Source organism: Pongo pygmaeus, chromosome 8, assembly GCF_028885625.2.
Source record: "Pongo pygmaeus isolate AG05252 chromosome 8, NHGRI_mPonPyg2-v2.0_pri, whole genome shotgun sequence".
NCBI lineage: Eukaryota > Metazoa > Chordata > Mammalia > Primates > Hominidae > Pongo > Pongo pygmaeus.
The window spans coordinates 5,034,821-5,106,909 of record NC_072381.2 but is presented as its reverse complement, the minus strand read 5'-3'; the positions used below and the strand labels follow the sequence as shown (position 1 = coordinate 5,106,909).

At 39.8% G+C, this 72,089-nt stretch overlaps 2 protein-coding genes across 4 annotated transcripts; one reads left to right on the top strand and one right to left on the bottom strand.

Moving 5' to 3' along the window:
- Window positions 1–4,111: 4,111 nt before the first annotated feature.
- Window positions 4,112–18,337, top strand: LOC129006872 (aldo-keto reductase family 1 member C1-like). Its single transcript, XM_054437094.2, has 9 exons — window positions 4,112–4,280; window positions 6,339–6,506; window positions 7,352–7,468; window positions 8,739–8,816; window positions 9,245–9,367; window positions 12,239–12,348; window positions 12,623–12,788; window positions 16,207–16,289; window positions 18,083–18,337. The coding sequence occupies exons 1-9, from the start codon at window positions 4,197–4,199 to the stop codon at window positions 18,123–18,125; spliced, it is 972 nt and encodes a 323-aa protein (XP_054293069.1). The 5' UTR covers window positions 4,112–4,196; the 3' UTR covers window positions 18,126–18,337.
- A 12,061-nt stretch (window positions 18,338–30,398) lies between these two features.
- LOC129006867 (aldo-keto reductase family 1 member C1) lies at window positions 30,399–64,635 on the bottom strand. 3 transcript variants are annotated; one of them, XM_054437088.2, is made up of 11 exons: window positions 64,436–64,635; window positions 47,681–47,763; window positions 45,156–45,326; window positions 42,606–42,773; window positions 41,647–41,763; window positions 40,306–40,383; window positions 39,748–39,870; window positions 36,507–36,616; window positions 36,061–36,226; window positions 32,491–32,573; window positions 30,399–30,693 (listed from the first exon to the last, which is right to left on the bottom strand). In XM_054437088.2, the coding sequence occupies exons 1-11, from the start codon at window positions 64,518–64,520 to the stop codon at window positions 30,651–30,653; spliced, it is 1,227 nt and encodes a 408-aa protein (XP_054293063.2). In that variant the 5' UTR covers window positions 64,521–64,635; the 3' UTR covers window positions 30,399–30,650. The 3 variants fall into 3 exon arrangements, with proteins under 3 accessions (XP_054293063.2, XP_054293062.1, XP_054293065.1); XM_054437087.2 differs by lacking the exons at window positions 47,681–47,763; window positions 64,436–64,635 and having other exon boundaries at window positions 30,399–30,590; window positions 30,631–30,693; window positions 45,156–45,307; XM_054437090.2 differs by lacking the exons at window positions 45,156–45,326; window positions 47,681–47,763 and having other exon boundaries at window positions 64,488–64,615.
- Window positions 64,636–72,089: the final 7,454 nt, after the last annotated feature.

Genomic DNA, 72,089 nt, shown 5'->3' with positions numbered 1-72,089 from the left:
TCTGTTCTTTTACATTTGCTGAGGAGAGCTTTACTTCCAACTATGTGGTCAATTTTGGAATAGGTGTGGTGCAGTGCTGAAAAAAATGTATATTCTGTTGATTTGGGGTGGAGAGTTCTGTAGATGTCTATTAGGCCCACTTGGTGCAGAGCTGAGTTCAATTCCTGGGTATCCTTGTTAACTTTCTGTCTCATTGATCTGTCTAATGTTGACAGTGGGGTGTTAAAGTCTCCCATTATTATTGTGTGGGAGTCTAAGTCTCTTAGTAGGTCACTCAGGACTTGCTTTATGAATGTGGGTGCTCCTGTATTGGGTGTATATATATTTAGGATAGTTAGCTCTTCTTGTTGAATTGATCCCTTTACCATTATGTAATGGCCTTCTTTGTCTCTTTTGATCTTTGTTGGTTTAAAGTCTGTTTTATCAGAGACTAGGATTGCAACCCCTGCCTTTTTTTGTTTTCCATTTGCTTGGTAGATCTTCCTCCATCCTTTTATTTTGAGCCTATGTGTGTCTCTGCACGTGAGATGGGTTTCCTGAATACAGCACACTGATGGGTCTTGAGTCTTTATTCAATTTGCCAGTCTGTGTCTTTTAATTGGAGCATTTAGTCCATTTACATTTAAAGTTAATATTGTTATGTGTGAATTTGATCCTGTCATTATGATGTTAGCTGGTTATTTTGCTCGTTAGTTGATGCAGTTTCTTCCTAGTCTCGATGGTCTTTACATTTTGGCATGATTTTGCAGCAGCTGGTACCAGTTGTGCCTTTCCATGTTTAGTGCTTCCTCAGGAGCTCTTTTAGGTCAGGCCTGGTGGTGACAAAATCTCTCAGCATTTGCTTGTCTGTAAAGTATTTTATTTCTCCTTCACTTATGAAGCTTAGTTTGGCTGGATATGAAATTCTGGGTTGAAAATTCTTTTCTTTAAGAATGTTGAATATTGGCCCCCACTCTCTTCTGGCTTGTAGAGTTTCTGCCGACAGATCTGCTGTTAGTCTGATGGGCTTCCCTTTGTGGGTAACCCGACCTTTCTCTCTGGCTGCCCTTAATATATTTTCCTTCATTTCAACTTTGGTGAAACTGAGAATTATGTGTCTTGGAGTTGCTCTTCTCGAGGAGTATCTTTGTGGCGTTCTCTGTATGTCCTGAATCTGAATGTTGGCCTGCATTGCTAGATTGGGGAAATTCTCCTGGATAATATCCTGCAGAGTGTTTTCCAATTTGATTCCATTCTCCCTGTCACTTTCAGGTACACCAATCAGACACAGATTTGGTCTTTTCACATAGTCCCATATTTCTTGGAGGCTTTGTTTCTTTTTATTCTTTTTTCTGTAAACTTCCATTCTCGCTTCATTTCATTCATTTCATCTTCCATCACTGATACCCTTTCTTCCAGTTGATCGCATCGGCTCCTGAGGCTTCTGCATTCTTCATGTAGTTCTCGAGCCTTGGCTTTCAGCTCCATCAGCTCCTTTAAGCACTTCTCTGTATTGGTTATTCTAGTTATACATTCATCTAAATTTTTTTCAAAGTTTTCAACTTCTTTGCCTTTGGTTTGAATTTCCTCCTGTAGCTTGGAGTAGTGTGATCATCTGAAGCCTTCTTCTCTCCACTCGTCAAAGTCATTCTCCATCTAGCTTTCTTCCGTTGATGGTGAGGAACTGCGTTCCTTTGGAGGAGGAGAGGCGCTCTGCTTTTTAGAGTTTCCAGTTTTTCTGCTCTGTTTTTTGCCCATCTTTGTGGTTTTATCTAGTTTTGGTCTTTGATGGTGGTGATGTACAGATGGGTTTTTGGTGTGGATGTCATTTCTGTTTGTTAGTTTTCCGTCTAACAGACAGGACCCTCAGCTGCAGGTCTGTTGGAGTTTGCTAGAGGTCCACTCCAGACCCTGTTTGCCTGGGTATCAGCAGTGGGGTCTGCAGAACCGCGGATTTTCGTGATCTGCGAATGCTGCTGTCTGATCGTTCCTCTGGAAGTTTTGTCTCAGAGGGGTACCCGGCCGTGTGAGGTGTCAGTCTGCCCCTACTGGGGGGTGCCTCCCAGTTAGGCTGCTCGGGGGTCAGGGGTCAGGGACCCACTTGAGGAGGCAGTCTGCCCGTTCTCAGATCTCCAGCTGCATGCTGGGAGAACCACTGCTCTCCTCAAAGCTGTCAGACAGGGACATTTAAGTCTGCAAAGGTTACTGCTGTCTTTTTGTTTGTCTGTGCCCTGCCAATACTAAGCCAAAAGAACAAAGCTGGAGGCATCACGCTACCTGACTTCAAACTATACTACAAGGCTACAGTAACCAAAACAGCATGGTACTGGTACCAAAACAGAGATATAGATCAATGGAACAGAACAGAGCCCTCAGAAATAATGCTGCAAATCTACAACTATCTGATCTTTGACAAACCTGAAAAAAACAAGAAATGGGGAAAGGATTCCATATTTAATAAATGGTGCTGGGAAAACTGGCTAGCCATATGTAGAAAGCTGAAACTGGATCCCTTCCTTACACCTTATACAAAAATTAATTCAAGATGGATTAAAGACTTAAACGTTAGACCTAAAACCATAAAAACCCTAGAAGAAAACCTAGGCATTACCATTCAGGTCATAGGCATTGGCAAGGACTTCATGTCTAAAACACCAAAAGCAATGGCAATAAAAGCCAAAATAGACAAATGGGATCTAATTAAACTAAAGAGCTTCTGCACAGCAAAAGAAACTACCATCAGAGTGAACAGGCAACCTACAAAATGGGAGAAAATTTTCACAACCTACTCATCTGACAAAGGGCTAATATCTAGAATCTACAATGAACTCCAACAAATTTACAAGGAAAAAACAAACAACCCCATCAAAAAGTGGGCAAAGGATATGAACAGACACTTCTCAAAAGAAGACATTTATGCAGCCAAAACACACATGAAAAAATGCTCATCATCACTGGCCATCAGAGAAATGCAAATCAAAACCACAATGAGATACCATCTCACACCAGTTAGAATGGCAATCATTAAAAAGTCAGGAAACAACAGGTGCTGGAGAGGATGTGGAGAAATAGGAACACTTTTACACTGTTGGTGGGACTGTAAACTAGTTCAACTGTTGTGGAAGTCAGTGTGGCGATTCCTCAGGGATCTAGAACTAGAAATACCATTTGACCCAGCCATCCCATTACTGGGTATATACCCAAAGGACTATAAATCATGCTGCTATAAAGACACATGCACACGTATGTTTATTGCGGCACTATTCACAATAGCAAAGATTTGGAACCAACCCAAATGTCCAACAATGATAGACTGGATTAAAAAAATGTGGCACATATACACCATGGAATACTATGCAGCCGTAAAAAATGATGAGTTCATGTCCTTTGTAGGGACATGGATGAAATTGGAAATCATCATTCTCAGTAAACTATCGCAAGGATAAAAAACCAAACACCGCATGTTCTCACTCATAGATGGGAATTGAACAATGAGAACACATGGACACAGGAAGGGGAACATCACACTCTGGGGACTGTTGTGGGGTGGGGGGAGGGGGGAGGGATAGCATTAGGAGATATACCTAATGCTAAATGATGAGTTAATGGGTGCAGCACACCGGCATGGCACATGTATACATATGTAACTAACCTGCACATTGTGCACATGTACCCTAAAACTTAAAGTATAATAATAATAAAATAAATAAATAAATAAATAAATAACATTTGGAGGCCAAAAAAAATAAAAGAAATGCTCATTAGTCATTCCTTTAAATTGTGTGCGTTAAAGAGAGAAAAATGAAAATTTGTCATTTCAAATGCTGCAAGATACAGAAGGAACATCATCATGGCACAAAGAAAAAAGAGCTGTGTAGCTAGAGGTTTCTATATTCTTATGTAAAGTCACAATTTGTTCTACAAATCTCTTTGAATAATTTATGTCATATTTATAGAGATTTGGAATAGCAAAAATACTTCAGAGAGAAATTAATGAGTGTATCATGACCACATAATAGTTTACTTATGAATTTTCTTAGATAAGATGGTTGAACTGGATTCAATTTTTATCACAGCTTGTGTAAGACTGTCTCTGTCCCTCCTCTCACATGTCATTGGTTAACCAGCAGACAGTGTGCTCAGGGGCGTTGCCAGCTCATTGCTGTTATAGCCTGTGAGGGAGGAAGAAACATTTGCTAACCAGGCCAGTGACAGAAATGGATTCGAAATACCAGTGTGTGAAGCTGAATGATAGTCACTTCATGCCTGTCCTGGGATTTGGCACCTATGCGCCCGCAGAGGTAATAATAATATTTTTAGTGTTGAGAGTTCAAAGGAGCTAGAGTAAGTGGAAGCTGACCGGGTTGTCAGGCTTGTGTTCCTATGTTGCTCTGCACGACTCCCCTTTAAACGTCAGTCTTTGTTCTGCAATGCCGTCTTGTCACAGGGTCATCTATTGTTTATTTGGGGCACTTTTTTGTCTTCTGTTTCTGTTTATTTCACAGCTTGTCAGAGTCTATAAAACTCAGCAGAAAGAACACGGCCTGCCTGCTCCCTCTCTTGAAGATTGATTGCAATGGGAGTGGTTTCTCTGTTTCTTTGTATAGTTGAACAGATATTTACTTCTTCCAAAAAGACACAATTCAGAGTAATCTTTCTGGCAAAAGTTAGTGGAGACGGGGTGCATGTAATCTGTTGGGAGAGTATCACTGTTCTGATGGGCGGCCTTGAGCACCACACTGTAATACTAGACCTGGCTTAAAGAGAATTTCCCATATACTATTCTCACCTCTGGGAAAATTACCTGAAACGATAAAATATCCTCATTTTAAGAAAAAAAAAAAAAAAAACTAGAACCAAACAAGGAAAGACAAATTCTTTGTCTTTGTTAATATGGGTCAGATTTGTATCAAAATATTGTAACAGAAAAATTTCTTGTTTCTCTGACAAGAAAATTAATGGAATATATTTTATTTTCTAGATTTAGCTATTTCTACGCTGGAAGAAAACTTGTATCTCAAGACTGTCTTGGGAATACAATGTGTGTGAATAGGGACTAGTTATATAAAATTTGAGTCTCACATTTCTCATCTATAAGATATAAGGAGTTACAAAGGGACATTTTGAAGACCATTGACAGGAGTGGTTTACTTTGTAATATAAATTGGCATGGAGAGGAAGTAAAGATGAGGATACTACCGAAGCTCCGGCCTTGGTAAGCCTTTGATTGCTCGCACAGTGAAGAGAAGATCAAGGATGGTATGAGGAGAGGGCTGTGAGACCCAGTATCTAGTTCCTTGTAATTTCATGGGAAAAAGAAAGCCTCTGAAATATTTTCAAGATGGGAAAATAGTTTGCTTTGTTTCTGTTTTTGTCATTTAAAAGATATGCTTTCAAATCTGTATCCAAATTTGTTACATAAGTCAATAATTGTAAATTTCACTGCAATCACGTTTCCTAAAAGAGTTGCCTTGAATTTATGGAGCTGAACTCCATTTTGCTAATCACTTACTCCCTGCAGTCTCTTTCTTATATACACAAATCAATAACCTTAGAGTATACATCTTTACTCCTAGTATTTGGTTCTGTTATGCAGACAGAATGGCCAAAGCCTGGGTAGAAAAGATCTAACATAATAGACTGCTATCCATACATGTGCCTATTTCCAATATAAACCTGCTGGTATCTCAGAAAGTGGATTTCTCCCTATTTCCTAGCTGATAAGAATGGTGGCTCTACATAACTGTGTAAACTGCGGGGTTTCTGTGCACCTGCTTTCCTTTTGGAGACTGGAAGTTTTGTGTCTGCTAGGCAGAGTGAGTCAATGTATCCAGTCCCAGACAAAATCTTAGTAATGGAGTATATAGAGAGCATCTCTTGTAGACAACAGTTCACATACATTGACCAAATATGATGCTGGATAAAGTCAGTGCGTTCTGTGCAACACGGTGGGAGAGGAATCACAGGAGCTTACACTGCATTCCTTCATAATTCCTTCCATGTGGCTATTTCCTCATGTTAATTTCACCATACTAAAAATAATTAAGATTATGTCTATAACTATAGGTTGCGTCCTGTTAATTTTTCCAAAAAATCACTGAACGTGAAATTGTTTTGGGGACACTTCCAAGTTAGTGGTCAAGCAGTGATTTTTCTGGGACTGCAGAAGTTCCTGCTGTGCCCAACCTTTATTACTAACTGGGAAAGACCCAGTCAGACTGGGATGGGCTTATTATTCTACATACAGAGCTCACCCAACAAAAGGAGGAAAAGCTGATTTTTGTGAATGTCGCTGCTTGTGCCTGAACTAACTCTCAGGCACATTAGTCAGAAAATACTACCTTTGGTTACTCCCCCAGGTTCCTAAAACTAAAGCTTTAGAGGCCACCAAATTGGCAATAGAAGCCGGGTTCCGCCATATTGATTCTGCACATGTTTACAATAATGAGGAGCAGGTTGGACTGGCCATCCGAAGCAAGATTGCAGATGGCAGTGTGAAGAGAGAAGACATATTCTACACTTCAAAGGTACTGTGTCTGGGATGAGCTTGTGTGCACATGTATTTATTGTGATTGTGTGGAGGTGGCAATTCTATGACTGGATCCATAGTTGAGGGTGAATTGTGCTTATTTATTTCAATTTATTCACAATTATTCATGTATTAAAACTAATATCAAAGGCAGAAAGTGAAGATGGCTTTCTCATCTTTGCAGTGTTCCAATTCATGACTTCAAAGGCCCTTTACTCTTTGAGCTCAGCATAGATCAATATGGTTTAACATAGACTATAGAATGAGAGATAATCTTAATCATATTATGTTATTTCTTACCTCCTGGGTGAGTTTCTTACATTTGTTATGATTCTGAGTTTCCATTATCATCTTGATCAGAGAGAGAGAAAGCAATATAAGAGAGCTCTGTGAGTATAAAACAATGATACCTATATTGTTTTAAATTGCATCCAGCCCAAGTTAACATATTAAAAACTGTGTTTGACTCCTCAGTTTCTAAACCACAAAGATACTTAGTCTTGCCCATTGGGATGAATAGATGAAATAATTACACTACTAACATGAGTTGTAAAACATACCAAAGATAATTCAGATAATGAGTATGCTTACGATGTGATAACAACTTTTACGTTTTGAGTAATTTCATTCTTTCATTCAATATATGTACTAACTATATATCCAACATATTATAAAGTTCATCAGGATATGGCAGAACAAAAGGCGTCACAAGAAGAGAGAGAATAATTTTGCCTGTGGTCATTAGTTTTAAAGTAGTAGAAAATGTCTAAATATTAGGTGGAGCAAACTAGTAAAATTGGCTCAAGTTTTCATTACACAACTTCCTTTCTCTAACCTCTGCAGCTTTGGAGCAATTCCCATCGACCAGAGTTGGTCCGACCAGCCTTGGAAAGGTCACTGAAAAATCTTCAACTGGACTATGTTGACCTCTATCTTATTCATTTTCCAGTGTCTGTAAAGGTAGGCAGCTTGTGTGATCAAATTAATTTCACTTTGTTGTCAGCATAAATATTGTTTTCATGGATATTCGAACTAAGCTTTTTCTTAGGAGGACATAGGGATTATAACATAGAAGAAGAGCCCTAAACGTAACTCCTAATTCCTTTCTATGGAATAGAAAGGAACTTTGAATCTGTACTTCTGTGATTCATGTCTACAAGAAAAGAGAGTGCAGAATCCTCAAAGCCTCTGCCTCAAAAACTTGAGGAAATGACCATCATCTCCTTGAAGGCACAAGGTCTTAGTTATGACTCCTGAGTTCACCTCTTGGGATGTTCACAGACACAGAGTTTCATGAAGCTGTGGTGTCCAGAAAAGCTGCTGCACATAGGGTGCACAATGAGTTTCCATCTTCTTGCCTCTTTTCAAGGGGTGAGAACTCAGTCCGGGAGTGTCTTAAACTACAAACCTTCATGGGAAACCTTGTTGCTTCTGCTTCCTCTCTTTTCATACTGGAGTTTTTATTTTTGCTTAGCCATGAATTCTTGTGTCATTCATAACTTTTGTCTTAAGGTACTGAAAACTAGTCAGGCTAGTTAATGCAAAAGGGTGTATTAGATATGATAATGGGAAATCAAAGCCAGGGCTACATTAAGAATTTGATAAAAACTCAAAAAATATATGCTTTCTCCATCCTTATCTCTGCTTTATTACAAAAGGCTTTTTAAATATTTGTTCCAACCTTTTTCATTGGTGGCATTTATGGCTTTGGAGCACTTTCAGGCCCATGTTCATTACCGTGAGCTCCTGTGCATCTCCCAACTCCCAGACTGGCCTTGAAAACACCTCCATTGACCATGATTGCTTCATGGTCTTGTTCATGGAACATCACATGTTCAGGGAGATAAAGAACTCTGATAGCGTCATCTGGGTCAAAAGTACAATCCTTTATTCGGGGATATCAAGGTCTTTTGCAGTTGAAGAGAGCTATTGCCACAGAGAAAATTATAGGAGCAGAAGAAAGTCAATGAAAGTCAATGATCACACTCCATTAGGAACCAGAAAGATGGTATTTATTTATACATATAATAGTTGTAAGAGATTAGAGGAAGCCTGTCTCCTGAAGACATTCCTTATACCTTCATATGTAGTACACTTTGTACATATCACTCTCTGGAGCATTGCATCACCTACCTCACGGAGGATTAGTGTCCTTAAATGTACCTCAGAGCATGGCTATGTGTGGAGAAATTGACTTGTGACATCACTAAACTGACTGCTTCTACTTCAGCCAGGTGAGGAGGTGATCCCAAAAGATGAAAATGGAAAAATACTATTTGACACAGTGGATCTCTGTGCCACGTGGGAGGTGAGTGTTTGGAGGTGAGAGAACAGATAAGAAAGATGAGATAGGATACATCTGTTTCCTATCTTCCTAGTACAAGTATGGAAAATGCACCATTGGATGAAAAACTTAGGAGCTTTACAAAGGTAGTTTTTGTGAGCAGTGAGGAAAAAGAAATGACAGGCATACAAAAGAGAGAAGTGGAGGAGATGAATTGGGGGAGGACTGGGATTCCCTTCCTTGCTTGTGCATTAATCTCTCCAGTTTCCTAAGGAGGAAACAAATTCTTACTCTTGCAATCACTATCTTCTTCCCCAATTTTCTGTTTTATTTTTTCCCTTTTAATAACCACAGCTAGCTAGTTTTATTGTCATATCTTGACAGTTGTTGCTTTCACAGCTCTGTGTCACATTTATCTTGGTCTTCCACACCTCACAATTCCTTTTTCCCAGGCCATGGAGAAGTGTAAAGATGCAGGATTGGCCAAGTCCATCGGGGTGTCCAACTTCAACCGCAGGCAGCTGGAGATGATCCTCAACAAGCCAGGGCTCAAGTACAAGCCTGTCTGCAACCAGGTGAGCTCCCTCAGCTTCCTCTCCTTTCTGTTCTTCATGACCCTCTTTCTGTCCTATTGCCACGTATCCATTCATTTAGTCCCACTTATCTTTGTAAAAGAGAAGATTCTAGAGAGCAAAGCCTCTGTCTCGAAGGGCATAGAGGGATCTTACTTGTACCCGGCTTAGAAAAGTCTTAGAAAAGATGTTGTAACTTTGATGCTGAATTGTGTGTTATATTTATGGGAGGTCAATTCAATCAAGGAGGCCAAGGATTGCCAATTAGACTCAGGGAAAGGTGGACTTACCCCTAAGCTATGAAAGATGACCAGAGAGTGGATGGGTGAAGGTGATTTGGAGGGAACTGTGCATAGATATGAAGCCATGAAGAGATGGAATGAGCAGTACGTAAGGAGAGAGTGAGAGCAAGAGAAGAGAAATACTAGGGATTCACATGGGCTTCGGATGTCTCAGTGCCTCTTGGTATCTCTGCTTTCACGCTTCTTGACCAAGGGCATAGATACACTAAAAATTATCTGCAGACAATGAAGGTCATCCATGGTAGAAAGAGAAAATGACCTGTTTATGGAGATATCTGTTCACAGTGGATGAAATCCACACTGATGAAGGTTCAGCAGAACATGGAGCTGACCTGTGACTGCCCCCGCTCCTAGTCGGCTGCTCTTCTTTGGAGTCTGTCATGCAATCAGCTGCTTAAACACATCTATTCTATGCATGGTTCTTTCATAGCCTAGAGATAATTCCATCATTTCCTTTAGTCCTGACTGGTGATTCCAGGCCTCATTGATCAAATTGACTGCCCCCAAATGTTACACACATTTCTGCATTAAAATCACTACACATTTCCCAGTAACTTACATTTTTTTATTTTATTTTTTAAAACTTAGAGTCAATGAGTAAAGATAAACAGTGGAAATATATAATGTATAAAATTAGTGAATTTGGTATAATGATACGGTGCTGTGATAATTTAATAAAAGCATTGAGAAATTAATGTGGTTTTAATACTAGTAGTTCCCCAATTTTTTAATATGGCAATTTTCAAACTTTCCAAAAATTTGATAAAAATAATACTGGAGACCCATGTTACCATCTATATTCAAAATTACTAACATTTTGCAATGTTATATGGGGTATATCTGTATAAATACATATAATATTTCTAGAACCTCTTCAAGGTAAATAGTAAAGATGACAATTGACCCCTAGAGACCTCTCAAAGCATGTCACAGGAATGAAGATATTCTCCCAGTTCCAGTGTCATTACTGTATCTAAGAACGTCATCTATAGTGCCCTCATGTCATTTGGTATCCAGTCCATATTTGAATTTTTCATTGCTTAATCAAAATATCTTTTGTAGCTCTTCTTTTTTAACCAGAATTCAATTGTCTTTATACTGTTGTATTTTGATATCAGTTAACTTGTTTTTCCCAGTTGTTGAAGGTTTCTGTAAGTTAAAAGTTAGATGTGAGTATTTTATTACATTGGCTTAAACCTTTGGGGCCAGAAAATGTTTTCATCATGTCGTGTTTTTCAAATTGCACCACACTAGACTACATACAATCACAGAATGTCCCGCTAGCGGTGAAGGTAGTTTTAAAAACTTGGTTAAGCTAATGATGGTCAGATCTGTTGGTTTTAACACATGTTTTCTCTTTAACAATTACTAGTAATCTGCTGGGGGATAATTCTGAACAGAAGAAGTCATATTCCCATGACAAATTTTCACATATGATTGAGTATACATCAGTGATTTGAACTTTTTTGTACTGCATTTCTATTTTCTTCTTCGTTATTTCTTATTTGTTATTTCCTCGGGGTTTTTACATAATCATTTACAATTTTAACCACTTGTTTAACTATTCTTACCTGACATTTAACTAAAAATAATTTCTCACCAAGTAAAAATAATAAACTACTATTCCTCTAAGTGAGGGTAAAGGTAAACTTCTTCCTTCAATTAGCAATGTACTGTGAATGTAATTACTGTAATGACCACCATCAGAGTAGACAAATATTATTGTTCTTTTTCTCATTGTCACACTAATTACTACAGACTCATGGATTTTTGTGTTATGATTTTTAATTTATTTTACTTATTTTTTAATGCTCACATCTACTCAGCATATATATATTACATATATATTACATATATATTACATATATATTACATATATATTACATATATATATATATATATATGAAAGAAGAATTTGGTCAAAGACTCACGAGGGCAAGTGTAAAAGACAAAAGCACTTGTTTCATAGGGTACCCACTGGTGACATTTGAGATATCAACATACAAATTCATCATACAAAAAGGAAAAGTAATGAAAGACTGTGAAATTATCAGTATTTATGTTTATATGTATATTTTCTAGTTCATCTATTATATATAGATATATATCATAGATGGCATGTATGATATATATTATATGTCAGATAAATTAGAAAACATACATATACATGTATGCATTTTTGGTATTAATTAGGAAACTAGTTCTTTTGTCTTTTAGACCTGCCCTCATGAGTCTTTGACCAAATTCTTGATTTCTGGCACAATTTGATGCCCAAGGCTCAAATAATCTTAACTTATCCCAGCTCTGAAATTGGCCATGTCTGCTTCTAGTGGTCAGAGTTATTGAGACCAGGACAGGGTTCATGAAGTTGCTTGTGCTCAGAAATAGCATTTCTATTTTCTTAGGAGAGAGGGATATAAAATTAATTTTTATGAAAAAGATCATTTTTTGACAATAATATTCTCAGTTCAAATTTAACGCTCTACATTATTCAGCTTCTTTTACTTTGGTGATTTTAATATTAATATAACTTTTGGATTATCTGATGCTTTTCCATCTTGCTCATCTGCAGGTGGAATGTCATCCTTACTTCAACCAGAGAAAACTGCTGGATTTCTGCAAGTCAAAAGACATTGTTCTGGTTGCTTATAGTGCTCTGGGATCCCACCGAGAAGAACAATGGTAATAAGAGATACAGGAAGTTTACCTAAAACACCGGTTTGATAAAAATAAAAATAATCAGATCATGCTGTTTCCTGGAGTTCACTCACAGCTGACTTGGGGTGAGGGAAGAATTTGCATTTCTGACAAGATCCCAGGTGATGTTGAGGCTGCTGTTCAGGGGCCTCACTTGAGAAGCTCTGGTGCAGAGTGGACACCTTAGTCTGTTTAGGGAGCCGCCTAAAAAACTGTATCCCCAGCCTCAGGGCTTCAGCATTTCTGCCTTTCCTTCCAGGGTGGACCCGAACTCCCCGGTTCTCTTGGAGGACCCAGTCCTTTGTGCCTTGGCAAAAAAGCACAAGCGAACCCCAGCCCTGATTGCCCTGCGCTACCAGCTTCAGCGTGGGGTTGTGGTCCTGGCCAAGAGCTACAATGAGCAGCGGATCAGAGAGAATGTCCAGGTGAGGAGCGGGGCTATGGGCCTCAGGGTGCCTGCACAGTGTCCTTCACACGTGTGCTTCTTGTAAGGCTCTCAGGACACCCTTGGGCCAGCTCCATTTCTCTGTATTTCCTATGCATGAACTCTTCGTGTACGTCATAAGGATTTCTTCTACTCTAGCACAGGAGAGGCAGCACAGGTGGAGAGAAATAGGATGGGATCAAAACTAGAGATTTGAATTAGCGTTAAGTCAGTGATATCCATATCCCTCTGCTAGGGATATGTCCTTTTCTTTATTTTCTATAATGAGGTATTTGATTAGATATTTTTTAGTCTCCAACTCATGGTGGATTTTTCTTCTTGTATATTTATGTAGTATAAATTCCTTATATTTATTCTCTTAGAATTTTATCTTTGCAAAGTGCTTGTTTAACTCTGCCTTTTTTTTTTTTTTTTTTTTTTTTTGGCGAGGTGGTTGTCTTTATTTTTATGCGTAGGAGACCATATTTATACCAATACCTTAGGATATAAGGCAAACCAACTTAATATAGAGGCTTAATGCAAAAGCATTTATTGAGCTCAAGATTCCATGGTTAGAAAATTAGCCTCGGCTCAGCCTAAACTCAGTCCATTCCTTCTCTTCCTGGCTGGGCTCTCATGTGTGTTCAGGGCAGTGAGGCAGCTCTGCTTCAGATGTCCCTGGGGCATCTGTGTGAGCGCCCCCCTCTCCCATGCAGTTCTTTATCCCCCAGCATCCAGCCCAGGGTTCACCTCAGCACAGGGCACGACCCCAACATAGTGAATGGACATGTGCAAAGCCTTTTCAGGTCTAGGCTCAGAGCTGCCAACCATTGCTTCTAGGAAATTCTATCACCTAATGCAAGTTACAGGACAGGTCAGACTCAAGGGGTGGGGAAACACACACCACCTCTTATTGGAAGGAGGTGGAAATTCATATAGCCAAGCAAGTGGATACAGGGACATGTGATTGTTAGAGGGCATGTTCCTAATTAATCTATCATTTATATGATATGTGTGAAATAATATATCAATAGTTATATGTATGAATATGAATATATATAAATTGATATATTATTTCATCTATTCTCAAGAATTCATACAAGTCTCTAAAGAATTAACATCCAGAATACATACATGTATGTATGTTTTCTAATTAGTCATATAGATACCTAAAATATACATCATGTATGATATATATTATAAAACCTATGTCATATATATGACATATATCATGTATATGTATATACATCACTATTTGCTAAAACATTAAGTAAAATAAGTGAAGAAATCCATAGGATACTCTGAAATAGTGATACAGAGAATAAGAGAGAGTAAAAAATGACAATAATGAAACAATTGATGAATCTAGGTAATGGCATTCATTAAATTATTTTAAAAATATTTTTGGACATTAGAAAATTCACAAAAAAATGAAAAGTTATGAAAGACTGTGGAAATTATCAGTATTTATACATATGTGTATGTTCTCTAATTCATCTAGTATATATAGATATATATGATATATGACATATGTGTTATATAATATATATGTTAGATTAACTAGAAACCATACATATATATGTATTTATTCTCGACATTAATTCTTTAGAGACTTGAATGTATTCTTGAAATAACATCTCCCAAATTTTACCTGTGTTGTCATATTCTCTGTGGTTATGTTTTCACAAACAAAAGTTTCTATCCTTCATGTAGACTAATTTTTCATGCCTCTTTCTTGTGGTTGTTGAGTGTTGTCTTATCCTATATTGGGAATATCACAATATTTTACTGTGTTATCTTACAAAATTGTTAATATTCTTTCCTTATAAATTTGGTTAATTCTAATGGGATTGACTTTTTAAATGTTATGTGAAATAAGGATCCAAATATGCATATCTAATTTTTGAATTTTTAGCAAAATTTACCACCATTTATTGAAAAGTTCATATTTGCTCACATAACTTGAATTTTTTTACCTGTAACATATATGAAATGTCCATGAGCAATTATCTGGTCTCTCTTCCGTCTTCAGTTAACTTATTCACTTTTCTGTACTATGATGTTAAAAAGTAAGTTTCACTTCCAGTATGGTACAAACACTTTTCTAATTTCTTCATTTATTTAATAATATCTTAGCTATTCTTGACTAATGTGTTATTTAAAATTTTGAATCATCTTATTAACTTCCACAAGCAAGTAAATGTTTTAGTCTCTCGTTGACATTGTAATAAGCCTGCAGATCAATGTGGAGAGAACTGAATCTTTGACAATATTGAGATTTCCAATCCATGATCATAATATAAATATCCCACTACTTATTAATAAATCCTCTTTTAATAAATGTCATTAATTTCATAAATTTCTCCATTACTGATAATTTTCTTTTTGAGACAGAGTCTCGCTCTGTCACCCAGGGTGGAGTGCAGTGGCACAATCTCGGCTCACTGCAACCTCTGCCTCCCAGATTCAAGCAGTTCTCCTGCCTCAGCCTCCTGAGTAGCTGGGACTGCAGGTGCATGCCGCCATGCCCAGCTAATTTTTTGTATTTTAGTAGAGACGGGTTTCACTGTGTTGCCCAGGCTGTTCTCTAACTCCTGAACTCAGGAAATCCTCCTGTGTTGGCCTCTCAAAGTGCTAGGAATACAGGTGTGAGCCACCATGCCCGGCAATTACCGATAATTTTAATAGTTTTTGATAACTTTTCATTTTCGTTTTGTGGATTTTCTAATATATAGAAATATTAAAAGAATAATACAACAAATCCTCTTACCTATATTCATCAAGTGTTATATTGCTGTCATTTTTTACTCTCTCTCATTTTCTGTAACACTCCTTCACTTTCCCTATGGATTTATACACTTATTTGATTTAATGTATTAGAAAGAGTGACATCTTTTTGATATTTAGAGTCTCCCAAATTTACATAGTGAGTACTCACACCTTTTGAATGTGAAATCATTAGTATTTAGACAATTATTGGCTTGAGTTATGTTGAAAACTAATTTTTCCTATTATACCTGTTCACTGGAGAGATAGATATTCAATGTTATTCATCAAACCTCCTAAATTATGCTTGACATTACAAAATTTACCTCTAGATTCTTGTGGGTCTTCTAGGTACATGACCCTATCATGTGGGCACAAAGTAAGCTCTGTTTCTTCTTCAGCTTCTTTTGAGATATTCTCTTTGTCTGCAGTGTTGTGCAGTTTCAAAATATTTCATCTGGGAATGGATTTCTGCTTATTTTTTGACTGGTTTTCATTGACCACTTGAGTGTTTAGAGAGGTCTTTCATAATTTTGGAAACGTATCAATCTTTTAAGTATTGTCTCTGCACCCTACTGTCTGATGAACTTGGTTGTTCCCAATTGGCAATGATGTAATCTAAAAATAATTAAAGTTTTCTATTACTTTGATAGGTGTTTGACTTCCAGTTGACTTCAGAAGACATGAAAACCATAGATGGCCTAAACAGAAATATGCGATATTTGACCCTTGATATGTAAGTAATTTTGGTGATGGATGTCCTAATTTATTTTCAGAGGAGGAATGTAGGATGGGTGCTGAGAGTGACCTCTACACCGAGGGCACAGAGGCCAATGTGAGACAGAGGTGAGACAGGAGCTTTCTGGAAGTCTCCTCCTGGATTCACTCCAGAGCTCTGTTCTCTGGCAGGGAGAGTGGCCTGGGGTGAGCGTGGGTCAACCTGTGCCTCTGCTCTCGTGACTCCAGGGAACTTTCCAGAGCAGCCAAGATCATTGCTGAATCTGCACCTTCCACGTAGGCCTGCCGTTTGTACTACTGTCTAGTGTACACACTGTGGATATTGCCCATGTGGTCACATTAGATGTTTCCAAATCTGTGCTTATATCTTGTTCTTCCCAACCTGCTCAATGTCTTACCAGATCAAAGGCAGTTCCGTCAATCTTGTGTGCCAGGTTCCAATTCCCACCTCCTTCACATGGAATTGCTTGCTGGATCCTGTCAATTTAGCATTTTTTATCATTTCAAACCTTTCTCGTGCCTTTCTTTGCATGTTTGCCCATGAGCCAAACACTGCATTTGCCTCCAGAAAGTCTGTCTCAGTGGAGTGAATAGGAGCACTTGGCCTTGGTGTTCTGCAATATGGAGATCTCAGTGCAGAGAATGAAGAAGTGTTAAAATCAAATGCAGAGTGTAGATGCAAAAGCACCATTGTTGGAGATAATTTATAGCCAGTAACAGACGTTTACTATTCCTCTATGTTCTAAGGTTCTAGGATTCATAGAAGGTCATTCATATAATGAGGGAAAAAGAAGTTATGTAACTGATGGCAGTGGAGATTTTAACAAGTAATAGAGATGATGAGATAATGTGTGAAAAAAACAAGCACAATGGCACATCATAAGTACCCAAAATTTGGTAGATATTATTAGTAGTATTTTATTCATTTAGAGGAAAATACAAAATGAAAATGGAAATGATAAAAAGAAAAGGAAAAGTGGCAAGCATTAGAAATGTTTACAACTGATTAATGTTTTTTATGATCATGAAATCAGTCACTAGTGTTATTTTGTAGAACTCAAATATGGTCTGGAGTAACCACTTGCGAGCTTCCAAGTTTTTGCTCTTGGTGTAATCACAAAGAATAGGCTCAATTCCCTAATTAACAAGTTATAACTGTATATGTGAGCAGCCACTTATCTGTGTCTTTACATTTTGGATTATGTCTACCTATAAAATGGTTTATGCATTGTAGCTCTTTGAATATTGGGCCCTATATCATAAACAACAATTTGCATTTCTGAATCTAACCAAGTGTGTTGCATATGATAGGCACGTAGTAAGTAATATGTAAAGTAATACAATAAAGTACAATTACTACCAGTATAATCATCACACTCAAAATTGTTTATTAGTGATGAGCATATATCTTCCTTATTCCTCTTCAATGTAAGGCAGAAGGAGTTCCTGTTTTTAGTGAGAATTTGAAATAGAAAAGGTCAGAATATCTCTTTGCTTTGTTGACAGATGTGAGATCTGTTGCTGAGAGATGTAGAGAAACAGGTTTGAACATTTCACTTTGTGTGTTTTATGTGTTAAGTTCCAGGCAGGGGAATAGAATTAAATGATTCTTTATTTTGAAAATACAGATATGAGAAAGTCAGATTCATTAAACAAACACAGATTCTAGAGCAGTCAGAAAATGCACTTCTTAACATCTACACTAGTGGCAGCTTCCTAGAAATCACTGTGCTACCTGCTAGTAATGGAGTCATTGCCATTCAGAGTGTGCATTTTTTTTCCTCTTTCCAGTTTTGCTGGCCCCCCTAATTATCCATTTTCTGATGAATATTAACATGGAGGGCATTGCATGAGGTCTACCAGAAGGCCCTGCGTGTGGATGGTGACACAGAGGATGTCTCTATGCTGGTGACTGGACACATCGCCTCTGGTTAAATCTCTCCTGCTTGGCGACTTCAGTAAGCTACAGCTAAGCCCATCGGCCAGAAAAGAAATACAATAATTGTGTTTTTCATTTTGAAAAAATTAAATGCTCTCTCCTAAAAATTCTTCACCTACTTTGGTCTCCATAACTTCTATGTTTTCTCTCCTTCTGACACACTAGTGCCCCCAAATTGTGATTTGCCTATATGTTTAGGGCCGGGGTTGGAAGATGATAACAACCATTTAAGATTCATTTCTGCAGTGGGAGTGGGTGGAGTTTCACCCTCTGGGAAAGGGGCAGGTGACAGGTATTTATCAGTCAGTGCCTCTCTAGCTCTTGCAGGAAGAAGCACACGCAGCATGGAGTCTAGAGGGTGAACGATATTGACCAGCAATTCATGGGCTCCCTCCAGCAGTGCAAGGGTCAGAGTTTCTGGAGCCTTGGGAGGAGGCATCCCTGTGACAGGGGGGTTAGGGAGATGGGAGGGCACCAGGAAAAGTGATTAGAAGTCAGGTATGAGGAGGTTAAATAGGAGAGAGTCGAGTACATCTCTGCTTGGAAAAACATATCAACACCCTTTTTTTGATCATTATATCTTGTTCATAAAAGGAAACTTTCCACATTATTTTAACAAATCCCACAGCTGAGAGTAAGGCCTGAATCTTTGATCTGTACCCAGTCACAGCGTTGACCTTATTGGTTTGTGGTGGGGCAGGACATTGAAGATATCATTGACTAATCACATTCCCCTGAATACCTCATATTTAGAAAATATTCTTAGATTGTTAAAATGTACTGTTCATTTTTTATATTCAATCTTTTAAATGTTTTATACTTTAAACAAGGTATAGTTACAAGTATAAAACAAAAAATATCCCAAAGCCATTATGTATTGCACTCAAGATTAAAATGGGAAATAATACATCTAATAAATCAAATGTTCCAAGACTTCAAACGTCTTCTGGAAACAGGGTATGTAAAACAGCACACTGGTTTCAAACTTTGGTAAATTTTAAGAAGAACTCTTACAAAGGCATTTAATTCTTATACATAATTCTCACAGTAAGTAATCAAATCAGCTAATCATGAAGACATGATTTTCATTTTAGAAAACACTTTTGAAAACTTGGGATAATCTCATGTCTTAATGATCAAAGCATTTTGAGAAGGACAGTGGTTTTTAACTTGGGCACACTTTCTAACACATTTACTCTCCACTATTCTTACTCTGGTAGCCACATTAACCCAATCAGAGATTCCTTCTCAAGCCATGTCTCAGAGCTGATAGGCATCCCAGCAAATTTCACAGCTCACAATTTTTCCATAAATTACTTATTCTATAAAATTGGAAGAGGCCATAAAATTTAGAGGGCCCTGGACCAATTTTTTGGATTATTTCTGGTCTACTGTCATTCCGTTGATGATCTTAGATATTCTCTGCATTAAATATCACCTCTAGGCTGAGAAATCCCCCAAAAATATTTCTAGCTCAGCTTTTTCCTCCAAATCTTTAATGGAAGATCATAATGTGAACTCTGCATCTCCACGTTAAAGTTTAATGGACATTCACACTTAGCATGTCTCAAAGAAACCTCATGTAAACCACTGCCATCCTGTTCTACCTTAACTTTCTGAGTCTATGGAATGATAATTTCACATCTCATAAACTTGACTGATGTAAGTGTCAAGAAAAGATTGACATTTTTGTTTAAACTTCGTAGTCAAGTGTGTAACGCTTAAGCAAATTTTCATATTTCAAACCTCTTTAGCACGTGTAACTCTTTGTTCAAGATGTGAAATAATCATTAGATCAGTCATTTGTAAATACTAAAGCTGCTATGGGCTTTTTCCAGTTCTTCACCATCCATTTTTATAAAACTCTTATTGTTAAAAACAAAAAAAGTTACTCAGAATTTCTTAAAGACAAACACCTGATTTCAGGAGCACTTGAGATGTAAGAAAATTTTATAGGGACCTCCAATCACTAATTTTACTATTTTTTCTCTCAAAGAAATGCTGAAGGTAGGAATTCAGGTTGAATGAAAGGAAATAGTAACTTACAGCCATATAGAGTTAGAAAGACTTCTTGTAAATGTGAATATATGGTAAAATATAAAAACATGTATTTTTGAAATTTTGGATTCTACTCATTATTTTACTTCAAGATTTAAGATATAAATGTATAGAAACAAGTATAATTCTAAGCTAATATATATGCAATGTAGGAAGCTGTAATTACTGACCAAAACTATGTGAAGTGGAGAAAACCTGGGGAAGTGGATGGTTTTATATGAAATTAAAGTTAATTCATATTGATTTAAAGTAAATTGTTATAACTTTATAAAGTTTTTCATCATCACCACAGCAATCACAAAGAGAATAATTATAGAATATATGTAAGAGGAAATGAGAAGGGAATCCAAATTTCATTAAAAAAAATCATGCCACCTCACAAAATGGTAACAGTGGATACGAAGGATAGAAAGCTATAAACCTGGTAGGAAAACATTGAAAATGGCACAAGTGACTCCTTCCCTGTCACCAATGACAGTCATGTGTTGCATAACGCCTGGGCTATCTTCTGAGAATGGCTTTGTTGGGCAACTGTGTCACTGTGGGGACATGACAGCATTAGAGAGAATTCTCTCAAACACTGTCATGGCCTTATCAACTATGCTTCTGTAATATTCTAAATCCTTTGCTGCCATTCCAACAATGTCTACAACATTTTCCTAAGAAATGGAATCCATTTCACCAAACCACTTTTCTTGCTCATCCATAAGAAACACTTCTCATTTGTTAAAATTACATCATGAGATTGTAAGCATTCAGTAACATGCAAGCTCCAGTTTGAATTCTAGTTCTCTTGCTATTTCCACCACATCTGCAATTACTTTCTCTACTGAAATCTTGCATTCCTCCAAGTCATCCAGGAGGGTTGAATTCACTCCTTCCAAACTCCTGTTCAAGTTAATGTTTTGCCCTCCTGTCACGAATCATGAATATTTTTAATGGATCTAGAATAGCAAATATTTTTCAGAAGGTTTTCAATTTTCTTTGCCCAGATTCTTCAGACCAATCACTATGGTAGCCATATATTTATGAAATGTATTTCCTGAACCATAAAACAAGAACATCAAAATTACTCTCTGACCCATGGGAAACAGAATGCATGTTGTATTAGCAGGCATGGAAACAGCAGTAATCTCTTTCAGCCTCTCTATAAGAAAGCTATTGGTTGATTAGGTACATTGCCAAAACGCAGTCCTGTTGGGAAAAAGCCCCCAAAATCTGGCCATAAACTGGCCCCAAAACTGGCCATAAACAAAACCTCTGCAGCACTGTGACATGTTCATGATGGCCATAACGTCCACGCTGGAAGGTTGTGGGTTTAGGGAAATGAGGGCAAGGAGCACCTGGCCCACCCAGGGCAGAAAACCGCTTAAAGGCATTCTTAAGCCACAAACAATAGCATGAGCGATCTGTGCCTTAAGGACATGCTCCTGCTGCAGTTAACCAGCCCAGCCATTCCTTTAATTTGGCCCATCCTTTCGTTTCCCATAAGGGATACTTTTAGTTAATTTAATATCTATAGAAACAATGCTAATGACTGGCTTGCTGTTAATAAATATGTCAGTAAATCTCTGTTCAGGGCTCTCGGCTCTGAAGGCTGTAAGACCGCTGATTTCCCACTTCACACCTCTATATTTCTGTGTGTGTGTCTTTAATTCCTCTAGTGCCGCTGGGTTACGGTCTCCCTGACCGAGCTGGTCTCGGCATAGTACTATTTTCAAAAAATTGGTTTTCTTTTGCTGAGCAGGACTCCTTAACAGTGGGCTTAAAATATTCAGTAAACCATTATTTAAGGAGATGTGGCTTAAATATCTAGGCTTTCTTGCTTATTTATAGAACACTTGCATTGTAGATGTAGCTTAAATCTTAAGGACCCTAGGATTGTTGGAATAGTAAATGAACATCATACTTAGGAATATAGATAGCCAGGGAGGGGAAAGATCTCTACAAGAAAAAATTTAAAAACTACTCAAAGAAATCAGAGATAACACAAATGACAAAACAAGTACGGGGCAGCAAAAGGTAACAGATGTCAACTATGAGATCTCATCAAGAACTAAGAAAATGGAGAAAAGTACCGGATGGCAGATGGGAGGCAGTGTTAGCATGCCTCTCCTACCTGGAAGGACAAATTAGTATGTAGAGATTTACACTGTGAATTTTTTTTCGAGAACCAATGCAGGAACTTAACAGAAAAACCAAAAAAAGAATAAAAATCCACATACACTTTGAAGAAGCAGGCACCAGCCTACTCCATGAAACAAGCAAAAAATGTCACATCCCCACATTGTGAGGGGAGATAGTCCACTCCAGAGCACACATCCCCACTGGGAATCCGGAAATTCAGGCCACAAGAGAAGGCTTTAATCCTATGCAGAGTGGGAATGGATTTAGTGAGCCAGTGAAATATACAAATAGAAGCAGCAGGAGTGTGAACTCAGGGAAGCCATTTCTGACTACATGTCACAGGGGCCCTTGGCGAAGTCAGCTAATGATCTCAGAGAGGGGTCACAGGGTAAAAGAAGCTCCCAGCTGAATTTTTGTGATATAATCTCAAGTGAGGACACGTGCCCTTGAGCGGAACCCACAGGGGAGAGCTGGAAGTGCATTGCAGACAAGAGCGCAGAAGCTGGGTGTCCAGCCTTGTGGGCAGACCGGGAGGGACGTGGCCTGAAAGCCATGGTTATTCTCTATGTGGGAAAGCTGATGACCTGGGGCTGGTCTGAGTTCTGTGCACAGATTGCCTGGATGTAAACCTGGCACTGCTAGCAGAGCATTACAGGAATGAAAGGAATGAAAACTGCCTTGCCAACTCCATGTGTGCTGGGTGAAGCTCGCTGCCGCCCACTACTTCCCACTCCCTTTGTGAACTCTTCTGTGCAGCACAGGCAGTTAAACTCTCTTCTGGAACATTACCCAAGCAGCCTGAGAACCACCCCTTGGCCCTCACAGGGGCTGCAGCCTGCCTCATCCAAGGACAGTTAGAGTGCCGACCCACCTAATCCTGGACCCACTGGTGGTACCCATCCACCCATCCTGGTAGCTTAACACAAAGATACACTTTTAGGAGCTTCATACCCCCCCCTTCCCCCATTGCCTGAGAAACCACTTTCCCCGGGCAACTTAGGGCAAGCTCAAATCCCACTGCTACCACCACAGCTGGTGCTCTTTTGCAAGTGCCACCTCCTAGCTGGAGACCAACCAACACAGTCCACACAGCACCTCAAGGAAGAATAAATAGAACTGTTCCCAGGAAGGAGAAAATGCCTGCATGACCTCAGCTATTACCGCTGCGTACCACATCCTGTCCAATCAGAGGTCTTGAGTCGGTCCACATGACAAGTTCACTGCTCATATAACCAGCATTCAAGAAAGCCAGAACACTAAGCCTACCTACATCCAAGGAATCTCCGAGTCTACGTTGCTCCCCGCCACCTCAATCAGAGCTGGTGCTGGTATCCACTGCTGGGAGAGTTGAGGACAGGTCACATCACTGGATTCTTTGCAAACAAATCCAGCACGAGCCTGGAGTCTGGGAGCCCCACTGGGCGGCTAGGCCCAGAAGAGCAGTAGCAATCACTGTAGTCCAGCTCTCTGGAAGTCCCATTTCGAGGGTAGGGAAAAGAGTACCACATAAGGGAACACCAGTGGGACAGAAAAACCTGAACGGCAGCCCTTGAATCCCAGCTCTTTCCACTGTTGGGAAGTTTCTTACAGCAGACAAACAACTGCAGAGTTGGGTGCAGTAGGAAAAGCCTGCACCTCTGCCCCAACAGGCAGGCAGCTTCTGTGACTGAGAAAGGTCCTGGAGAAGCAGTCCTTGTTCCCCGCTGGTGCACCATTGTAGACACAGCTGGGGCTTATCCCACAGGATCGCAGAGTGGATGCACCTATAGAGAGCCTTCCTGGAACAATTCATGATGATTGCACCCCCACAGGAGAAGCACTCTCCAGGTGAATGCCATCAGCCTCCTCTCCTTTCTTGGTCCTGGCCAAGAGCTACAATGAGCAGGGAATCAGAGAGAACACGCAGGTGAGGAGCGGGGCTGTGGGCCTCAGGGCTCCTGCACAGTGTCCTTCAAACATGTGCTTCTTGTAAGGTTCTGAGGACACCCTTGGGCCATCTCCTTTTCCCTGGCATATTCTATGCACAAATGCTTTGTGTTCATCATAAGGGTTTTCCACTCTACCACAGGAAAGACAGCACGGGTGGAGAGAATTAGGATGGGACCAAAACAAGAGATTTGGGTTTCAGCATTGAGTTGACAATTTACTTTGTATCCCCCTGCCTGGGACATCTCCTTTTCTTCATTTTCAAAAACAAGGAGTTTAATTATGTGTTCTTTAGTCTTCAAATCATTGTGAATTTCTTTCTTTTCCATATATACTCACGTAGTATATACTTCTAATATTCTCTTAGAGTTTTATCTTTGTGAAGTGCTTGTTAACTCTCTGACTCTTATTGGGTGGTTTGTCCTGTTTTTATGCATAGAAGATCATGATTATACTAATACTTCGGGATATAAAGCAAACCCTCTTGACATACAGGCTTTAATACAAAGCCATTTATTTAACTCATATTCCATGTTTAGAAAATTGGCCTGGGCTCAGCCTGAATGTTGCCCAGTCCTGTTCCTGGCTGGGCTCTCATGTGTGTGCAGGGCAGTGAGGCAGCTCTGCTTCAGGATGTCCATGGGGCATCTGTCCGGGTGCCTCCATCTCCTCCGTGCAGTTCTTCATCCTCCAGCCATCCAGCCCAGGCTTCACCTCAGCACGTCTCCCAGCAGTGGATACCAGCACCAGCTCTGATTGAGGTGGCAGGGGAGTGACGTAGACTCTGAGACTCCCTGGCTGTAGATAGGCTTAGTGTGCTGGCTTTCTTGAATGCTGGTTATGTGAGCAGTGAACTTGTCATGTGGACCGACTCAAGACCTCTGACTGGTCAGGGTGTGGTACCCAGTGATAATAGCTGAGGTCATGCAGGCGTTTTCTCCTTCCTGGGAATAGTTCTATTTATTCTTCCTTGAGGTGCTGTGTGGACTGTGTTGGTTGGTCTCCAGCTAGGAGGTGGCACGTGCAAAAGAGCACCAGCTGTGATGGTAGCAGTGGGATTTCAGCTTGCCCTAAGTTGCCCGGGGAAAGTGGTTTCTCAGGCAATAAGGGATGGGGGGGTATGAAGCTCCTAAAAGTGTATCTTTGTGTTAAGCTACCAGGATGGGTGGATGGGTACCACCAGTGGGTCCAGGGTTATGTGGGTCTGCACTCTAACTGTCCTTGGATGAGGCAGGCTGCAGCCCCTGTGAGGGCCAAGGGGTGGTTCTCAGGCTGCTGGGGTAATGTTCCAGAGGAGAGTTTAACTGTCTCTGCTGCACAGAAGAGTTCAAAAAAGGGAGTGGGAAGTAGTGCGCCGCTTACAGCTTGCAGCGAGTTCTCAGACAATTGTAGCTGAGCGGGCCGGGGACGGGGGTGGGGCGCAGCTCTTCTAAGAAGGTCCCCCCAGCAACCCTCCGCCAAGTACTTATTGAAAGGGCTTGTTAAACCACAAACATCCACTAGATGGCTTTATGAGGTCAGGTCGTGAGGCACCTGTGGCCTTGTAAGAGCACTCAAACCGCATTCTCAGGAGGCCGTTTTCAGCATTCCTTATCACACCACACACACCACTCCCTGTCCTGTTTTCAAGGTCAAGGAGTTTCATTCTCAGCACAAATAACATACACACAGTGCCTCAGTATTTTTCCATGCCCCGACCTCAAATGCCATGTACATAAGGTTGAATAGCTTGCCGTGCGCCCCCCACAGTGAGCCTCACCCAGCACCTATGCAGTTGGCAAAGCTATTTTCATTCCTTTCATTCATGCAGTGCTCTGCTAACAGTGCCGGGTTTATAAACATCCAGGCAGTCTGCGCACAGAACTCAGACCAGCCTCAGATCATCAGCTTCCGGGCAGAGATAATAACCATGGCTTTCAGGCCACATCCCTCCCAGTCTGCCCACAAGGCTGGACACCCAGCTTCTGTGCTCATATCTGCAATGCACTTCCAACTCTCCCCTGTGGGTTCTGCTCAAGGCACTTGTCCTCACTTGAGATTATATCACAAAATTCAGTTGGGAGCTTCTTTTACCCTATGACCCCTCTCTGAGCTCATTAGCTGACTTCGCCAAGGGCCCCTGTGACATGTAGTCAGGAATGGCTTCCCTGAGTCCACACTGAAGACTGGGAATGCCTGCAAGGCACTTTCTGATGCTGCTTCCATTTGTATATTTCTCTGGCTCTCTAAATCCATTCCTACTCTGCATAGGATTAAAGCCTTGTCTTGTGGCCTGAATTTCCAGATCCCCAGTGGGGATGTATACTCTGGAGTGAACTCTCTCCCCTCAGAATCTGGGGATGTGATGGTTTTTTCTTATTTCATGGAGTAGGGTTGCGCCTGCGACTTCTTCAAAGTGTATGTGAAATTTTTTCATATTTCTGTTAAGTCTCTGCATTGGTTCTTGAAAAGAAATTCACAATGTAAATCCCTACACACTAATCTCCAAGTGGGAGAGGCATGCTCACACTGCCTCCTATCTGCCATCTGGTACTTTTCTCCATTTTCTTAGTTCTTGATGAGATCTCATAGTTGACATCTGTTACCTTTTGCTGCCCCTGTACTTGTTTTGTCATTTGTGTTATCTCTGATTTCTTTGAGTAGTTTTTAAAATTATTTCTTATAGAGATCTTTCCCCTCCCTGGCTAACTATATTACAACATATGATGTTCATTTACTATTCCAACAATCCTAGGGTCCTTAAGATTTAATCTATATCTACTCTTCAAGTGTTCTATAAATAAAGCAAGAAAGCCTAGACATTTAAGCCACATCTCCTTAAATAATGGTTTACTGAATATTTTAAGCCCACTGTTAAGACTTACTGCTCAGCAAAAGAAAAACAGTTTTTTGAAATTAGAACTGCCTATCGACAAGGTACCTAATCAACCAAGAGCTCTCTTACAGAGAGGTTGAAAGAGATTACTGTTCTTTCCATGCCTGCTAACACAACAATGCATTCTGTTTCCCATGGATCATAGAGTAATTTTGATGTTCTTGTTTTATGGTTCAAGAAATACATTTCATAAGTCTACGGCTACCATGGTGACTTGTCAGAAGAACCTGGGCAAAGAAAGTTGAAAACCTTCAAAAAAGATTTACTATTCTAGATGCCATTACAAACATTCATGATTCGTGACAGGAGGGCAAAACATTTACTTGAACAGGAGTTTGAAAGAAGTGAATTCAACCCTCCTGGATGACTTGGAGGAATGCAAGATTTCAGTAGAGAAAGTAATTGCAGATGTGGTGGAAATAGCAAGAGAACTAGAATTCAAATTGGAGCTTGCATGTTACTGAATGCTTGCACTCTCATGATGTAATTTTAACAAATGAGAAGTGTTTCTTATGGATGAGCAAGAAAAGTGGTTTGGTGAAATGGATTCCATTTCTTAGGAAAATGTTGTAGACATTGTTGGAATGGCAGCAAAGGATTCAGAATATTACAGAAGCATAGTTGATAAGGCCATGACAGTGTTTGAGAGAATTCTCTCTAATGCTATCATGTCCCCATAATGACACAGTTGCCCAACAAAGCCATTCTCAGAAGATAGCCCAGGCGTTATGCAACACATGACTGTCATTGGTGACAGGGAAGGAGTCACTTGTGCCATTTTCAATGTTTTCCTACCAGGTTTATAGCTTTCTATCCTTCATATCCACTGTTACCATTTTGTGAGGTGGCATGATTTTTTTTAATGACATTTGGATTCCCTTTTCATTTCCTCTTGCATATATTCTATAATTATTCTCTTTGTGATTGCTGTGGTGATGATGAAAAACTTTATAAAGTTATAACAATTTACTTTAAATCAATATGAATTTAACTTTAATTTCATATAAAACCATCCACTTCCCCAGGTTTTCTCCACTTCACATAGTTTTGGTCAGTAATTACAGCTTCCTACATTGCATACATATTAGCTTAGAATTACACTTATTTCTATACATTTATATCTTAAATCTTGAAGTAAAATAATGAGTAGAATCCAAAATTTCAAAAATACATGTTTTTATATTTTACCATATATTCACATTTACAAGAAGTCTTTCTAACTCTATATGGCTGTAAGTTACTATTTCCTTTCATCCAACCTGAATTCCTCCCTTCAGCATTTCTTTGAGAGAAAAAATAGTAAAATTAGTGATTGGAGGTCCCTATAAAATTTTCTTACATCTCAAGTGTTCCTGAAATCAGGTGTTTGGCTTTATGAAATTCTGAGTAACTTTTTTTTTTGTTTTTAACAATAAGAGTTTTATAAAAATGGATGGTGAAGAACTGGAAAAAGCCCATAGCAGCTTTAGTATTTACAAATGACTGACCTAATGATTATTTCACATCTTGAAAAGAGAGTTACACATGCTAAAGAGATTTGAAATATGAAAGTTTGCTTAAGAATTACACACTTGACTACTAAATTTTAACAAAATGTCAATCTTTTCTTGACACTTACATCAGTCAAGTTTATGAGATGTGAAATTATCATTCCATAGACTCAGAAAGTTAAGGTAGAACAGGATGGCCGTGGTTTACATGGGATTTCTTTGAGTCATGCTAAGTGAATGTCCATTAGACGTTAACGTGGAGATGCAAAGTTCACATTGTGATCTTCTATTGCAGAATTTGGAGGAAAAAGCTGAGCTAGAAATATTTTTAGGGGGATTTTTCAGCCTAGAAGTGATATTTAATATTTAATGCAGAGAATATCTAAGATCAGCAGAATGACAGAAGATGAAAAATAATCCAAAAAATTGGTCTAGCGCCCTCCAAAGTTTATGGCCTCCTCCAATTTTATAGAGTAAGTAATTTATGGAAAAAATTATGAACTGCAACACTTGCTGGGATGCCTATCAGCTCTGAGATATGGCTTCAGAAGGAATCTCTGATGGGGTTAACGTGGCTACCAGAGTAAGAATAGTGGAGAGTAAATGTGTTAGAACGTGTGCCCAGGTTAAAAACCACTGTCCTTCTCATAATGCTTTGATCATTAAGGCATGAGATTATCCCAAGTTTTCAAAAGTGTTTTCTAAAATGAAAATCATGTCTTCATGATTAGCTGATTTATTTAGGTCCCCTGAAAATTATGTATAAGAATTAAATGCCTTTGTAAAAGTTGTTCTTAAAATTTACCAAAGTTTGAAAGCAGTGTGCTGTTTTACATAGCCTGTTTCCAAAAGACGTTTGAAGTCTTGGAACATTTGATTTATTAGATGTATTATTTCCCATTTTAATCTTGAGTGCAATACATAAAGGCTTTGGGATATTTTTGTTTTATACTTGTAACTATGCCATGTTTAATGTATAAAACATTTAAAAGATTGAATATCACAAATGAATAGTACATTTTTACAATCTAAGAATATTTTCTAAATATGAGCTATTCAGGGGAATGTGATTAGTCAATGATATCTTCGATGTCCTGCCCCACCACAAACCAATAGGGTCAACACTGTGACTGGGCACACATCAAACATTCAGGCCTTACTCTCAGCTGTGGGGTTTGTTAAAACAATGTGGAAAGTTTCCTTTTATGGACAAGATATAATGATCAAAAAAAAGGGTGTTGATATGTTTTTCCAAGCAGAGATGTACTCGACTCTCTCCTATTTAACCTCCTCATACCTGACTTCTAATCACTTTTCCTGGTGGGTGCCCTCCCATCTCCATAACCCCCCTGTCACAGGGATGCCTCCTCCCAAGGTTCCAGAAACTCTGACCCTGGCACTGCTGGAGGGAGCCCATGAATTGCTGGTCAATATCGCTCACCCTCTAGACCCCATGCTGCGTGTGCTTCTTCCTACAAGAGCTAGAGAGGCACTGACTGATAAATACCTGTCACCTGCCCCTTTCCCAGAGGGTGAAACTCCACCCACTCCCACTGCAGAAATGAATCTTAAATGGTTGTTATCATCTTCCAACCCCGGCCCTAAACATATAGGCAAATCACAATTTGGGGGCACTAGTGTGTCAGAAGGAGAGAAAACATAGAAGTTATGGAGACCAAAGTAGGTGAAGAATTTTTAGGAGAGAGCATTTAATTTTTTCAAAATGAAAAACACAATTATTGTATTTCTTTTCTGGCCGGTGGGCTTAGCTGTAGCTTACTGAAGTTGCCAAGCAGGAGAGATTTAACCAGAGGCGATGTGTCCAGTCACCAGCATAGAGACATCCTCTGTGTCACCATCCACATGCAGGGCTTTCTGGTAGACCTCATGTGTCACCATCCACATGCAGGGCTTTCTGGTAGACCTCATGCAATGCCCTCCATGTTAATATTCATCAGAAAATGGATAATTAGGGGGGCCAGAAAAACTGGAAAGAGAAAAAAAGTGTACACTCTGAATGGCAATGACTCCATTACTAGCAGGTAGCACAGTGATTTCTAGGAAGCTGCCACTAGTGTAGATGTTAAGAAGTTCATTTTCTGACTGCTCTAGAATCTGTGTTTCTTTGTTTAATGAATGTGACTTTATCATATCTGTGTTTTCAAAATAAAGAATCATTTAATTCTATTCCCCTGCCTGGAACTTAACACATAAAACACACAAAGTGAAATGTTCAAACCTGTTTCTCTACATCTCTCAGCAACAGATCTCACATCTGTCAACAAAGCAAAGAGATATTCTGACCTTTTCTATTTCAAATTCTCACTAAAAACAGGAACTCCTTCTGCCTTACATTGAAGAGGAATAAGGAAGATATATGCTCATCACTAATAAACAATTTTGAGTGTGATGATTATACTGGTAGTAATTGTACTTTATTGTATTACTTTACATATTACTTACTACCTGCCTATCATATGCAACACACTTGGTTAGATTCAGAAATGCAAATTGTTGTTTATGATATAGGGCCCAATATTCAAAGAGCTACAATGCATAAACCATTTTATAGGTAGACATAATCCAAAATGTAAAGACACAGATAAATGACTGCTCACATATACGGTTATAACTTCTTAATTAGGGAATTGAGCCTATCCTTTGTGATTACACCAAGAGCAAACACTTGGAAGCTCGCAAGTGGTTTACTCCAGACCATATTTGAGTTCTACAAAATAACACTAGTGATTGATTTCATGATCATAAAAAACATTAATCAGTTGTAAACATTTCTAATGCTTGCCACTTTTCCTTTTCTTTTTATCATTTCCACTTTGATTTTGTATTTTCCTCTAAATGAATAAAATACTACGAATAATATCTACCAAATTTTGGGTACTTATGATGTGCCATTGTGCTTGTTTTTTTCACACATTATCTCATCATCTCTATTACTTGTTAAAATCTCCACTGCCATCAGTTACATAACTTCTTTTTCCCTCATTATATGAATGACCTTCTATGAATCCTAGAACTTTAGAACATAGAGGAATAGTAAACGTCTGTTACTGGCTATAAATTATCTCCAACAATGGTGCTTTTGCATCTACACTCTGCATTTGATTTTAACACTTCTTCATTCTCTGCACTGAGATCTCCATATTGCAGAACACCAAGGCCAAGTGCTCCTATTCACTCCACTGAGACAGACTTTCTGGAGGCAAATGCAGTGTTTGGCTCATGGGCAAACATGCAAAGAAAGGCACGAGAAAGGTTTGAAATGATAAAAAATGCTAAATTGACAGGATCCAGCAAGCAATTCCATGTGAAGGAGGTGGGAATTGGAACCTGGCACACAAGATTGACGGAACTGCCTTTGATCTGGTAAGACATTGAGCAGGTTGGGAAGAACAAGATATAAGCACAGATTTGGAAACATCTAATGTGACCACATGGGCAATATCCACAGTGTGTACACTAGACAGTAGTACAAACGGCAGGCCTACGTGGAAGGTGCAGATTCAGCAATGATCTTGGCTGCTCTGGAAAGTTCCCTGGAGTCACGAGAGCAGAGGCACAGGTTGACCCACGCTCACCCCAGGCCACTCTCCCTGCCAGAGAACAGAGCTCTGGAGTGAATCCAGAAGGAGACTTCCAGAAAGCTCCTGTCTCACCTCTGTCTCACACTGGCCTCTGTGCCCCCGGTGTGGAGGTCACTCTCAACACCCATCCTACATTCCTCCTCTGAAAATAAATTAGGACATCCATCACCAAAATTACTTACATATCAAGGGTCAAATATCGCATATTTCTGTTTAGGCCATCTATGGTTTTCATGTCCTCTGAAGTCAACTGGAAGTCAAACACCTATCAAAGTAATAGAAAACTTTAATTATTTTTAGATTACATCATTGCCAATTGGAAACAACCAAGTTCATCAGACAGTAGGGTGCAGAGACAATACTTAAAAGATTGATACGTTTCCAAAATTTATGAAAGACCTCTCTAAACACTCAAGTGGTCAATGAAAACCAGTCAAAAAATAAGCAGAAATCCATTCCCAGATGAAATATTTTGAAACTGCACAACACTGCAGACAAAGAGAATATCTCAAAAGAAGCTGAAGAAGAAACAGAGCTTACTTTGTGCCCACATGATAGGGTCATGTACCTAGAAGACCCACAAGAATCTAGAGGCAAATTTTGTAATGTCAAGCATAATTTAGGAGGTTTGATGAATAACATTGAATATCTATCTCTCCAGTGAACAGGTATAATAGGAAAAATTAGTTTTCAACATAACTCAAGCCAATAATTGTCTAAATACTAATGATTTCACATGCAAAAGGTGTGGGTACTCACTGTGTAAATTTGAGAGACTGTAAATATCAAAAAGATGTCACTCTTTCTAATACATTAAATCAAATAAGTGTAGAAATCCATAGGGAAAGTGAAGGAGTGTCACAGAAAATGAGAGAAAGAGAGTAAAAAATGACAGCAATATAACACTTGATGAATCTAGGTAAGAGGATTTGTTGCATTATTCTTTTAATATTTCTATATATTAGAAAATCCATAAAACAAAAATGAAAAGTTATCAACAACTATTAAAATCATCAGTAACAGAAAGATATGAAATTAATTATATATTTATTAAAAGACCATTTATTAATAAGTGGGAAATTCATATTATGATTGTGGATTGGAAATCTCAATATTGTCAAAGATTTAGTTCTCTCCACATTGATCTGCAGGCTTATTACAATGTCAACAAGAGACTAAACATTTACTTGTTTGTGGAAGTTAATAAGATGATTCAAAATTTTAAATAACACATTAGTCAAGAATAGCTAAGGTATTATTAAATAAATGAAGAAGTTAGAAAAATATTTGTACCATATTAGAAGTGAAACTTACTTTTTAACATCATAGTACAGAAAAGTGAATAAGTTAACTGAAGATGGAAGAGAGGCCAGATAATTCCTCATGGACATTTCATATATGTTACAGGTAAAAAAATTCAAGTTATGTGAGCAAATATGAACTTTTCAATAAATGTTGGTGGGAGATTTTGCTAAAAATTCAAAAATTAGATATGCATATTTGGATTCTTATTTCACATAATATTTAAAAAGTCAATCCCATTAGAATTAACCAAATTTATAAGGAAAGAATATTAACAATTTTGTAAGATAACACAGTAAAATATTGTGATATTCCCAATGTAGGATAAGACACAACACTCACCAACCACAAGAAAGAGGCATGAAAAATTAGTCTACATGAAGGATAGAAACTTTTGTTTGTGAAAACGTAACCACAGAGAATATGACAACACAGGTAAAATTTGGGAGATGTTATTTCAAGAATACATTCAAGTCTCTAAAGAATTAATATCCAGAATAAATACATATATATGTATGGTTTCTAATTAATCTAAACATATATATAATATAACACATGTCACATATCATATATATCTATATATACTAGATGAGTTAGAGAACATATACATATGTATAAATACTGATAATTTCCACAGTCTTTCATAACATTTCCTTTTAGTTTTGTGGGTTTTCTAATGTCTAAAAATATTTTAAAAATAATATAGTAAAGGCCATTGCCTAGATTCACCAACTGTTTCATTGTCATTTTTTACTTTCTTTGTCATTCTCTGTATCATTATTTCAGAGTATCCTATGGATTTCTACACTGATTTTACTTAACGTTTTAGCAAACAGTGACATATATACATACACGTGATATATGTCATATATGACATAGGTTTTATAATATATATCATATATGATGTATATTTCATGTATCTATATATAACTCATTAGAAAACATACATATATATGCATGTATTCTGGATATTAATTCTTTAGAGACTTGGATGTATTCTTCAGAATGTATGAAATAATATATCAATTTATATATATTCACACTCATACATATAACTATTAATATGTTATTTTACACATATCGTATAAGTGATAGATTAATTAGGAACATGCCCTCTAACAATCACATGTCCCTGTATCCACTTGCTTGGCTATATGAATTTCCAGCTCCTTCTTTTTTTTTTTTTTTTGAAAAAAAATTTTGAAAAAAAATTTTGAAAAAAAATTTTTTTTTATTTATTATTATTTTTTATTTTTTTTCTTTTTATTCTTCTTCTTCTTCTTCTTCTTATTATTATTATTACACTTTAGGCTCTATGGTACATGTGCGCAACGTGCAGGTAAGTTACATATGTATACATGTGCCATGCTGGTGCGCTGCACCCACCAACTCGTCATCTAGCATTAGGTATATCTCTCAATGCTATCCCTCCCCCCTCCCCCCACCCCACAACAGTCCCCGACGTGTGATGTTCCCCTTCCTGTGTCCATGTGTTCTCATTGTTCAATTCCCACCTATGAGTGAGAATATGCGGTGTTTGGTTTTTTGTGGTGTGTGTTTCCCCACCCCTTGAGTCTGACCTGTCCTGTAACTTGCATTAGGTGATAGAATTTCCCAGAAGCAAAGTTTGGCAGCTCTGAGCTAGACCTGAAAAGGCTTTGCATGTTTCCACTCACTGCCTTGGGGTCGTGCCCTGTGCTGAGGTGAACCCTGGGCTGGATGGCTGGAGGATAAAGAACTGCATGGGAGGGGGGGGCGCTCACACAGATGCCCCAGGGACAAAGCAGAGTTGCCTCACTGCCCTGCACACACATGAGAGCCCGGCCAGGAACAAACAGAAGGAATGGACTGAGTTTAGGCTGAGCCCAGGCTAATTTTCTAACCATGGAATCTTGAGCTCAGTAAATGCTTTTGCATTAAGCCTCTATATTAAGTGGTTTTGCGTTATATCCTAAGGTATTGGTATAAATATGGTCTCCTACACATAAAAATAAAGACACACAACCACATCGCAAAAAACAAACAAAAAAAAAGGCAGAGTTAAACAAGCACTTTGCAAAGATAAATTTCTAAGAGAATAAATATAAGGAATTTATACTACATAAACATACAAGAAGAAAAATCCACCATGATTTGGAGACTAAAGAACATCTAATCAATGCTTCATTATAGAAAATAAAGAAAAGGACATATCCCTAGCAGAGGGATATGGATATCACTGACTTAACGCTAACCCAAATCTCTAGTTTTGATCCCATCCTATTTCTCGTCACCTCTGCTGCCTCTCCTGTGGTAGAGTAGAAGAAACCCTTATGATGCACACAAAGAGTTCATGCATAGGAAATACAGGGAAATGGAGCTGGCCCAAGGCTGTCCTGAGAGCCTTACAAGAAGCACACATGTGAAGGACACTGTGCAGGAGACCTGAGGCCCACAGCCCCGCTCCTCACCTGCATGTTCTGTCTGATCCGCTGCTCATTGTAGCTCTTGGCCAGGACCACAACCCCACGCTGAAGCTGGTAGCGCAGGGCAATCAGGGCTGGGGTTCGCTTGTGCTTTTTTGCCAAGGCACAAAGGACTGGGTCCTCCAAGAGAACCGGGGAGTTCGGGTCCACCCTGGAAGGAAAGGCAGAAATGCTGAAGCCCTGAGGCTGGGGATAGTTTGTTAGGCGGCTCCCTAAACAGACTAAGGCGTCCACTCTGCACCAGAGCTTCTCAAGTGAGGCCCCTGAACAGCAGCCTCAACATCGCCTGGGATCTTGTCAGAAATGCAAATTCTTCCCTCACCCCAAGTCAGCTGTGAGTGAACTCCAGGAAACAGCATGATCTGATTAAATTTTTTTGTTTTTTTTTATCAAACCGGTGTTTTAGGTAAACTTCCTGTATCTCTTATTACCATTTTTCTTCTCGATGGGATCCCAGAGCACTATAGGCAACCAGAACAATGTCTTTTGATTTGCAGAAATCCAGCAGTTTTCTCTGGTTGAAGTAAGGATGACATTCCACCTGCAGATGAGCAAGATGGAAAAGCATCAGATAATCCAAAAGTTACATTAATATTAAAATCACCAAAGTAAAAGTAGCTGAATAATGTAGAGCATTAAATTTGAACTGAGGGGCCGGGCGCGGTGGCTCACGCTTGTAATCCCAGCACTTTGGGAGGCCAAGGCGGGCGATCACGAGGTCAGGAGATCGAGACCATCCTGGCTAACACGGTGAAACCCCGTTTCTACTAAAAATACAAAAAATTAGCCGGGCATGGTGGCGGGCGCCTCTAGTCCCAGCTACTCCGGAAGCTGAGGCAGGAGAATGGCATGAACCTGGGAGGCGGAGCTTTCAGTGAGCTGAGATTGTGCCACTGCACTCCAGCCTGGGTGACAGAGCAAGACTCCATCTTAAAAAAAAAAAAAAATTTTTGAACTGAGAATATTATTGTCAAGAAATGATCTTTTTCATAAAAATAAATTTTATGCCCCTCTCTCCTAAGAAAATAGAAATGCTGTTTTCAGCACAAGCAACTCTATGAACCCTATCCTGGTTTCTCAATAACTCTGACTACTAGAAGGAGACATGGCCAATTTCAGAGCTGGGTTGAGGTAAGATTCTTTCAGCTTTGGGCATCAAATCGTGCCACAAATCAAGAATTTGGTCAAAGACTCACGAGGGCAGGTCTGAAAGACAGAAGAACTAAATTAATAACCAAAATGTATACATATATATGTATGTTTTCTAATTCATCTAACATGTTATATATATCATATATGCCATCTATGAGATACATATATATCCATATATAATGGATGAACTAGAAAACATACATATACATATAAATACTGATAATTTTAATAGTTTTTCATTACTTTTCCTTTTTGTATGATGGATTTGTATCGTGACATCTCAAATGTCACCAGTGGGTTTCCTATGAAACAAGTGCTTTTGTCTTTTAGACCTACCTTCAGGAGTCTTTGACCAAATTCTTCTTTCATATATACATATATATATGTATGTATGTATATAGTTACTGAGTAGATATGAGCATTAAAAAATAAGTAAAATGAATTAAAAATCACAGGACAAAAATCCATGAGTCTATAGTGATTAGTGAGAGAATGAGAAAAAGAACAAAAATATTTGTCTACTCTGATGGTAGTCATTATAGTAATTACATTCTCCGTACATTGCTAAATGAAGGAAGACGTTAACTTTTACCTTGACTTAGAGAAATAATAGTTTATTATTTTTACTTGGTGAGAAATTACTTTTAGTAAAATTTCAGGTAAGAATAGTTAAAAAAGTGGTTAAAATTGAAAATTTTATGTAAAAACCCCGAGGAAATAACAAATTAGAAAACAGAAATACAATACAAAAAAGTTCAAATCACTGATGTATACTCAATCATATGTGAAAATTTGTCATGGGAATATATGACTTCTTCTGTTCAGAATTATCCCCCAGCAGATTACTAGTAATTGTTAAAGAGAAAACATGAGTTAAAAACAACAGATCTGACCATTGTTAGCTTAACCAAGTTTTTAAAACTGGCTTCACCACTAGCGGGACATTCTGTGATTGTATGTAGTCTAGTGTGGTGCAATTTGAAAAACACGACATGATGAAACATTTTCTTGCCCCAAACGTTTAAGTCAATGTAATAAAACACTCTCATCTAACTTCTAATTTACAGAAACCTTCAACAACTGGGAAAGACAAGTTAACTGATATCAAAATACAACAATATAAAAACAATTGAATTCTGGTTAAAAAAGAAGAGCTACAAAAGACATTTTGATTAAACAATGAAAAATTCAAATATGGACTGGATACCAAATGACATGAGGGCACTATAGATGATGTTCTTAGATACAGTAATGACACTGGAACTGGGAGAATATCTTCATTCCTGTGACATGCTTTGAGAGGTCTCCAGGGGTCAACTGTCATCTTTACAATTTACCTTGAAAAGGTTCTAGAAACATTATATATATTTATGCAAATATATGCCTATATAACATTGCAAAATGTTAGTAATTTTGAATATAAATGGTAACATGGGTCTCCAGTATTATTTTTATCAAATTTTTGGAAAGTTTGAAAATTGCCATATTAAAAAATTGGGGAACTACTAGTATTAAAACCACATTAATTTCTCAATGCTTTTATTAAATTATCACAGCATCATATCATTATACCAAATTCACTAATTTTATACATATGTATTTCCACTGTAGATCTTTACTGATTGACTCTAAGTTTTAAAAAATAAAATAAAACAAAAAAATGTAAGTTACTGGGAAAGGTGTAGCAACTTTAATGCAGAAATGTGTGTAACATTTGGGGGCAGTCAATTTGATCAAGGAGGCCTGGAATCACCAGTCAGGACTCAAGGAAAAGATGGAATTATCCCTAGGCTATGAAAGAAACACACAGAGAATAGATGTGTTAAAGCAGCTGATTGCATGACAGACTCCAAAGAAGAGCAGCCGACTAGGAGCAGGGGCAGTCATAGGTCAGCTCCATGTTCTGCTGAACCTTCCTCAGTGTGGATTTCATCCACTGTGAACAGATATCTCCATAAACAGGTCATTTTCTCTTTCTACCATGGATGACCTTCATTGTCTGCAGATAATTTTTAGTGTATCTATGCCCTTGGTCAAGAAGCGTGAAAGCAGAGATACCAAGAGGCACTGAGACATCTGAAGCCCATGTGAATCCCTAGTATTTCTCTTCTCTTGCTGTCACTCTCTCCTTACGTACTGCTCATTCCATCTCTTCATGGCTTCATATCTATGCACAGTTCCCTCCAAATCACCTTCACCCATCCACTCTCTGGTCATCTTTCATAGCTTAGGGGTAAGTCCACCTTTCCCTGAGTCTAATTGGCAATCCTTGGCCTCCTTGATTGAATTGACCTCCCATAAATATAACACACAATTCAGCATCAAAGTTACAACATCTTTTCTAAGACTTTTCTAAGCCGGGTACAAGTAAGATCCCTCTATGCCCTTCGAGACAGAGGCTTTGCTCTCTAGAATCTTCTCTTTTACAAAGATAAGTGGGACTAAATGAATGGATACGTGGCGATAGGACAGAAAGAGGGTCATGAAGAACAGAAAGGAGAGGAGGCTGAGGGCGCTCACCTGGTTGCAGACAGGCTTGTACTTGAGCCCTGGCTTGTTGAGGATCATCTCCAGCTGCCTGCGGTTGAAGTTGGACACCCCGATGGACTTGGCCAATCCTGCATCTTTACACTTCTCCATGGCCTGGGAAAAAGGAATTGTGAGGTGTGGAAGACCAAGATAAATGTGACACAGAGCTGTGAAAGCAACAACTGTCAAGATATGACAATAAAACTAGCTAGCTGTGGTTATTAAAAGGGAAAAAATAAAACAGAAAATTGGGGAAGAAGATAGTGATTGCAAGAGTAAGAATTTCTGTTTCCTCCTTAGGAAACTGGAGAGATTAGTGCAAAGGCAAGGAAATAAATCCCAGTCCTCCTTATGCCCAATTCTTCTCCTCCACTTCTCTCTTTTGTATGCCTGTCATTTCTTTTTCCTCACTGCTCACAAAAACTACCTTTGTAAAGCTCCTAAGTTTTTCATCCAATGGTGCATTTTCCATACTTGTACTAGGAAGATAGGAAACAGATGTATCCTATCTCATCTTTCTTATCTGTTCTCTCACCTCCAAACACTCACCTCCCACGTGGCACAGAGATCCACTGTGTCAAATAGTATTTTTCCATTTTCATCTTTTGGGATCACCTCCTCACCTGGCTGAAGTAGAAGCAGTCAGTTTAGTGATGTCACAAGTCAATTTCTCCACACATAGCCATGCTCTGAGGTACATTTAAGGACACTAATCCTCCATGAGGTAGGTGATGCAATGCTCCAGAGAGTGATATGTACAAAGTGTACTACATATGAAGGTATAAGGAATGTCTTCAGGAGACAGGCTTCCTCTAATCTCTTACAACTATTATATGTATAAATAAATACCATCTTTCTGGTTCCTAATGGAGTGTGATCATTGACTTTCATTGACTTTCTTCTGCTCCTATAATTTTCTCTGTGGCAATAGCTCTCTTCAACTGCAAAAGACCTTGATATCCCCGAATAAAGGATTGTACTTTTGACCCAGATGCCGCTATCAGAGTTCTTTATCTCCCTGAACATGTGATGTTCCATGAACAGGACCATGAAGCAATCATGGTCAATGGAGGTGTTTTCAAGGCCAGTCTGGAAGTTGGGAGATGCACAGGTGCTCACAGTAATGAACATGGGCCTGAAAGTGCTCCAAAGCCATAAATGTCACCAATGAAAAAGGTTGGAACAAATATTTAAAAAGCCTTTTGTAATAAAGCAGAGATAAGGATGGAGAAAGCATATATTTTTCGAGTTTTTATCAAATTCTTAATGTAGCCCTGGCTTTGATTTCCCATTATCATATCTAATACACCCTTTTGCATTAACTAGCCTGACTAGTTTTCAGTACCTTAAGACAAAAGTTATGAATGACACAAGAATTCATGGCTAAGCAAAAATAAAAACTCCAGTGTGAAAAGAGAGGAAGCAGAAGAACAAGGTTTCCCATGAAGGTTTGTAGTTTAAGACACTTCCGGACTGAGTTCTCGCCCCTTGAAAAGAGGCAAGAAGATGGAAACTCATTGTGCACCCTATGTGCAGCAGCTTTTCTGGACACCACAGCTTCATGAAACTCTGTGTCTGTGAACATCCCAAGAGGTGAACTCAGGAGTCATAACTAAGACCTTGTGCCTTCAAGGAGATGACTGTCATTTCTCAAGTTTTTGAGGCAGAGGCTTTGAGGATTCTGCACTCTCTTTTCTTGTAGACATGCAATCACGGAACTACGGATTCAAACTGTATCCCGTAGAAAGGAATTAGGAGTTAGGTTTAGGGTTCTTCTTCCATGTTATAATCCCTATGTCCTCCTAAGAAAATTCTTAGTTCAAATATCCATAAAAACAATATTTATGCTGACAACAAAGTGAAATTAATTTGATCACACAAGCTGCCTACCTTTACAGACACTGGAAAATGAATAAGATAGAGGTCAACATAATCCAATTGAAGATTTTTCAGTGACCTTTCCAAGGCTGGTCGGACCAACTCTGGTCGATGGGAATTGCACCAAAGCTGCAGAGGTTAGAGAAAGGAAGTTGTGTAATGAAAACTTGGGCCAATTTTACTAGTTTGCTCCACCTAATATTTAGACATTTTCTACTACTTTAAAACTAATGACCACAGGCAAAATTATTCTCTCTCTTCTTGTGATGCCTTTTGTTCTGCCATATACTGATGAACTTTGTAATATGTTGGATATATAGTTAGTACATATATTGAATGAAAGAGTGAAATTACTCAAAAGGTAAAAGTTGTTATCAAATCATAAGCATACCCATTATCTGAATTATCTTTGGTATGTTTTACAACTCATGTTAGTAGTGTAATTATTTCATCTATTCATCCCAATGGGCAAGACTAAGTATCTTTGTGGTTTAGAAACTGAGGAAGGAAACACAGTTTTTAATATGTCAACTTGGGCTGGACACAATTTGAGATAATATAGGCGTTATTCTTTAATACTTACAGAGCTTGCTTATATTGCTTTCTCTCTCTCTATGATCAACATAATGATGGAAACTGAGAATCATAACAAATGTAAGAAACTCGCCCAGGAGATAAGAAATAATATGATTAGGATTTTGTCTGATTCTATAGTCTATGTTAAACCATATTGATCTGTGCTGAGCTCAAAAAGTAAAGGCACTTTGAAGTCATGATTTGGAACACCGCAAAGATGAGAAAGCCATCTTCACTTCCTGCCTTTGATATTAGTTTTAATACATGAATAACTGTGAATAAATTTAAATAAATAAGCACAATTCACCCTCAACTATGGATCCAGTCATAGAATTGCCACCTCCACACAATCACAATAAATACATGTGCACACAAGCTCATCATAGGCACAGTACCTTTGAAGTGTAGAATATGTCTTCTCTCTTCACACTGCCATCTGCAATCTTGCTTCGGATGGCCAGTCCAACCTGCTCCTCATTATTGTATAAATGAGCAGAATCAATATGGCGGAACCCGGCTTCTATTGCCAATTTGGTGGCCTCTAAAGCTTTAGTTTTAGGAACCTGGGGGAGTAACCAAAGGTAGTATTTTCTGACTAATGTGCCTGAGTGTTAGTTCAGGCACAAGCAGCGACGTTCACAAAAATCAGCTTTTCCTCCTTTCCCAGATGAGTTCTGTATGTAGAATAATAAGCCCATCCCAGTCTGACTGGGTCTTTCCCAGTTAGTCATAAATGTTGGGCACAGCAGGAACTTCTGTGGTCCCAGAAAAATCACTGCTTGACCACTAGTTTGGAAGTGTCCCCAAAACAATTTCACGTTCAGTCATTTTTTTGGAAAAATTAACAGGATGCAACCTATAGTTATAGATATAATCTTAATTATTTTCGGTATGATAAAATTAACACGACGAGGAGTGGCCAGGTGCGGTGGCTCACACCTGTAATCCCAGCACTTTGGGAGGACGAGCTGGGCGGATCATGAGGTCAGGAGATCGAGGCCATCCTGGTTAACAACCCCATCTCTACTAAAAATAGAAAAAATTAGCTGGGCGTGGTGGCAGGCACCTGTAGTCCCAGCTACTCAGGAGGCTGAGGCAGGAGAATGACGTGAACCCGGGAGGCGGAACTTGCAGTGAGCTGAGATCGCACCACTGCACTCCAGCCTGGATGACAAAGTGAGACTCCGTCTCAGAAAAACAAAACAAAAAACGAACAAACAAAAAAAGAAATTAACATGAGGAAATAGCCACATGGAAGGAATTATGAAGGAATGCAGTGTAAGCTCCTGTGATTCCTCTCCCACCATGTTGCACAGAACGCACTGACTTTACCCAGAATCATAGTTTGTCAATGTATGTGAACTGTTGTCTACAAGAGATGCTCTCTACGTACTCCATTACTAAGATTTTGTCTGCGACTGGTTACATTGACTCACTCTGCTTCGCAGACACAAAACTTCCAAAAGTCTCCAAAAGGAAAGCAGGTGCACAGAAACCCCGCAGTTTGCACAAGCAGTTACTTACAGCCACCATTCTTATCAGTTAGGAAATGGTGAGAAATCCACCATATCAGATACCAGCAGGTTTATATGGGAAACAGGCCTGTCTATGGATAGCAGTCTATTAAGTCAAGTCTTTTCTACACAGCCATTAGCCATTCTGTCTAAACTAAATAGTAGTTGTAAAGATGTATACTCTAAGGATATTGATTTGTATAAGAAATAAACTTCAAGGAGTAAGTGATTAGCAAAATGGGGTTCAGCTCCATAAATTCAAGGCAACTCTTTTAGGAAACATATGATTGCAGTGAAATTTACAATTATTGACTTACGTAACAAATTTGGATACAGATTTGAAAGTATATCTTTTAAATGACAAAAACAGAAACAAAGCAAACTGTTTTCCTATCTTAAAAGTATTTCAGAGGCTTTCTTTTTCCCATGGAATTACAAGGAACTAGATACTGGGTCTCACAGCCCTCTCCTCATACCATCCTTGATCATTTCTTTGCTGTAGGAGTACTCAAAGGCTTACCAAAGCTGGAGCTTCAGTGGTATCCTCATCTTTACTTCCTCTCCATGCCAATTTATATTACAAAGTAAACCACTCCTGTCAATGGTCTTCATAATGTCCCTTTGTAAATCCTTATATTGTATAGATCAGAAAAGTGAAACTCAAATTTTATGTAACTAGTGCTTATTCACACACATTGTATTCCCAAGACAGTCTTGAGATACAAGTTTTCTTCCAGTGTAGAAATAGCTAAGTCTAGAAAATAAAATCTATTCCATTACTTTTCTTGTCAGAGAAACAAGAAATTTCTCTGTTACAATATTTTGATACAAATCTGACCCATATAAACAAAGACAAAGAATTTAAATTTTCCTTGTTAGGTTCTAGTATTTTTTTTTCTTAAAATGAGGATATTTTATTATTTCAGGTAATTTTCCCAGAGGTGAGAATAGTACATGGGGAATTCTCTTTAGTCCAGGTGTAGTATTACAGTGTGGTGCTCAAGGCCACCCATCAGAACAGTGATACTCTCCCAAAAGATTTCATGCACCCTGTCTCCACTAACTTTTGCCATAAAGATTTCTCTGAATTGTATCTTCTTGGAAGAAGTAAATATCTGTTCAACTATACAAAGAAACAGAAACCACTCCCATTGCAATCAATCTTCATGAGAGGGAGCAGGCAGGCCATGTTCTTTCTGCGAGTTTTATAGATTCTGACAAGCTGTGAAATAAACATAAACAGAAGACAAAACAGTGCCCCAAATAAACAATAGATGACCCTGTGACAAGACGGCATTGCAGAACAAAGACTGACGTTTAAATGGGAGTCACGCAGAGTAACATAGGAACACAAGCCTGACAACCTGGTCAGCTTCCACTTACTCTAGCTTTGCTCCTTTCAACTCTCAACACTAAAAACATTATTGTTACCTCTGGAGGCGCATAGGTGCCAAATCCCAGGACAGGCATGAAGTGACTATCATTCAGCTTCACACACTGATATTTCGAATCCATTTCTGTCACTGGCCTGGCTGGCAAATGTTTCTTTCTTCCTCCTTCACAGGCTATAAGAGCAATGAGCTGGCAACGACACACTGTCTGCTGGTTAACCAATGACATGTGAGAGGAGGGACAGAGACAGTCTTACACAAGCTGTGATAAAAATTGAATCCAGTTCAACCATTTCTTATCTAAGAAAATTCATAAGTAATTTATTATGTAGTCATGATACACTCATTAATTTCTCTCTGAAGTATTTTTGCTATTCCAAATCTCTATATATGAGACATAAATTATTCAAAGAGATTTGTAGAACAAATTGTGACTTTACATAAAACTATAGAAACCTCTAGCTACAAAGCTCTTTTTTGTTTGTGCCATGATGATGTTCCTTCTGTATCTTGCAGCATTTGAAATGACTGATTTTCATTTTTTTCTCTCTCACGCACACAATTTAAAGGAATGACTAATGAACATTTCTTTAAAATATTGCCCTCAATTAAAAATTAAAGTTAATTTTTTTTTTCGAGACGGAGTCTTGCTCTGTAGCCCAGGCTGGAGTACAGTGGCGCAATCTCGGCTCACTGCAAGCTCCGCCTCCCAGGTTCATGCCATTCTCCTGCCTCAGCCTCCTGAGTAGCTGGCACTACAGGCGCCCGCCATCACGCCTGGCTAATTTTTTTGTATTTTTAGTAGAGACAGGGTCTCACCGTGTTAGCCAGGATGGTCTCGATCTCCTCACCTCGTGATCTGCCTGCCTTGGCCTCCCAAAGTGCCGGGATTACAGGCATGAGGCCACACGCCCGGCCTAAAGTTAAAATTTTTAAATGCGTTACTTTTTCATCAGCAAATTTATTGTTTCTTTCTTATTAGTCTTGTAAGAGAAACATCCCTTCCTGATCAAGGTGCAGTCCTGATAAAGTTGTAATCCTGATGTCAGTGTAAATAAAAAAGAAAATATGATGTGGCTTTATTGGAGGATTTCTTATTAACAGCTTTTGGACTTTGGGTATAATTTGTAACATGCAAACAGTGCCTTATTTGTCTTTTCCAGCCAGTTTTATGAGTTACTACCAAAAAGTAACAAGCCAAAACATGATAACTCTTAGATATACTTTATAATATTGTTAAACATGATTCATAAAGAAAAACTGGTAACTAATGACATGTAAACTGGTGAATAATCCTCGCATGGGATAATTTTTACTTTATTCTCCCTTTGGAGGTCAGGTTAAAACATGATTGTAATTTGCATGATCCAAGATTCACATCTTGGAGTAGCCACAACTTGCAGTGCCCTGATTGCTTCTATTGGCTTTTTCATAAAACAAACAAATTGAAAAATTGGTAAATTGTTATACATTGACATAAATGTAATATTATAAGGATATTGAAATTTTTCACAGAGAGTAATTTCAACAAGATGGTAGATTATAAGACTCCCATTTGACTCATGGAAACATCAGAAAACATCTAAAATTGACTGAAATAAACTTATTTATTTATGGAGTGGCTCAGTAGAGATTCAGGGTGACTGTACACATATAGATGTTATAGGCAAAAGGCTAGGGGAAGAGACATGCAATAGTCCATCTAAGCCATTGAGGAGAAACTGGGATGTGAAATTTTGTAATAGTAAGCTATTCAAAAGTCATTGGTTATTTGGGGAAAAATAAAAGGGCAAACACTGTCCACGTAGGTGCATGTTCAGAAACAAACTAAGAAGGACTTGAGGTTTTATGTAGGGCTGATGCCTTGACTGAGAACCTGCCACAGATATAAGTGAATGACTGTCATGACATAGAACAAATCTGTATACAGTAAAAAAGATGTTTATTTTTTCAAATGCCCAGTTAAATAAAATAAAAGCCATACAGGCCTGGAGCAGTGGTAATCCCCGCACTTTGGGAGGCCGAGGCGGGCAGAACACGAGGTCAGGAGATGGAGACCATCCTGGTCAACATGGTGAAATCCTGTCTCTACTAAAATAACAACAACAACAACAACAACAAAAATAGTCGGACGTGGTGACAGACGCCTGTAGTCCCAGCTATTCGGGAGGCTAAAGCAGGGGAATCACTTGAACCCAGGAGGCAGAGGTTGCAGTGAGCCGAGATGGCACCACTGTACTCCAGCCTGGTGACAGAGCAGGACTCAGCCTCAGAAATATAAAATAAAATGACAAGGCTTACAAAGAAACAAGAAATCACAGTTCATTATGAGAAAGAAAATAAATTAGTAGAAATCTTTCCTGAAGAATGACAGGCATTAAAATTAGTAGAGAAGCATTTAAACAGCTGCTTAAATATGCTAAAATTGCTAATGAAAAATATGGACTAAGAATTACAGAAAATCTGAAAACAATAAGAAAATCATGATACAGTAGTAGTATAGAAATTATAAAAAAGAAAAGGAAAAAATTGGAGCAAAAAAATATACCTGAATGAAAAACTCACCAGAGGGTGTTTCAACAGCAAATTTGAGCATGATGAAGATATAATCAATACACATAGGGATAGCGCATTTGAAGTTCCTGAGTCTAAGGACACGAAACAAGAATAAAGAAATGTGAACAGATCCTAAGGGACTTATGGGACACCTTCAAGCCAACCAGTATGACAGTATTGGATTCCCAGAAGGAGAAGTGCAAACCCATGGTGGTAGAGAGATTATTTGGAGAATAAAATCATCAAAACTTTTTCAAATTGGTTTAAAGACAACAATCTACAAATTCAGGCAACTTAAAGAACTGCAAATAGGATAAACTCAAAGAGACCCAGACCTATATGTGTTATCATCCAACTCTAAAAGCCAGACAAAGAGATAATCTTTAAATAGCAACAGATTTTGGGAAGCCGAGGCAGGTGGATCACCTGAGGTTAGGAGTTTGAGACGAGCCTGGCTAACATGGTGAAACCCTATTTCTACTAAAAATAGAAAAAATTAGCTGGGCATGGGGGCGCACACCTGTAATTCCAGCTACTCAGGAGGCTAATCCAGGAAAATAGCTTGAACCCAGGAGGTGGAGGTTGCAGTGAGTCGAGATTGCACCATTGCACTCCAGCTTGGGCAACAAGAGCAAAACTCAATTCCCTAAAAAAAAAAAACCATCTCACACCAGTTAGAATGGCGATCATTAAAAAGTCAAGAAACAACAGGTGCTGGAGAGGATGTGGAGAAATAGGAACACTTTTACACTGTTGGTGGGACTGTAAACTAGTTCAACCATTGTGGAAGTCAGTGTGACGATTCCTCAGATATCTAGAACTAGAAATACCATTTGACCCAGCCATCCCATTACTGGGTATATACCCAAAGGATTATAAATCATGCTGCTATAAAGACACATGCACACGTATGTTTATTGCAGCACTATTCACAATAGCAAAGACTTGGAACCAACCCAAATGTGCAACAACGATAGACTGGATTAAGAAATGTGGCACATATACACCATGGAATACTATGCAGCCATAAAAAATGATGAGTTCATGTCCTTTGTAGGGACATGAATGAAATTGGAAACCATTATTCTCAGCAAACTATCACAAGGACAAAAAAACCAAAAAACCGCATGTTCTCACTCATAGGTGGGAATTGAACAATGAGAACACATGGACACAGGAAGGGGAACATCACACATCGGGGGCTGCTGTTGGGTGGGGGGAGGGGGGAGGGATAGCATTAGGAGATATACCTAATGCTAAATGATGAGTTAATGGGCGCAGCACACCAACATGGCACATGTATACATATGTAACAAACCTGCACGTTGTGCACATGTACCCTAAAACTTAAAGTATAATAATAATAAAATAAAAATAAATAAATAAATAACAAAACAAAACAAAACAAAAAAACAAAAAGTAGGAAGAGAAGCATGACTCGTGGAGTACAAGGGATCCTGGACAAGGTGATCCACAGATTACTTATGAGAGTCTTTGGAGGATATAGTAGGTGATACATTTAACGTGATCAATAAAAAAAATTTACAGCCCATAATTCCATATTTGGCAAAAAGAATTCTTTCTTTCTTTCTTTTTTCTTTTTTTTTGAGACAGGGTTTTGCTCTGTCACTAGACTGGAGTGCAGTGGTGCGATCTCGGCTCATTGCAACCTCTGCCTCCCCGGTTCAAGCAATTCTCCTGCCTCAGCCTCCTGAGTAGCTTGGACTACAGGTGTGCACAACCATGCCCAGCTGATTTTTGTATTTTTAGTAGAGACGTGGTTTCACCATGGTAGCCAGGATAGTCTCTATTTCTTGACCTTGTGATCCTCCCACCTCGGCCTCCCAATGTTCTGGGATTACAGGCATTAGCCACTGCACCCAGCCAAATTATTTCTTAAAAATTAGAAAGTTATTAAGACTATGTGATGTAAAAGCTGCAGGAGTTCATTGCCATTAGAACTGCTCTACAAGAAATGCTGAAGAGAGTAATTCACTTTGAAATGAAGGAATTTTAGACAGCAACATGAAGTCATATAGAGGTATAAAGACCTCTCATAAAGGTAGGTGTATGAAAAACGTGGAAACATGTACTTGTGAAATTTGATTTTTACTCTTATTTTCTTCAAGATTTACATTACAAATGTGTGCGAATAAGAATACATTTCTGTTAACATGTACACCATGTGTAAAGTTGTAATGAGTGACGTCAATAATGTGAAGTGGAAACGTACCTGTGGAAAAGAAGTTTTTGTATGGAATCGAAGTTAAATTCACATTGATTTCAAAGTGGATGGTATAACTATAGGATGCAGTATGTCATTCCAATGGTAAATACAAATAAAATAATTACAGATTATGCACAAGAGAAATTGAAACGGGAATCCAAATTTTAGCAAAGAATCATAGAAACCCCAAAATATTGTTAGTTGAGAACATAAAGGACAAAAAGCTGAAGACATCAACTTCAGGTCTTTCTTACATACAAAATCCAATCAGTTTATCTCAAGAGTCTCTAAAGCCTTATTAGGTTTAGAATCAAATTAAATGTCTAAAATGCAAAGATTTATCTGAGATCCAAGAAAAATTTCTACCACCTATGAGCCTGTAAAATCAAAAACAAGTTATTTCCTTCTAAATTACAATGGTTTTATAGGCAGTGGTTGAACAATCTCATTTCAAAAGAGAAATGTCAGCTTAAAGAGAAGAGGAAGAGGCTTCATGCAAGTCATAATGCTGACAGGGCAGAAATTAAGTCTTAAAGCTGCAAAATCATCTTCCTTGACTCTATATTCTTCATTCTGGGCACACTAGTGACAGGGGTAGGCTTCTGGGGCTTTGGGAAGCACCGTACCTGTGGCTTTGCAGGGTGCAGCCTACATGGCTGCTCTCACAGCTTGGAGTTTAATGCCCATGGCTTTTCCAGGCTGAAGTTGCAAGCAGCTGATAGATTTATAATTCTGGAATTTTGAGGGGTGAGGCCTTTCTCCCACAGCTTTGCTACACAGTGCACCCATGGGGATCCTCTGCAGAGCTCCAAACACATATTATTGCTCAACATTGCCTAAATAAAAGCTCTATGTTGGGGCTCCAGCCCCGGAACAGGATTCTCTCTGGGCATCCAGGATTCCTGACACATTGTCTGAAATCTAGGTGGCAAGTGCCAACCCTCAACCACTCTTGTGCCCCAGAGGACTCAGGCTCAAAGCTCCCCTCCTCTGTTTGTCACTCTCTACTCATTTCCTCCAGCGACCAAGTGTGTGTCGTGCACCTTGCCAAGGCTCAAGGGGTACCTTGTACACGGGGGCTTCTGCCTGACTAGTGTGGGTCATGGAGTCGACAAGAACTACAACTTTCCACAGCTTGTATACAATCTGGTGGAAAGAAACTGATCTCAGGGGACCACAGGAATTCTCAGTCCTACAGGTGAGGGAGAGGGAGAGGAACATGAGGAAAGGGAGATGGGAAGAGGGAGGAAAGCAGATGGAAGATGGAAGATCAGGGAGGACAGAAGTGGGATGTCCTTGAGTCATACATAAAGAACACTCATGTGCCTCAAGCAAATAACTGATCCTAATTTCTTCTCACTATTTTTTCTGAACAAGTGTTACAGTTTGCAAAGAACTCTGAATATTTTCTCCACAAATATATATTGATATGATACTTTAAACAAAATGATGTTTGCCAGCACTCTTTGTCCTGAGATTTCCTGTTTGGTTGACTCAATTCTCTGCGGTGAAGAGGTTCTATGTGAAGAAGAAGGGGTACACTTGAGCCTCACAGAGGTATGTGGGTGAAGTCATGTCTGTGAGAGGCTGTGGAAGCTCACAGTTAGCCTGCATTGCTGTGGAAAATGATGGGATGCCAAAAGCCGTGCAGGAGGAAAAAGGAAGAACCAAGAGGCTGTGGAGGAGGCTGAGGTACTGCTGATGCCCTGGAGAAAATTTTGGGGAAAAGACAGAGATGCCTAAAGCAATATGTAGGAAGTTTTAATTATGACATTAGTTGAAATTTCACAACCCATGAAATTTAAAGTAAATTCCACCTTGCTCAGTTTTTTCATAGAGTGAACTCTGTTTGAAGAAACAACTGTGTCACCAATGTTGACTCTGGATAAGTGACAATTCCACCGAGCACTTTTTGAGATGCCTGCCTTGTCTGCACTGTTTGCTATTTTACTATTTCTCCATACTATTGTTCACCCCTACAATCTACTTGGGTTGATGCAGTCAGGGTGATTCAGTAGCGTGCACACTTTCGGACCACTCCTGGATAGGTCAACAAGCAGGGGAGGTTGTAAAGAGAAAATTATTAATTTTATAGTTGTTTTGGTTAGCATAAAACTAGGTGAGAAAAGCCTATTTCTGAATGGCTTAAACTCCATGTGATATGGACAGGAGACAGAGAAATACTGGGTAGAAGAGGGTGGTTTCCCAGCAAAGGCCCCACCTTCAAGCCTGGATACCTGTGCCCCTAAATGAGAACAGGCATTTCAGTTTTCACACCCCCAAAATTTGCCTTTTGGCCCACCACACCTCCATTCTGCCACTATAAAAACCCCCGAAACCTAAGTTCCTGGGCAGACCAGCAGGTGAGGAGACAAGGAGGCAACCAGATGGACGGCAGAACAATGACACACAGAAAGAGAGAAGAGGGACATTGGACACTGAAAGGAATTTGGCTTAGGAGGACTGGAGAAGAGTCCGGCCACTGGGCAGCCTGACTCCATGGGAAGATCACCTTCCTACTCCATTCCCCCATTCCGGCTCCCCATCCATCTTGCTGAGAGCTGCCTCCACCACTCAATAAGATCTTGCACTCATCCTTTGAGCCCACATGTGATCTGACTCTTCTGGGATGCCTGGAAAGAGCTTGGGATATAGAAAGCTGTCACACTGGCCCTCTGCCTTTGAGATAAGTCAGAGGGTCCATGGAGCTGCAGACTCAAGCCGTCTGCAGATGGCAAAGCTGAAAGAGCTTTGTAACACTGTGGTTGCAGGCACCCACCACTAGACACTACCATGGAGCCAGAGCCCAAAGCGCTCACCCTGGCCTGTGCACCTGCCCATCTCCATTCTCCCCCTCCCTCAAGCAGTTTGAACAGGTGAGCCACACCCTGTCGCAAGTCCTGCAAGGGGAATCAGGGAACTGTCTCATTTCACATACAAATCTGTTAGCACTATATCAAGAAGTCCAAGGAATGGTAAGCTCTGGGGGTCACCCAGGAGAGTCTGTAACTTCTCTCATCTTTTCCTGACTCTTCTTCCTCTGTGTATTGATGTCATCCTCAGGCTGGGTGGAGGCTGCTGTAGCAATTTTAGAACTCCTAGGGCAACAGGACAAGAGCCACTTGAAGAAGAGGGGTTGCCGCATCTTAAAAGCTTCTTTCTAGATGTGAGAGAAACCTTCTCAGAAGCCTGCAGCACAGTCCCTCTCACGCTGCGTTGGCTAGGGCTGGGTTGCAGCACTCTTCCCACTGTAGCTCATGCCAAGGGCAAGGAAATAAACATGAGTGACCTTAGCAAAGCTTTTCTCATAAAATGCATGTTGGTGATAATACAATCCTAACCCCTAAACCATAATGAAAAGTTGATATTTTCAAAAAGTTAGACATTTGCAACCTTGCTTATACCTCAAAATAGCTTTGCAAGCTTTTAAAACAACTGGAAATAAATCAGTCTTAAATGTAAGACCTGAGACTATCAAGTGCTAGAAGAAAATCTAAGGAAAACTTATTGGGACAAAAAATTCTTAAGTAGGTCCTGGCAAGGAACTCAGACTAAGATTTCAAAAACACAAATGAGAGAATAGCAAGCGATGCATATGACTTAATTAAACCAATAAGCTTCTCTAAAGCAAAAAAAAAAAAAAAAAAAAAAACCAACAGAGAACAGACGACCTATTCAATGGGGGAAAATAATTGCAAATTGTGAATCTACCAGGGGACTGATATCCAAAATTTATAAGGAACTCAACCCAACAACAATAACAACAAGAAAACCCAAATAACCTCTTTAAAATTCATCAAAAGAGCAGAGGTTTCCCAACTCCATGCCTAGGCACACCTATAGGCACTTGATATCTGCCCACTGGATCCTCTGTCTTCCACTGGTGGAGACTTAGAAGGCTGGGAGGCTGGGAAATTGTTGGGTAAATACAATGGACATTATTCAGGTGATAGCTACACTAGAAGCCCAGACCTCACCACTGTGCAATATATCTACGTAGCAAACTGTACTTGTAAACTTTAATTTTATACAAATCAAAAAATAAAATAAATGAAACATAGTGATACCTAAACTTTTCTACAGATCAAACGAATAAGAATCTCTGGTGTAGGATTTTAGCTTTTGGCAAGGTGGTCTACAAAAACACAAGCAGGGCAATTTGATTTGGCTGTACGCACATTGATCCAGTTTGTTTGCTATAAGCACAGATCAATAGGTACAAGGATAAGAGACCCCAACCAGCAGAAAACCTAAAGGAGAAATTTAGAGAGAATGAGTGTAGTCTGAGGATTTCAGTTTACTTTATTATGTAAGCAAATCTGAATATGTAAACTTGTGTGGAGATTGGAAGAATGGAAAGAGGAAAGACGAGAGACCCAATGACTGCAACCCTTAATGAATCAAGAACTTGATGAACTGATGTGTAGTGAAAATCGAAGAGTAAGAGGCTTCATTAGTATGAAGTGTGTTAAAGTTAAAGGTTCATAGAGCAGTTATAAGTACTTCTTTGTCTGTATAAGTTATAGCATGGAAGTAGTCGCCTGAAGTATAATCTAGGTATGAGTAGAAACTTTCAGTTGTTGAGAATGTAAAGAACAGCAGTGCTGGAGTTCTCTGCATGTACAGTGAAAAAAGATATCCACAAATCCTGGGAGAAATTGTAAACTAAGGGAATAAAGGGACTATATCTAGAAGGGGACATATGATAGGGTATAAATGATATCAGAGCTAAGGAACAGGTTTTTATTTCTTTATGTCTGAGATGAAATCTAGATTTTTCAGGACTAGCGGCTGGTGATATAGTACTTTCTATTAGCAAGGCTAGAAAATTAAGACTTACTTGCTTCAAGTTCTCCACAAAGCTAGTACAGTAGGCTCAGCAATGCTCCCTCCCCCTGCCCTGCCAATAACTCATGCCTTTATCTTTGGAACCTGTGACTATGTTACCTTACATGGCAAAACAAACTTTGCAGATGTGATTATGTTAAGGATCATAAGATAGAAGGGTTTTCCTGAATCATCTGGATAGGCAATGTAATCTCAAAATCCTTACAAGTGGCACCCAGGAGGACCACAATCAAAGAAGACATGTAAAGAAAGACGCATAGGACAGAGATCCTAAGATGCCATGCAGTTGGCTTTCAAGATAGGATAAGTGCCATGAGCCTAGGAGCACGTTCTCTGGAACCTGGAAATGGCCAGGAATAGCATTTTCCCCTAGACCCTCAAGAAGAAATGCAACCTTGTGGACACCCTGACTTTAGCCTGTTGAACCGGATTTTGGAATTCTGATCTCCAGAACTGTGAGAAATTTAATTATGGTGCTTCAGGCCACAACATTTGTGATAATTTTTTACTGCAGAAATAGGAAATGAATGCAAACATGATTCAGCAATTCTGATCCTCTCTCTCCTGCATCATCAATTTTTCTCTTTCGATTAGATTCTTCCTAAGAGCATATAGGCATGCTGTTTTTTCTGCCATTTCAAAGAAAATTGTCATTTGACTCCATTATTTTCTCCATGGACTTCTCAATAGTCAGGTGTATTTATAACCCATTCTTTGAATACTTTCTACACTTCTGTATCTAATTCTTCTCTTCCTACACTTTTTTGAATGCACCTCTATTCAGGCTGTTGCCTTTACCAATTTATCAAAATTGGGACAAGGGAGAGGATGTTGAAAAATAACTAATGAGTACTAGGCTTCATACCTGGGTAACAAAATAATCTGTAGAACAAACCCCTATGGCATGAGTTTACGTGTATAAAAAAACCTGCACGTGCACCCCTGAACTTAAAATAAAAGTTAAAAATATTGAAAATAAAAAAGTTTTGGAGACCTAAATTACATTATTTAATTCTAATTCTGAACAATTACCTTATTTAATATTTATGAAACAATTCTGATACTAATTCTGAACAATTACATTATTTAATATTTATGGAAAAGTTAAATTAAAAGAAATACACATAACAGTGTCATGGCTAGCCTTTGACATTCTCTTTAAAAATTAAAGCACAACATACTGAACAATTACATTATTCTAATGTAAGGAAGTGTGTGAAGAGCACAAAGTCAGAGAAGGTCCCAGTGGCCCTAAGGGCTCATCTGGTTGTAGGTGGGCTTATACTTGAGTCCTGGCTTGTCTGAGGATCAGTTCCAGCAGTTAGTGATTGAAACTGGACACCCTGATGGACTTCGTTAAACCTGCATCTCTGCATTTCTCCAGGGTCTAGGAAAGAAGGAAATGGGTATAGATCTTCAATGTATCCTGGCTTTGTCATTTGTCATTAAACCTTTTCTTTAGTGTGGTAAAATATATATAATATACAATTCATCATTTAACCATTTTGAAACATATAGTTTATTGTCATTAAGTCCATCCACCTTATTGAGCAAGCATCACCAGTATACATATACTACAATTTTAATCAGCCCAACCTGAAACTCTACTGATTAAACAACAATTTCCCATTTCCCCCTTATTTCATCCTCTGGCAACCACCATTCTACTTCCTGTCTTTGCATTTAATTATTCTAGGCACCTCACATAGTTGGAGTCATACAGTATTTGTCCTTTTGTGTCTGGCTTATGTAGCTTAGTAAAATGTCCTCAAGGTTCAACCATATTATTGCACATATCTGAATTTCCTTCCTTTTCAAAACTAAATAATGTCCCTTTGTGTGTAGACACTAAACTCTGTTTATCCTTTCATTTGCTGATGCTCACTTGCATTTTCACCTTTTGATTATTGTGAACAGAATTATTATGAATAAGGTTATCATGAATAATAACATTGCTTCAAAAATATGTTTTAGTTTCTGCTTTTAATTTATTTAGGTATTGTGAGCCCCAAATATCTGAGACATGCCCCAGTCAATTTAGAAATTTAGTTTTCCAAAGCAAAACCTCTCTCCTATTATCCAGGGTGTCCTCTGCTATGGTTAGTGGGCTCATTTTCAGCACAAAGGTCTCAATGTTGTGTTATACTATCCAAGTGAGCCTTCAGGCCTTTTCCTTTTATATATTTTTGCAAGAAAGTTAATGAGGTATCTCATCCAAAATGCATGCTATCATGAGTATATTTTGGCATTGGTTGAACAAGGTGTGTTGGCACCCAAACCAGGCCTTCATCATTTATTATTCAACCTTTCTTATCTTGAATACATCCTCTGTCCTTGGTAGTCTTTTTATTCTCAAGAGGATACTGGGATTTGAAAGCTGTCAGATCTATTTGGGGAATTAAATGTGCCTGGACCTCAGCACTGCTGTTGATTGTGTGCCTGGCTGTGCAGTCAGTGAAAGCGTTCCCTCTAGCTAGATTGGAATTCCTGTGCTGATGGCATGGAAAATGCCTAACAGCTATTTCCCTTGGGGTTGTCACCACCTCCAATAGCTCCAATGTGGCTTTGCATATTTAATTTTAGTATTACGCACCTTTAGCAGTTCCCGTTCCTTGCACATAGCTCTGTGTGCATGGACTATCATGAAAGAATATTTGGAATCAGTTTAGATATTGGTTCTCTTCCCTTTGGTCAGTTGCAAGGCTCTCATAAGGGCAATTTACTCAGCCTTTTGCACAGAAGTCCCTGTTGGGAGAGCTCTTGCAGCTATTACCTCTGAGAGAGACACTATAGCCTAGACAGCATTCCTCCTTCTTTTGGTGACTAGGCTGCTTCTGTCCACAAAGAGCATCCAGTCTCCACCCTGGAGGGCTGTGTCCTTCAGATCTGGTCAACTGGAAGACTCTTCATCTACAACTGCTAGGCAGTTGTGTACTAGTTCCTTTGGTTGTCCAGTAGGTGTCAACTAAGTGGCAGAGTTTAAGGCTCCAGTGGCCTGTAGTTTACTTCAGGAACATCAAGGAGGATAGCCTGATACTTGCCTAATCTGCCCACCATTAGCCAGTAGCCATCCTTCTGCTCTAATAACTCCAGGACTTCGTGGGGCACAGAAATCGTGATGGGCTGACCTAAAGTCAGCCTCTTAGCTTCCTTGAGCAACAGGCAGGTGGCAGCTACTGCGCTGAGACAAGGGGGCCAGACCTTTGTCACTGAATCAAGCTGTTTTGAAAAATAAGCCACTGGTTGCAAATTTTTGCATTAGGACCCCAAGTGCTAGACCCAGTCTCTCATGCACATAAAGTTGGAAGGGTTTACGATAATTTGGCAGTCCCAAAGCTGGGGCAGATGTTAACTTATGCTTTAGTTGTTCAAATGCTGTCTGATGTTTTACTTCTCATACAAAGTGGTTGTGGTTGGCCCCTTTTAACAGTTCATATAGTGGCTTTACTGCCAGTGCCTAATTGGGAATCCAAATTCCACAGAACCCTGCCATTCCCACGAAGGCCCTCCGCTACTTTCTGGTTCTGGGCATCGTGGCAGAGGCAATTGCATTTGGCCTCTCCTCTGCCAGGGCTCTGGTTCCTCTCTGTAATAGAAATCTTAAGTATTCTACAGTTTGTTTGCATATCTGTGCCTTTTTGCTCAAGACTTTGTACCCACAGGCTGCCAAATGGTTTAGAGTCTGTACAGTGTTATCTTGACACTCTTGCCTCGAGGGGCTTAAGATTAGCAGATCATCCACATATTGTAGTAGTGTCCCATTTTCCAACTGTAAGTCTCTTATGTCCCGAGCCACTGCCTCCCCAAATACAGTTGGGGAATTTTTAAACCCTTGAGGAAGCACTGTCCAACAGTATTGAAATCGTGCAAGCTGTTTCAGGGTCTGTCCACTCAGAAGTGAACAATAATTGACTTTCTGGGTCCACTGGTATAGAAAAGAAAGTGTCCTGTAAATCTAACACTGGAGACCATTCATGGTCTCTGGGCAAGGAAGTAAACATAGTGTATGGATTGGTCACAGTGGGGTGGATGTCTTCCACAATATCATTGGTCACCCTTAGATCTTTCATAAACCTGTACTTGTGTGAGTGAGGCTTCTTTACTGGCAGGATGGGTGTATTATACAAGGTCTGACAAAGTCTTATTAAGTCATGTCAAAAGAATCGAATGAGTACTGGCTGTATGCCTTCTAGAGCCTCTTTCTTTAGGGGTACTGTTTATTTTAATCAGGGCGGGTACCTTCCTTTAGCCTGACTTTTATGGGATTCACATTAATTGTCCTCCCCAGTTGGTCAGAAGCCCATACTTCCGGCTTTACCTTATTGAGGACTTCCAGTGGAATCATCTCTACTTCAAGCTGTGAAGTTTTTGATTTCATCAGGAGGGCCTGTAGCTGCAATCTTAGTTCTGGGGGTACCTGGAGGCACATTGGATGTTTCTCTGGTTCAAAGACAATTAATGCCTCTAACTTACACAAGAGATCTTTACCAAGCATGGAGGTTGGGCAGTCCCACACATAAAACAATTGATTAGCTATTATCAATACCTCATTGCCCACCTTGCAGGGTAAGGGTCACAACCCCCGCCCCCAGTTTTAGCTCTCCATTCACCCCAACCATATTGACAAAGGTGTCGGAAAGTCCACACTTTAGGATGTCAGTAGCACCTGTATCAATTAAGAAGTCCAATTTTTGTTTCCCTACTGTCAATTTTACCCGAATCTCCTGTGGTGAAATCCTAATGCTGGATAGGGTTGGAGCTTTTGGGAACCTTGGGCACCCTCGGTCCTCCTCGGATTTTTTCCAAACTTAACAGCCATAAGTGACTTGGGCTCCCCCTGACTCAGCTTGGGGCAGTCTTTCTTCCAATGCACTGTCACCCTACAGTAAGCCCATTGATTTTTTCTACTTTCCCTTTCCACCTTGAGGGTTCCTTTCTCTTCAGGTTTCCTCCCATGGCAGCTATGAGTATCTCTGCCTTCAGTAGTGCCTTGGTTTCCTTGGCTTCTCTGCTATTATAAGGCCTTGAACATAATGTCAATTAATTGAGATGTGTTCATTCCAATAGCCCCCCTCCAGCTTTTGTAACTTCTTTGTGATGTCTGGGACATTTTGCTCTATAAAAGTCATGTTTATCATTCTGACATTCTCAGGGTCCTGCAGGTCTAAGTCTGTATGCTTTCTGTATGTTTGACAGATACATCCATGAACTCTGAGGGAATCCTTGTTAGGCTTCTGCTGAAGCTCCTGCACTTTTTTCAGACTTTTAGGTCTCGGCACCCCTGACCTGTCACCCTTTAGAATACTCCAGATGATTTGTCCCAGCTCCACCCTCCTCACTTGGGACCCAGTTTTGGTCAGCATGTAGAATCTCATCAGGCTCTGGGGTATCATCTGGGCTTTTTTCATGAAGACACCATGCTTCCTCCTTTCCTTTGCCTAATGCTTGCTTTCTCTTGTCTGCAGTAAGCATAATATTTAGGAGGGCTTGCAAATTAGCCTAAGTAGGGTGATAGCTGGCAAAAATAGTGGTAAACAATTCAGTTGTCTTCTGAGGATCTTCCCTGTAGAAAGGATTGGAAGTTTTCCAATTCAGTACATCAGATGTAGGAAAAGGCCTGTATGCCCAATAATATCGAGCTGAAGTCCCTTGCTGATTAATTCCCATGGGATATTGTCAGAGGGGAAATTGCCCTGCCCCAGCTTGGTAGATCTCCAGCCAAAATCAGTGCCTTACCTAGTTCAGGAGGGAGAGACTATGTTTGCAGCCTCTTTATACTCCAGGGGTGGTGGTTCCTCCACCTCTTGACTAAGTAATGTGGCACCAGTTTCAAGTGGGTTAAGCACATTTAACAACTGCTGACTCTCTAGCTCCTTTTCTTTCTCTCCCTGGGAGTCAGGACAAACTTTTTCCAAGTGCTGCACCATTAGTTTATTTCCTTGAACCTCTTGGTTATGTATCAACACAGATGTCTGAAAATAGGGTACTTCCTCTCATTTCCCTGAACACTGACAAAAAGGTTCTAACTGAAAGATGGTAAAATAGTTTAAAGATCTGAAAACAGGCCACTATTCTTTGAATCCTCATGTCAGGGCAGGAGCCTAACTTCCATTAGATCTAGTTTGCAAACCCAGAGGGAATAATCACATTGGCCAACCAGCCCCCTTCTGTTTTTTGAAATTTTCCACTTTGCTGATTCCATTCAATCCCTGCTCAGCCTTTCCCTGTCGTCCATTCTCCCTTAAAAGGCTGAGTCACCTTGTATGAATCAAAGTTCAGTTCAGTCCACACTGGACCTCTTCCCTATTACAACACTGGATTACTAATAAAATCAATCCTCAGCATTTTAACCAGTGTTCAACTTTGTTTATCTTTGACTTTAGCAATAGCAGAATTTTTTTCTAGCTTTCATAGTTAGTATCTACAGTCAGGTGAGAATGAAGGCTGACTAATATGACACTTACCTCTGGCTTCTAGTACTGAGCAGCAAGCTAAGTATTAGAGGTTTAAAAATATGATTAATTTCATAGCAAACTCTGGCATAAGTCAAAATAAACAGTTATATTTGATCATTAAAATATCAGGTCAACATCCACTTCATAAAGGAGAGCATGTAACTGCAATTATGTTTCTTAAAGACTTCTGTTTAGAAATCATGTTTGCCTGATGTTCAAGTTTCTAGACTTCTGTAAGGGTCAATTGTTAAAACTGAGTTTTTTCTATTGCCAACAAGGATAGAGACTTTTCTTCTCTGCCCATTTCTTAGATTATTTCCTTGAGAAAAAATTGTATTTGTAAATCCTACCTCAGTCCCTTTGATATTCATGTAAATATTTTTAAAAGCCAACTAAGCCTCTTACCGGAATTGCAACATGTGAGTGTTTTGTTAAGGGTAAGACAGCCAGCTCTTTGGAAATGTAAACATTAAAAAAGGAAAATTCCTATCTCCCTGGGTCCCTTGCTCCAAGCTACAACTGCCTGCTTGTCATGGAGAAATGTCATTTTTCCTAGTGATACAGGTGATTGACTAGCACAGATGGCTAACCCAATTACCAGGTGAATTTGGGATGAAGCTATGAGAGAATGTCATCAAAAAACAGTGTTGTTAGGCCTTCTTATGTGAGGACCAGTTATCATTTATCATGAGAAGATGTGTGTAAAGGCTGTACTCCTTGGCTTTTTAAAGAGGTCAGATTCATTTCTGCCTTTTAATCTCATTAGACATTACCTGTGGTGCACATTGCAGTGTGGTTTAATGCCTTTTGAATAAGAAAATTATTTTCTTTCTTTTCTACATTTTTATAGAGGAGTTTTTGAGATTGGCAGGAGATTTCATTTTTAACATTATTCTCCAGTATAAAGGAAAACATACTTGACAGTTATGTCCCAAATTAGGTAAAAGAAGATTGACATTGGATGTCCCCAGGGGCTCATAATTTCTACCTGTAGTAACATAACTTCCCCCTGTTTTCTGTAGACACAGAACTTCCCTCCCTTACACAGACTCCTCACTGGTACAGCCCAATTACATCCACTGTCCTAAGCATATGGACCCCCTATCTATCTCAATCCCACCCCCAGTGATTCACTGAGGGAGCAGTTCCAGCCTTGGGTCCCCAGATGATGTAAGGCATTGAAAACCCTACCTTCCCATAGAGGGCCAAGAGCAGAGCATGGGCATATTTGATTAGTACCGAGGAAATATGAGAATAGGGAAACTTTGCTGTGACTGTATTCTTGTGCATTAGCCCATTCTCACACTGCTATAAAGAATTACCTGAGACTGGGTAATTTACAAAGAAAAGAGGCTTAATTGACTTACAGTTCCACAGGCTGTACAGAAAGCATAGCTGTGGAGGCCTCAGGAAACTTACAATCATGGAGGAAGGCAAAGGGGAAGCAAGCACATATTCACATTGCTGGCAGGAGAGAGAGAGAGAGGGAGGGAGAGAAATAGAGAAGCGGGAGGTGATACACACTTTCAAACAACTAGATCTCATGAGAACCATATGATGAGAACAGCAAGAGAGAAGTCAGCCTCCATGATTCAGTTACCTCCCACCAGGCCCCTCCTCCAACAGTGGGAACTACAATTTCACATGTAATTTGGGTGGGGACACAGAGCCAAACCATATCACTCCGCCCCAGCACCTTCCAAATCTCACATTCTTCTCACATTTCAAAAGACAATTATGCCTTCCTAACAGTCCCTGAAAGTCTTAACTTACTACAACATTAGCTCAAAAGTCCAATTCTAAAGTCTCATCTGAGACAAGGCAGGTCCCTTCCAACTATAAGCCATAAAATCAAAACTAAGTTAGTTACTTCCTAGATACAATATGGGTATGAGTATTGAGTAAATGCTTCTGTCTTCTGTTCCAAAAGGGAGAAACTGGCCCAAACAAAGGGGCTACAGGCCCCATAGAAGCCCAAAACCCGGAAAGGCAGTCAATAAATTTCAAAGCTCCAAAATAATCTCTTTTGACTCCATGTCTCATATCAAGGCCACACTAATGCAAGAGGTGGGCTCCCAGGGTCTTGGGCAGCTCTACCCCTGTGGCTATACAGGGTAAAGCCCCCATGGCTGCTTTCACTGGCTGGCATTGAGTGTCTGCAGCTTTTCCAGGCACACAGTACAAGCCTTCAGTGGATATACCATTCTGGGGTCTGGAGGATGGTGGCCCTCTTCTCATAGCTGCACTAGGCAGTGCCCCAGTGGGAACTCTGTGTGGGAGCTCAAACCCCACATTTCCCTTCCACATTGCCCTAGCAGAGGTGCTTCATAAGGTTTCCACCTTCACAGTAGACTTCTTCCTGGATATTCATGCATTTTTATACGTTCTTTGAAATCTAGGCAGAGGCTCCCAAGCCTTAACTCTTGGACTCTGAGAACCCGTGGGCTTAACACTACACGGAAGTCACAACACACTGGGGCTAGCATCCTCTAAAACAATAGCTCAAGACGTATCTGAGGCCCTTTTAGCCATGGCTGGAGCTGAAGTGGCTGGTATGCAGGGTGCCATGTCCCAAGGCTTCACAGAGCAGTAGGGCCCTGGGCTTGGCCCATGAAATTATTTTTCTCTCCTATGCCTCCAGGTCTGTGATAGAAGGGGCGACCATGAAGGTCTCTGAAATACCTTGGAGACATTTTCCCCATTGTCTTGGCTATTAACATTTGGCTCTTCTTTATCTTGCAAATTTCTGCAGCTGGCTTGAATTCTTCCTCAGAAAATGAGTTTCTGAGGAAGTTCCAAAGTTCCACAAGATCTCTAGGGTAGTTCAAAGTTCCACAGATCTCTAGGGTAGGGACATGACGATGCCAATCTTTTTGCTAAAGCACAGGAAGAGTGACCTTTACTCCAGTTCCCAATAAGTTTCTCATCTCCATCTGAGAAATCCTCAGCCTGAACTTCATTGTCCATATCACTATCAGCATTTTCTTCAGAAGTATCCAATTCTCTAGGAAGTTTAAAACCTTCTTGCATCTTTCCATCTTCTTCTGAGCCCTCCAAACTCTTCCAGTCTCTGCCTACTACCCAGTTCCAAAGTTGCTTTGACATTTTCAGGTATCTTTATATCAATGCCTCACCACTCAGTACCAATTTTCTGTATTAGTTTATTCTCCCACTGCTATAAAGAACTACCTGAGACTGGGTAATTTACAAAGAAAAGAGGTTTAATTGACTCACAGTTCTGCAGGCTGTACAGGAGGCATGGCAGGGGAGGCCTCAGGAAGCTTACCATCATGGAGGAAGGTGAAGGGGAAGCAAGCATGTCTTCACATGGCTGGCAGGAGAGGCGGAGGTAGAGAGAGAGAGAGGTAGAGAGAGGAAGAGAGAGAGAGAGAAAGAAGGTGGAGGTGCTACACACTTTCAAACAACCAGATCTTATGAGAATTCTATTATGACAACAGTAAGAGGAAAGTCAGCCCCTATGATTCAATCTCCTCCCACTAGGCCCCTCCTCCAACACTGGGAATTACAATTTGACATGATATTTCAATGGGGACACAGATCCAAACCATATCATTTGGTATTCCAGAATTTCTGCCTTGCTGTTGCCACCCTCATCTCTGGGTGCTTTCTCTTAGTAATTTTTCTCCTCTGACCTCACCATGCTCTATGGCTATAAATCCCCTCTTGTCTTAGTTGGAGTCAAAGTTGAGCTTCAAGGGAACCAAAACATTTTGCACTAAAATATATTTCTTTGACACATTTCAAGACAGCTATTCAGAAAAGCAGGAAATATTAGAAGGGACGAAAAGCTGTCTTTAGTGGGAAAGACTTGCATCTGTAGAGAAAATTTGCATTGATACAGCTGGGCTTTCTCTGAGAATCTCCCTTGGATAGAAGAAAGATTAACTGAGAATCTGATACCTTTAAAGGACTAAAGAAAAACATTTCACAGCTGTTCTCTCTGAGGGCTGCTTCCTGGGAGATTTCATCTAAATAACGAGACCTCCTTTGCTATCCAGACTTGCTCTTCTCTCCATCCCATAACCTGTGTTGCCACTGTAAAAAATTTTGCCAAGATTTAAGTGCAATGGTGCGATCACAGTGCCCTGCAGCCTTGACCTCTTGGGTTCAAGCAATCCTCCTACTTCAGCCTCCCAAGTAGCTGAGACTACAGACAGGTGCCACTACACCCAGTTATTTTTTTTAAAAATTTTCCTTTTAGCAGAGACGAGTTCTCAAGGTGTTTTCCAGATTGGTCCAAGCTGAAGAGATCCTCCTGGCTCAGCCTCCCAAAGTGCTGGAATTACTGGTATGAGCCACCACACCTGGCCATCTGGCTATTTTTCCTGCATTCTGCCTGTAATTATTTTTTAGGGTCTTTTTCCACATGTCTCATGTTCAGAGTCCCTAAGGCACATGGTGTAGCTGAGCTGATTCACCCCTGTCCTGTATAGAGCACCATGTGGGGGAAAGTTCCTGGTCTGCTATGCCATCGCCCAGCCAAAGAAGGGCTGCCTTTGCTCTGGTTTCACATTCCTGTTTTAAACAGTCATGCCCAGAATTACTTGGCTACATTGCGACCTTAATACAAAATCTAGTTTGTGAAGTCATAGAGTTTGCTTTTCATAAAACTAAAATCTCTTTGTGTTTGTCTCACATCCCATTAGGGTCCCTCTTTTAGCACCTTGCTAAGATTATTAAGATTAATTAAAATTTTTTGATGAACTAGAATGTTTGCAGAAACCTCTAGCCGTTTGCAGAAACCTCTAGCCATTTTGCTGGTTCAACAGGATAACCTTTTTTCCACTAAGGAACGTTAGTGTTTGTTTAGTCATGAGGTTAATATTCCCCATTTTTCCACCCCCGTCTCCCAACCCAAAATGTACGGGGCTGAGTGTTAAGGAACAAAGACTAATCACTTGGACAAAGGGTTCCTTGTATCCCCACAAGTCCTAGGTATTTTTCTGTCATTGAGAGAAGAGGGTCTGTACTGATGCCTGGACATGGGATTTTATACCTCCTTGGCATCCAAGGTTGAAAAATCAATACACAGAGAAGGTATAGAAAATTCCCTAAAAAATGATGGGTAATGCCAAGACTATGGGTTTTTCTTTCCTGTTGTTACTTGTTACAATGATATTCTAGTGTGAAACTTGAGTTCTGCATTTCTCAATTTTTCTTGACTCTCAAACTAGCTAAATACTTCATTCTTCATTCTTAAGAGATTGGCACCAAATCACTTTGTCCTGTTTGGGAAATGCAGTGTTTCTCCTTTGGGTGCATTTTTGAAGACCAAGGCAAAAAACATTGAAGTTCATTTTTATTGTCTGTGTGGGTAAAACATTTGATTTTACTGAACATGATCCCTAGTTACACGGCAGGATGTTTTGATTGGCAAAAAAACTAACCAAACTTCTAAATGCGAAGTAGGTCACCGGAGGAGTACAGGACTCTTTGTGAGTTGTTTTTCTCTCCAGTCCAGTATTTTCCTCAACATGTTTTCTAAATAACATAGGAATTTCATTTTGGAATAAGCAAGTCATTTAAATTTATTCACAGTTATAGGAGGGGTCCAGAAATGTTAAAAGCACAAGTGGTTTCAACCGTATACCTTTGCTTTATGCGATAGTATAGTAAGTTGAAAATGTTTTCTATTGAAGCAAGTGACTGTTTGCCTCATGATTAAATAACAGCAGCTTCAGACAGCCGGTTTGCAGTGAAGGGTGGAGCAGGCCCATTTGCTTTCATGTGTCGGACATGTCTGCTCTATCCCACCCCTCATTAAGGCACTCACACCTACCAGGCGTGATCCTCTAAAAGAGATTCAATAGTGTTATCTCCAACCTCCTTCTCTGGAAAATATTGCTGACTCACAGTGACTAGGGGACTGCAATGGCATTCTAGACCTGCCAGTCACAAGCCTGTATCATTGTACCTGTTCTGAGTTGCACCGGTCTTTTACTTTAGTGCCAGGTGGTTGGAAAGTGGCCCATGAAATAGAGCTGCTCATTTTTAAATTATCCCTTTTGTTGAAGCTTTTGTTCAGGAGGCAGGAGTGGAGCCACCGGCTGTGGACCTCATGGTACACTCGTTTCTAAGATGTGTTATACAGGGTGAAGGAAAGCAAAATGTGTCACTCAAAATGTACTTTTTTGGCATATTTTTATCTGGCTATTCAGAGGGGTCACAATTCAGAGAGGCTGCTGACACACAAATAGACCTGAAAAGCTTTCTTCTCTCGCAGAGATTTGTAAGTGATGAGGAAATGCACATCAGTGAAGTGAACAGAGGGTAAAAGCCTTTCTCTGAGGACCCCTTTATGTGCCTTATTGGATCAAGGAACGATTAACTTCCAGGAAAAACACACTAAGATCCTGACACTTTAAAGTTCTGACTGAGAAGCTTCTCCACAGGCCGCCACCTACCTTCCTGAGGGCAGCCTGGGGAGCCCCTGAGAGGCTCACATCTATGTAGGGACAGCCTTGGCTCACCATGTGCGCCTCTTCCACTCCCCCATTACCTGAGACTCCGCCTCCCCGAGACCCCAAACCCCTGTTCTCTCCATAGCCTCAGGTTGTGATGAAACCCTCTGTCATCAGGACCACCCTGGAGTCTCTTATTGGCAGGAATCTGAAGTCCATGTACATATATATAAATTTGCATGTCTTTTTATATTAACCTTTCACTTGTCAGTTTGTTTTATACACTCAAATTATCAAAACTTCAGAAGGGAGAGGGAAAAAAATGCCCTTTGTGCCTACGTGGGTATCTGTATTTCCCATGCAAACCAGAAAAGGTGAAGGAAAGTAATAAAACCCAGTCCTAGAAGTAGCAAACATGGCCCTGACAATGGCAATGAAGGAATAGTGCATGGCCTAAGATTGGTCTCCCCATGACTGAGGATCATCAGGGCCAAGTCTCTTGTCTTTCCTTCCTCCCTTCCCTTCACCCCCAACTGCACACAGCCGGACACAGGACACAGTTTGGTAAGAGCATCTGATTAGGGAAGGTAACTGGGAAACTGTACGTGAGAATGTGCATGAGTGAGTGTGAATATGTTAAGAATTGAGGGGAGGAAAACCTATCCTTCTGCAAGTCTATTTACTTATCTACTACGTATTTAAATGTTAAGACTTCTGAGAGCCTGCTGTTGTGTGTGTATTGTGATCCTCTGGAAGGAAGTTGAGGAAGATGCTGTCCGTGCCTCACTTTCTCCTTGGGCTTATGGGAGCTTTCCTGTGGAAACCTGACAGGACGAGCCTCTGTACAAGACCCCTGTGTTTGTGCTCATTGTGCGGTAACTGATCAACACACAGAAATAGTGGCTGTTGCAGCAGAGAAGGGGTTTAATACTTGAAGGCAAACAAATGAGGAGGTAGGAGGAAACTTCGAATTCACTGCCCTGAGGAGTTTTAGACAGGGGTTTCAAGGGAATTTTGGCAGGCAGGGGGCTGAGGAGTAGGGCGGGGTGCTGACTGGCCAGGGTGTGGGCTATGAAGGCCTAAGAATGTGGTAACTGCATTGTGGGGCTGAGTCAGTTCCTCAGAGGGGCCTGTAGACTGGATGGCATCTGTGGAACTGTTATAATGCATGAGGCAGAAAATATCTCGAGTGGAAAACGAGAGATTTCCTACTGTTGGAGACGTTACCTATGAGGTTAGGACCTTGTGATACGGGCTACATGATTCCAAAGTGTAAGAAGTTACATGGAAGTGGGCTACAGGGCAAGCTGGTTAATGTGTAACTATGCTTTCTTTCAGAGTTTGTGCTTTTGCTAAAAAACCTAGACATTTGCTTTCATTAATTTGATGAAGATGTTGTCACCTCCTCCAGTGAACACATTCTGAGGGACAGCTGGGTTGCAATGGCTATCAACGTTGTCATAATGCTTGCATTGATGGAAAGCTTTCCTTCATCTGAATGAAAACATTCCTCCATAGTAAGCACTAGGTCATGAGAGTCTCTGGGAAACACTCAGTGTACACAATAAATGTGTTTTGTTAACAACAAAATCCTTTACTTTGCTCAAGGGAAGGCTGCTGATCTCAGCACATCTTTCAGCCTGAGCACCACCCAGCAGTTTCTCAGAACTTTCATAAAGGGATCCAACTAAGCGTAATTCTTAATATTGCTCACTAATCCTGACTGCTTCCTTCCCAGGTGTGGAATCAAAGACAGAAATGCTCCCCTTTCTGTCCCCTTCTCCTGTGTCTTTCCCCTGAGGCTTTTCTGCACACCATCACTGCTCAGCTTGGTGTCTGTCCTGGGCATTGGTAATAATGTGGTACCCTTCACTCCCTTCTAGCATTTGATCACTCATCAGGAGCCCTCGTCTCCATGGGGAAGAACACAGAACGTGAGCTCCTGACTTCTTGCTTCTTTCTGTCAACTTTCATTCTGATATATCCAGCTTGCAAGAGAAAAATAGAGGCGACATGGCATTCACCCTAAACCTACTTTGCATGATGATGTCTGTTATACTTAGAAGAAACATACTTTATTGAAAGAGATGCCTAAGTCCTCCATTCTATCCATTCTCCAGATGACTCTGACTTAAATAGAGGGAGTTTCACTGTCTTGGTGAGTCCATCACTCTTTGAACACCTCTTCTTCAGGGTCAGAATTCAAGAGAGGGTCCTGGAGGTCTGAATGTTTCTCAGAAGCCTCCAAGCCCTCAGCTGCCCACTTCAAAGCTCACAGCCTCAGCACCACAAGGAGCCATGATGTCCCCAGGGTAATTTCCTTAGGCTCTCTCCCACTTTTATTTCAGTCATCAAAAGAGCCCAGGACTCCAGTTCTGAACTGAACTCTTGTTCCCTAGAGTTCTTACCTCCAGTTTTCTGACTGTTTCTCACACTTTCCTTAATCCTAAAACCCTTCTGATGGTCCTTCTAGAACCTGTAACTTCCCATTAGAAAATTCAAAATTCTCACTTTCTGTTAATATTATCAGCTTCTGTTCCCTCCCCTGTTTTTCTAACCCAAACTTCTAGTTTCCATGAGCATTCTGTTTCTCCTGCAGTGCTCCTAAGGGGAGGTGTGGGTCCTCTCCCACTGTCCTCTCAGGGAGCATGGAGGGAGGGCAGGCATCCTCCTTTCTCCTCACTGCCTCATCTATCCAGTCCCCCTCCTGCTCCCTAGAAACACCCATTTTTCAAACTACCTTTCCTTGTGGCAGTCACCTGCCTTCTACCTTGCTTGCTCTGATTCCTTGGAGATTTATTCCCGTGTTTGAGTTACATTGTGCAGTCCTACTTCTGCCGTCCTTCCTGGTGTTTTCAATACGCTCATAGATATTGCAACCCAAGCTCTAATCATTCATCTCCTTCCCACCATCTCTTAAACTTATGTCACTGAGGTTTTTTTTCTGCCCTCATTGTCCTGCTAAAAATGTTCTTAGTAAAGTCACCAATGACTACCACATTGCTAAAATAAGAGTTAATCTCAGTCCTTGACTTGTTTAATCTATCAGCAGCATCTAACAATCTATCACTATTGGTCCTTTATCATTCTTTTCTTTTTTTCTTTGGACACAGAGTTTCACTTCATCACCTGGGCTGGAGCTGGAGTGCAGTGGTGCGTCCTCAGCTCTCTACAACCTCCACTTCCCAGGTTCAAATGATGCTCATGCCTCAGCCATCCAAGTAGCTTGGATTATAGGCATGCACCACCACACCCAGCTAATTTTTATGTTTTTAGTAGAGACAGGGTTTCACCATGTCGACCAGGATTGTCTCAGACTCCTGACATCAGGTAATCTGCCTGCCTGGGCCTCTCAAAGTGCTGGGAGTAAAGTGTGAGCCACTGTGCCTGGCCTGTCATTCTAAAATGACTTTCTTAAGTTGGTTTCTATGACATCACACTCTCTGTTTTCCTCCTTCTTTTTCGCATCTGACTTCTTCACTGACTGCTCATTTCGTCACTTTTAATTATTGGGGTGTCCCATAGTTCTTAGATTCTTCCCTATCTTCAGGAAGTCAGACTCCTCTGATAATCCTAGACATTCCAACAGCTTTAAATATTATCAATAGGCTTACAATCCCAAATTAATAACTGCAGCTCAATTCTTTTCCTAGAAACTCAGACTGGAATATCAAATTTTCCACTTAACATCTCCACTCCAGGGCCCAATAGGAATCTCAAGCTCAGGATATCCCAGGCAAAATACCCTTAACCACCCTGCAATCCTGCCCCACATCAATTTCCCCAATTTCAATAAGACAAAAACTCCATTTTCCAGTCATAAATACTAACATTTGCCAAGTCATTCTTGCTTTTTTTTTTTAAATAATACTCTCCTCTCCAATATAAAATCTGTGATCAAGCCCTGCCATGTCCACCTTAAAAATATATCCAGAATCTGATAATTTCTCATCAGCTGTTCTACAACTATCTTGTTCCAAGTCATGCCATTCCTTGCCTTGGTTGTTAAAATAGCCTCCTAACCAGTTTTTCATATTTATTTTTCATCAATTTATATTTTACTCTCTACACAGCAGCTCAGTATCATCCAGTGTCTCCTCATCTGTCCCAGAGTAAAAGCCAAATCTTTGCAGATGGCCTACAGGGCTCTTTATAAACGTGGCCCTCCGTTCCTTTCTGACCTCTCTCCTAATCCTTCTGTTCCCAGAACACGCCTGGCCTGCCTTTGCCACAGGGACTGTGCCCTTCAGGATCCCTCTGCCTGAAGCCCTCTTCCCTCAGCTGTCAGCAAGGCTCACTTCCTCTGCTCTTTCAGGTCTTTTCTCAATTGTCTCTGTCTCAGTGAAGATTCCCTGCTTATGCTATTCATAATTTCATTTGTCCCTGCACTGCTTTTGTACTCTATCCCTGTCCTTGCTTTTTTCCCCTTCACGGTACTTCTCATCATGCGACATGATCTTCATTCT

Coding starts and splice junctions, on each gene's coding strand:
- LOC129006872 (XM_054437094.2), top strand. CDS start 4,197: ATGGATTCGAAATACCAGTGTGTGAAGCTGAATGATAGTCACTTCATG. Junction 8,817..9,244: donor ATCTCTGTGCCACGTGGGAG/GTGAGTGTTTGG, acceptor CCTTTTTCCCAG/GCCATGGAGAAGTGTAAAGA. Junction 12,789..16,206: donor GGATCAGAGAGAATGTCCAG/GTGAGGAGCGGG, acceptor TTACTTTGATAG/GTGTTTGACTTCCAGTTGAC.
- LOC129006867 (XM_054437088.2), bottom strand. CDS start 64,520: ATGCTTGCTTCCCCTTCACCTTCCTCCATGATGGTAAGCTTCCTGAGG. Junction 41,764..42,605: donor ACATATTCTACACTTCAAAG/GTACTGTGCCTA, acceptor TAACCTCTGCAG/CTTTGGTGCAATTCCCATCG. Junction 39,871..40,305: donor ATCTCTGTGCCACGTGGGAG/GTGAGTGTTTGG, acceptor CCTTTTTCCCAG/GCCATGGAGAAGTGTAAAGA.